Raw genomic sequence first — 72,089 nt, 5'->3', positions numbered from 1 at the left:
CTTAATTTGCTCGTAGTCAGAAATGTAAGGGCCTTGTGGTCAGTCACGACTTTCACATGTCTCCCAGCCAAATAATATCGGAAACGCTTAAAGCCCCACACAATTGCCAGTGCTTCCCTTTCAGTAATTGAATACTTTCTCTCCCAAGCATTTAGACTTCTGCTACCGAATGCTATAGTTCTTATTCTCTCACCTTTCCCGCTCAAATCTACTTGGTATAAATGTATTCCTAGTCCATAGTCCGAGCTGTCTGCTCCTAAATAAAAATCCTTGGAAAAATCTGGGTGGTACAAGATATCTGCATTATATAGCGCGTCCTTAATATTCTCAAATTCGGTTTGACATTCCGCATTCCAATGCCACGGCATCCTTGCCTTGGTTAATTCTCTCATATTCGGTGCATTAAGCATGGGTCCTTTGATAAACTTCCTATAAAACTCACACACCCCAAAGAATGCTCGCAACTGTTTCTTACTATGGGGAGCTGGAAAATTCCTAATAGCCTCCAATTTACTAGGATCAGGATAGATACCCTCCTCGGATATTATATGGCCCAGAAATTTTATCCTTGATTTGCCAAATTCCGACTTATCCAGGTTTACAGTTACTCCCGCGGTTTCAAAAGCCGCCAATATTGCATCCAGTCTATCCAAATGCTCTTCCCATGATGCGCTTGCTATCAACAGGTCATCTACGTAGACAGTGACCTTTTTAAGTAACTCTTCACCTAGTATCTTATCCATCGCTCTTATAAACTCAGACACTGATACGTTAAGTCCAAATGGTAACACTCTAAATTGATAGCACCTTCCCCCATAAGTAAATGCTGTATACTGGCGAGACTCTGTGGCCAACGGTATCTGCCAGTACCCCGCCGTCAAATCGATACTACTAAGCACCTTTGCTCCTGGGAATTTTTGAATCAGTTCTTCTATAGTTTCTGGTTTGTCCCTCTCCGGTTCGATGATTTTGTTCACTGTCCGGGCATCCAAAACTATCCTTACTTTTCCATCTTTCTTATCAACAACAAATAGGGGGTTGTTGTATTGACTATTGGCCCGTTCGATAACCCCAAGGTTCATCATCCTCTGTATTTCTTCATCTACTGCCTTTCGTTTTGCTTGGGGAATGGTATACTGTTTTATATTGAATGGTTTATGGTTCTTTATCTTCAATTTACATTCCACTCCTTGCATGATACCTGGCCGTTGAGAAAATACTCTACAACGCTTGTATAGTATTGCAGCTAATTTCTTCTTAGCTCCCTCATCTAGGTGCGTCATTTCCTCCAATTTTTTTCCGATTTTGTCCTCTTTATGTCTATCTTCTCGTGCTAGTCCCTCAAGGTATATCAATACTTCTGCTCCTGGTTCCTCTTCCCCGTATCTCGTGGTGGGTTCCTCTTCGTGACACAAATTTATTCTTCTGAATTCTTCCTCTTCTTCGATCGCATTCCCTTCAGCAAATTTCAACCTCTTTTCTTCGCCCTTTCTTCCTTTAACTTTGATAGTACCTTCATCAAAACTCACTACTGCATCAACTTCATTTAACCAATCTATCCCTAAAATAATCGATGTGTTCAATCCGGTAACTACCAAAAATGTTGCTTCATATTCTTCTTCCTCTATCTCAAATGTAATTAATACTTGCTCTTTAATAGGTTTACTCTTTGCCCCTACGGCGTTCACGATCCTCACTCCACTCACTGGGAAACTAGGTAAGTTAACCTTCGCTTTTAGTATCTGTTCATACAATCTTTTGGATATTGCACATGCTTCACTTCCTGTATCAACTAATGCTTCGATGTCCAGCCCACATAACTTGATTCCTATCATGGGTAACCTGGGTTCTTTGGGAATCTCACTTCTTTCCTCTAGTAGATCTTCTCTGAGGTCTCCACCATCGTCATGTCTCAGGAGGTTTATTCTGGTCCTCGTAGCTCTCACTCCCGATCGGACCTCATCTGGAGTGTCATTCAGTTTTCCGGTCTCTCTTCTTCTTCTATATGCACCGTGTCATTCCTTCGCCTATCCCATCTTCTCTCATGATCTCTTGGTTCTTCATTTCCCCTCCAATCATTTCTCCATTGCCGTCCACCACCACGGTTCCTGTATCCATAACCGCCACCTCTTCCTCTATAATTAGATGACTTATTGAAATGATTCCTTGGGTCATTACCTCCCTCTCGATTTTGAACATTAGGTTGATCGTATCCCTGTGCTCGAACAGATTCCAGTTGTTCCAGTATCTTCATCAACGCCTCCCTATCTTCAATCAGGCTCCCGGATATAGTTTCTTGCATTCTGTGATTCAACCTTCTTTTTATTGCCGATATCATTACGTCATCACTCAGGGGTTGTTCCAGGGTTTCGTTCAGTTCCCACAAATGTTCAGCAAACTCTCTCAACGTTCCCCTCCATGTACTAAGTGATTTGCGATGGAGTAGGTCCTCAATTGCTGCACATTGATGGCTTTTAGACCAGTATTTCTTTAAGAATTCCTCTTCAAATTGGTCATAGCTCGTAGTCCCTTCCTTCTTCCTGACTCCCCAAGTGAAAGCCTCACCTTCCATCCTATCTATTGCAAATTGAATCTTGTCTGAGTCCTTAAGATGTGCTGGGAGAACTCCTTTTAGCCATTTCATAAATATCATTGGGTGCAACCCTCCCTTTGGTCTAAACTTCTGCCCTGTATTACTTTGGATGCACCGATTATCATTGCTCATCAATGTAATGACCTTACTTTCCCCAACGGCTAAGGTGGCATTGCTAATTCGTCTATCAATTTCCTCTGTCTTGCTTTCTAATTGCTGCACTCCCTGTTGTAACTGCTTGACCTCCATTTCAACCCTCTTTTCTCCTTCTCGTTGTATGGTTATAGCATTTTGCAGATTTATATTTAGTCGGTTTTGCTTATCTTCTATCCCCCTAACCGCCTCGTGGCATTGTTGTTGCCTCTGCGTCACTTCGGCGATGCGATAATTGCACTTTGTTTCCACTTCGTTGATTCTTTCTCCCAGCTCGGCTTTCGTTTCTTCAACATCGTCTTCTATCCTTTTTGTTAACCTTCCTTCCACCTTCTCTACGTCTCCCTGGACTTGTTTTATGCTCGTCTGTAGCTTCCTCTCTCTTTCGTCGATGTCCATTTTCAGTCGTTCTTGTAACTCCTGCATTTCCTTCTTCAAATTATCTTCCATCTTCATTTGTGATGTTTTGATCTCTTGTAAATCTTCCTTTAGTGATTCTCTCGTTTCTTGTGAATTCCTTTCTAACCATGCGTTAGTTTCTTGTAAACGCTTCTCTAACGATTCTCTTGTTTCTTGTGAACTCTTCTCTAATGATTCTCTTGTTTCTTGTGAATTCTTCTCTAATGATTCTCTGAGTATTCTTCCTTCTTCTCTATTTTCTTGTAATTCTTCCTTTAATGATTTTTGAAAATCTTGTGAACTCTTCTCTAATGATTCTCTTGTTTCTTGTGAACTCTTCTCTAATGATTCTCGTAACCTTTCTTCCCTTTCTCTACTTTCTTGCGAACTCTTCTTTATCAAGTCTACCAACATTGACCACATATCGGTACCCTCTGAAACTGACTTATTTCTCGTCGTTTGTCCCGGTGTCTCGGGATAACTAGTTGAATGTGCTGCTGGGCTTCCTAATGACAATCCACAATCACTGATTCCTGAATCATCCCTGTCTCTCTGTCCTACCCCTTTTCTTTCAACTATTGCCTCACAGACCTGCCTATCTTCAGAAGACATTTTTGGTTTATATTTAATGCCCAGGCAAGTAGTACAAAATAACCTCCAATAATTCAAAACACTCCTAATTACCATGAACCTACTCAAACAGTACCTGTAACCCTTTCACTTAGTTCCCAAAATGATATAACATGCATGAATACTGAATATAACTGTTCTCACAAACCTAAATTTCCAAAAAACAATTTTCACATACATAATTTATGCAAAAATATTTTAGACAAGATAATCACAACATTCACAAAATTTAAAAAAAATGCAAATTCCTAAAAACAATTGTCATTTATGGAATGCAGTGTGCCCCAATAAGCATGCTAGACTTCAAAATATGTTTCGCAACTTTTCTGAAATTAGTACGATTTAGCATTTTCCCTAACGCGAATATCAGTTAAAACTGTTTATTTATCACGAAGACTGCACACTGCAATTTACTGTTACTCTAACTCGTCGTCTTCACTCACCAACCGACGTTACCGCGAGTCGCGATGTTTTGACGTTTCAGATGGGCGTGGTCGGTCCGCTGTTGGAGCTCGCGTGAAGGTGACGTAGTTCCCCGTCGGCCGCTCCGTGGCGCTGTAGGCGGACGTAGTTCGTCGTTCAGCCGCTAGATGCCGGGACTGCGCTCGCTGTCTCGAAGTTGCGTCGCTGTGTGGTAGGAGGTCGTGTGGAATCACCTCGCGGGTCGAAGCTCTTTGGCGCGACTGCTACGTGGCTTTGCGTGACGTCACTCCCTAACTGCGTCGCCACAATACGTTATCGTCAGCATACCAGTTTATGGGTCCACACGAAACCGCCCGATTTTCACCGTTCAAAGGGCAATTTCAGTCAACATGTTATCATTAAACACTTTTCTAACCACTTTTGTGACGAAATCTTGGCTCGTCTCACTATTTTATTGTTCACACGTGTCTCTTTTTTTTTTTTTTTACGTCCACTTTTCACAGTTTTTCGCGCGGATTTTCGCGTTTGCACTTTACAACACAGTTTATTGACGTTATTTGGCTATCTCATCTGGCAAGAAAAACAGTTTAGTCACAATCGTGCGATTTATTACTTCGTATTGTTCAAATATTACACTGTTCCTTATCGCGATTTTAACATTCATGTACTGTCCCGATTCCACATTGAATATTTTGTTTTCTCGTCCGAAAATTGCACTTGTTCTTTTCACGCTAAGCCAATTGAGTATCACTGCGTTCGAAAATTGCATTAGACCGAGTCCTGTCCACGGTAAGCCAAGGTGTAACACGTCCTTTTATTCTGGTTTTAGTTATCCGCTCGTTCGCGGATCTGACTAGCAGCCCAAAATTAGATAATTAAATAATGTGACCGTGTACCTAATGGGCTAGCAATCGGATTGGACTGCTCAGGAGGTGTTACATTCCGTGCTATCCTCACAAATATGGTAATAAGTATAGTTTGGTGGAAATGAGGACAGCAAACACAGTTTCATAAACAAAACCTATTTCTTAGCAAAGCACAAAAATAAGGAGACAGCCACTGCCTTCGTCAATACACTGTTAATGACGGCTAATCTCATCACAGGTCTCTTTAGTTATTGTTAATCGTCACACGCAATATCCAGTCACTGTAATCCAAGTAATGCCGGCGCGGTAGACGCGGAAGTATAACAGCGGCACTCAATCTCACTGAAATCACTTTATAATAAAACTTTCTCACTTTTCCGCCGAATATTGATACAAAGGGGTTAAACCACGGCGTTGGCCACTCCCTTTGCCGGTAAATAGCAATAATTTCTGCTGGCTTTTTTGCACAGCTATTCCCGCCTCGCGGGAACCTACCACACCCGGCCTCGGCACTCCACGCTCTAACTTCGCACTGCTCTCCGCCCAGTTTACCCAAGCCGTCCACTCGGCACTCCGGGGGATCCCCTCTAGCTCGCGCGTCCTGCACACACTACTCGATATTTGCCCTACCGACCTGTGTGAGCGCAAATTTTAATAGTAAGGGCCTGCGGACCCCTCACATCCCCGCCCTCAAAAACTTCTTTTGAACCACAGGTGAAAAAGAATCGGCTAGGGATTTAAAAACATAGTTACATTGAATCAAAACATGCAATACAAATTATTAATGAATTTACAATTTTTCAAAATAATCCTGGACTCCGGTAGTAGGCTGCCTCCATAACAATTTCTACAAAAAAGGTTAGTACATCACATAAATGGCATTATTCAAAATTACAAATTTTCAGTTCAACCAGCAAGTCGTCTGTAGTCCAATATCAAAATGAAAACATACACAGCATATACACTCAAAAATTCCTTACCTAAATACAGAACATATGGATTATTACTATTACATAATTATTACCAGTTTTATATTCATTCTGAGATAGTCTTTGACATGAAATTTTCAATTCTAATTCTAATATATCACAAAGCACAAATGTAAACAAACACTTCCCTCTTTCAATTGTCCATTCTATAGCTAATTGTCCTAATATATTCTACGCCACTACTTCAAGGAGTTTAGACACTCTCAGTTCATTCATTCACCCTAGTCGAGTTCCTCCTCCTCACCTGGGTTATTTCTACTCTCGTGCGAGTAGTACCTTTTTATGTTTTCCACATGCTCTTTGCCATGCACTCTCTTTGTCCGTGCATATTCCAATTCCACAGTGTTAGGATGACTAATTTTTATAATCCTGTATGGTCCTTTATAAACATGGTTAAACTTATGTATCTCAGAGTTTATTTTCTTTGATTTAGCATGAACCTTTACTAATACCAGATCTCCTACTCGGTAAGTAATTGGTTTCACTAGTTTGTCGTGTCTTTCCTGTCTTTTCCTGGTCTTCTCCTTCATACTTAATTCCACCAGCTCCAATTTCCTCTCCCAGGTCAATGAACTCCCTGGTGGGTAGACTACCAACTCACGAAAAATACTATCGGGTTCCTGGTTGAGCAATACTTCACATGGTGCAAACCCTGTGGAATCATGTGGGAGATGATTCCTAACCCGCTCAAATTCTTCCAGATATTCCTTCCATGAACCATGCTTCCTATGACAGTAGGTGCGGCATAAACGGTTCAACTCTTTCATGGTTCGTTCCGCTGGGTTAGAAGCGGGCCTATATCTAGAAATGGCAATTTGTTCTATTCCGTGCTCCCTTAGCATCTCTGTCCATTCCTTTGACCTGAATTGTGACCCATTATCACTCAATATTCGCTTAGGAATACACACCTTTTGAAAATAGTCTTTTTCAAATTGGTTAATGATGGCTCTACTAGTAGCTTTCTTCAACGGGTAAAATTTTATATACTTGGAAACCAGTTCTTCCGCTACTAAGATTTGTGTATAATTCCCTCGTGAGGCAGGAAGTGGCCCAAATAGATCCACTGCAACTATGTCCTTAATCGCTGTCGGTACAATTGGATGCATATATCCTTTGTGCTGTACTGTGGTCGTCTTAGATTTTTGACAGGTGTCACATGTACTCAGTAATTTACGTATACGCCTTCCCTTGTTGTTGAATGCACAATCCAATTTCAACTTTTCCAAGCACTTCTTCGGTCCATAATGCGCATTACTGTAGTGCGTATACCAAATTAATTTTTCTACCACATGCTCCGGTATACAGAGTTTCCAGTTCTCTTCACCCTCCTTGTTCCTTTTATAGAGTATTCCATTGTGAATATAATAGAATGTGCGAATTCTTTCTTCTCCTGCACACCTGTATTTGTTTTTAATTGTCTTTAATTTCTCGTCCTCGTTCTGTTCCCTGCGCACATTCCTTAGGAACTTTCTTATAAACTCTTCATACTGTACTCCCTTCATCAGGTTGATTCTAACTCCTTCTCCTTCCGGCCTCTCCAACAACATTCCTCTTGAGTCAGCTGGTAATCTTGACAAAGCATCAGGTATTATGTGTGTTGCTCCTGGTTCATAAATTATTTCAAAATCATAGTCTTGTAATGCTAGGGCCCATCGCATTAGTCTACTATGCCTTAATTTGCTCGTAGTCAGAAATGTAAGGGCCTTGTGGTCAGTCACGACTTTCACATGTCTCCCAGCCAAATAATATCGGAAACGCTTAAAGCCCCACACAATTGCCAGTGCTTCCCTTTCAGTAATTGAATACTTTCTCTCCCAAGCATTTAGACTTCTGCTACCGAATGCTATAGTTCTTATTCTCTCACCTTTCCCGCTCAAATCTACTTGGTATAAATGTATTCCTAGTCCATAGTCCGAGCTGTCTGCTCCTAAATAAAAATCCTTGGAAAAATCTGGGTGGTACAAGATATCTGCATTATATAGCGCGTCCTTAATATTCTCAAATTCGGTTTGACATTCCGCATTCCAATGCCACGGCATCCTTGCCTTGGTTAATTCTCTCATATTCGGTGCATTAAGCATGGGTCCTTTGATAAACTTCCTATAAAACTCACACACCCCAAAGAATGCTCGCAACTGTTTCTTACTATGGGGAGCTGGAAAATTCCTAATAGCCTCCAATTTACTAGGATCAGGATAGATACCCTCCTCGGATATTATATGGCCCAGAAATTTTATCCTTGATTTGCCAAATTCCGACTTATCCAGGTTTACAGTTACTCCCGCGGTTTCAAAAGCCGCCAATATTGCATCCAGTCTATCCAAATGCTCTTCCCATGATGCGCTTGCTATCAACAGGTCATCTACGTAGACAGTGACCTTTTTAAGTAACTCTTCACCTAGTATCTTATCCATCGCTCTTATAAACTCAGACACTGATACGTTAAGTCCAAATGGTAACACTCTAAATTGATAGCACCTTCCCCCATAAGTAAATGCTGTATACTGGCGAGACTCTGTGGCCAACGGTATCTGCCAGTACCCCGCCGTCAAATCGATACTACTAAGCACCTTTGCTCCTGGGAATTTTTGAATCAGTTCTTCTATAGTTTCTGGTTTGTCCCTCTCCGGTTCGATGATTTTGTTCACTGTCCGGGCATCCAAAACTATCCTTACTTTTCCATCTTTCTTATCAACAACAAATAGGGGGTTGTTGTATTGACTATTGGCCCGTTCGATAACCCCAAGGTTCATCATCCTCTGTATTTCTTCATCTACTGCCTTTCGTTTTGCTTGGGGAATGGTATACTGTTTTATATTGAATGGTTTATGGTTCTTTATCTTCAATTTACATTCCACTCCTTGCATGATACCTGGCCGTTGAGAAAATACTCTACAACGCTTGTATAATATTGCAGCTAATTTCTTCTTAGCTCCCTCATCTAGGTGCGTCATTTCCTCCAATTTTTTTCCGATTTTGTCCTCTTTATGTCTATCTTCTCGTGCTAGTCCCTCAAGGTATATCAATACTTCTGCTCCTGGTTCCTCTTCCGCGTATCTCGTGGTGGGTTCCTCTTCGTGACACAAATTTATTCTTCTGAATTCTTCCTCTTCTTCGATCGCATTCCCTTCAGCAAATTTCAACCTCTTTTCTTCGCCCTTTCTTCCTTTAACTTTGATAGTACCTTCATCAAAACTCACTACTGCATCAACTTCATTTAACCAATCTATCCCTAAAATAATCGATGTGTTCAATCCGGTAACTACCAAAAATGTTGCTTCATATTCTTCTTCCTCTATCTCAAATGTAATTAATACTTGCTCTTTAATAGGTTTACTCTTTGCCCCTACGGCGTTCACGATCCTCACTCCACTCACTGGGAAACTAGGTAAGTTAACCTTCGCTTTTAGTATCTGTTCATACAATCTTTTGGATATTGCACATGCTTCACTTCCTGTATCAACTAATGCTTCGATGTCCAGCCCACATAACTTGATTCCTATCATGGGTAACCTGGGTTCTTTGGGAATCTCACTTCTTTCCTCTAGTAGATCTTCTCTGAGGTCTCCACCATCGTCATGTCTCAGGAGGTTTATTCTGGTCCTCGTAGCTCTCACTCCCGATCGGACCTCATCTGGAGTGTCATTCAGTTTTCCGGTCTCTCTTCTTCTTCTATATGCACCGTGTCATTCCTTCGCCTATCCCATCTTCTCTCATGATCTCTTGGTTCTTCATTTCCCCTCCAATCATTTCTCCATTGCCGTCCACCACCACGGTTCCTGTATCCATAACCGCCACCTCTTCCTCTATAATTAGATGACTTATTGAAATGATTCCTTGGGTCATTACCTCCCTCTCGATTTTGAACATTAGGTTGATCGTATCCCTGTGCTCGAACAGATTCCAGTTGTTCCAGTATCTTCATCAACGCCTCCCTATCTTCAATCAGGCTCCCGGATATAGTTTCTTGCATTCTGTGATTCAACCTTCTTTTTATTGCCGATATCATTACGTCATCACTCAGGGGTTGTTCCAGGGTTTCGTTCAGTTCCCACAAATGTTCAGCAAACTCTCTCAACGTTCCCCTCCATGTACTAAGTGATTTGCGATGGAGTAGGTCCTCAATTGCTGCACATTGATGGCTTTTAGACCAGTATTTCTTTAAGAATTCCTCTTCAAATTGGTCATAGCTCGTAGTCCCTTCCTTCTTCCTGACTCCCCAAGTGAAAGCCTCACCTTCCATCCTATCTATTGCAAATTGAATCTTGTCTGAGTCCTTAAGATGTGCTGGGAGAACTCCTTTTAGCCATTTCATAAATATCATTGGGTGCAACCCTCCCTTTGGTCTAAACTTCTGCCCTGTATTACTTTGGATGCACCGATTATCATTGCTCATCAATGTAATGACCTTACTTTCCCCAACGGCTAAGGTGGCATTGCTAATTCGTCTATCAATTTCCTCTGTCTTGCTTTCTAATTGCTGCACTCCCTGTTGTAACTGCTTGACCTCCATTTCAACCCTCTTTTCTCCTTCTCGTTGTATGGTTATAGCATTTTGCAGATTTACATTTAGTCGGTTTTGCTTATCTTCTATCCCCCTAACCGCCTCGTGGCATTGTTGTTGCCTCTGCGTCACTTCGGCGATGCGATAATTGCACTTTGTTTCCACTTCGTTGATTCTTTCTCCCAGCTCGGCTTTCGTTTCTTCAACATCGTCTTCTATCCTTTTTGTTAACCTTTCTTCCACCTTCTCTACGTCTCCCTGGACTTGTTTTATGCTCGTCTGTAGCTTCCTCTCTCTTTCGTCGATGTCCATTTTCAGTCGTTCTTGTAACTCCTGCATTTCCTTCTTCAAATTATCTTCCATCTTCATTTGTGATGTTTTGATCTCTTGTAAATCTTCCTTTAGTGATTCTCTCGTTTCTTGTGAATTCCTTTCTAACCATGCGTTAGTTTCTTGTAAACGCTTCTCTAACGATTCTCTTGTTTCTTGTGAACTCTTCTCTAATGATTCTCTTGTTTCTTGTGAATTCTTCTCTAATGATTCTCTGAGTATTCTTCCTTCTTCTCTATTTTCTTGTAATTCTTCCTTTAATGATTTTTGAAAATCTTGTGAACTCTTCTCTAATGATTCTCTTGTTTCTTGTGAACTCTTCTCTAATGATTCTCGTAACCTTTCTTCCCTTTCTCTACTTTCTTGCGAACTCTTCTTTATCAAGTCTACCAACATTGACCACATATCGGTACCCTCTGAAACTGACTTATTTCTCGTCGTTTGTCCCGGTGTCTCGGGATAACTAGTTGAATGTGCTGCTGGGCTTCCTAATGACAATCCACAATCACTGATTCCTGAATCATCCCTGTCTCTCTGTCCTACCACTTTTCTTTCAACTATTGCCTCACAGACCTGCCTATCTTCAGAAGACATTTTTGGTTTATATTTAATGCCCAGGCAAGTAGTACAAAATAACCTCCAATAATTCAAAACACTCCTAATTACCATGAACCTACTCAAACAGTACCTGTAACCCTTTCACTTAGTTCCCAAAATGATATAACATGCATGAATACTGAATATAACTGTTCTCACAAACCTAAATTTCCAAAAAACAATTTTCACATACATAATTTATGCAAAAATATTTTAGACAAGATAATCACAACATTCACAAAATTTAAAAAAAATGCAAATTCCTAAAAACAATTGTCATTTATGCAATGCAGTGTGCCCCAATAAGCATGCTAGACTTCAAAATATGTTTCGCAACTTTTCTGAAATTAGTACGATTTAGCATTTTCCCTAACGCGAATATCAGTTAAAACTGTTTATTTAACACGAAGACTGCACACTGCAATTTACTGTTACTCTAACTCGTCGTCTTCACTCACCAACCGACGTTACCGCGAGTCGCGATGTTTTGACGTTTCAGATGGGCGTGGTCGGTCCGCTGTTGGAGCTCGCGTGAAGGTGACGTAGTTCCCCGTCGGCCGCTCCGTGGCGCTGTAGGCGGACGTAGTTCGTCGTTCAGCCGCTAGATGCCGGGACTGCGCTCGCTGTCTCGAAGTTGCGTCGCTGTGTGGTAGGAGGTCGTGTGGAATCACCTCGCGGGTCGAAGCTCTTTGGCGCGACTGCTACGTGGCTTTGCGAGACGTCACTCCCTAACTGCGTCGCCACAATACGTTATCGTCAGCATACCAGTTTATGGGTCCACACGAAACCGCCCGATTTTCACCGTTCAAAGGGCAATTTCAGTCAACATGTTATCATTAAACACTTTTCTAACCACTTTTGTGACGAAATCTTGGCTCGTCTCACTATTTTATTGTTCACACGTGTCTCTTTTTTTTTTTTTTTTTTTACGTCCACTTTTCACAGTTTTTCGCGCGGATTTTCGCGTTTGCACTTTACAACACAGTTTATTGACGTTATTTGGCTATCTCATCTGGCAAGAAAAACAGTTTAGTCACAATCGTGCGATTTATTACTTCGTATTGTTCAAATATTACACTGTTCCTTATCGCGATTTTAACATTCATGTACTGTCCCGATTCCACATTGAATACTTTGTTTTCTCGTCCGAAAATTGCACTTGTTCTTTTCACGCTAAGCCAATTGTGTAACACTGCGTTCGAAAATTGCATTAGTCCGAGTCCTGTCCACGGTAAGCCAAGGTGTAACACGTCCTTTTATTCTGGTTTTAGTTATCCGCTCGTTCGCGGATCTGACTAGCAGCCCAAAATTAGATAATTAAATAATGTGACCGTGTACCTAATGGGCTAGCAATCGGATTGGACTGCTCAGGAGGTGTTACATTCCGTGCTATCCTCACAAATATGGTAATAAGTATAGTTTGGTGGAAATGAGGACAGCAAACACAGTTTCATAAACAAAACCTATTTCTTAGCAAAGCACAAAAATAAGGAGACAGCCACTGCCTTCGTCAATACACTGTTAATGACGGCTAATCTCATCACAGGTCTCTTTAGTTATTGTTAATCGTCACACGCAATATCCAGTCACTGTAATCCAAGTAATGCCGGCGCGGTAGACGCGGAAGTATAACAGCGGCACTCAATCTCACTGAAATCACTTTATAATAAAACTTTCTCACTTTTCCGCCGAATATTGATACAAAGGGGTTAAACCACGGCGTTGGCCACTCCCTTTGCCGGTAAATAGCAATAATTTCTGCTGGCTTTTTTGCACAGCTATTCCCGCCTCGCGGGAACCTACCACACCCGGCCTCGGCACTCCACGCTCTAACTTCGCACTGCTCTCCGCCCAGTTTACCCAAGCCGTCCACTCGGCACTCCGGGGGATCCCCTCTAGCTCGCGCGTCCTGCACACACTACTCGATATTTGCCCTACCGACCTGTGTGAGCGCAAATTTTAATAGTAAGGGCCTGCGGACCCCTCACATCCCCGCCCTCAAAAACTTCTTTTGAACCACAGGTGAAAAAGAATCGGCTAGGGATTTAAAAACATAGTTACATTGAATCAAAACATGCAATACAAATTATTAATGAATTTACAATTTTTCAAAATAATCCTGGACTCCGGTAGTGGGCTGCCTCCATAACAATTTCTACAAAAAAGGTTAGTACATCACATAAATGGCATTATTCAAAATTACAAATTTTCAGTTCAACCAGCAAGTCGTCTGTAGTCCAATATCAAAATGAAAACATACACAGCATATACACTCAAAAATTCCTTACCTAAATACAGAACATATGGATTATTACTATTACATAATTATTACCAGTTTTATATTCATTCTGAGATAGTCTTTGACATGAAATTTTCAATTCTAATTCTAATATATCACAAAGCACAAATGTAAACAAACACTTCCCTCTTTCAATTGTCCATTCTATAGCTAATTGTCCTAATATATTCTACGCCACTACTTCAAGGAGTTTAGACACTCTCAGTTCATTCATTCACCCTAGTCGAGTTCCTCCTCCTCACCTGGGTTATTTCTACTCTCGTGCGAGTAGTACCTTTTTATGTTTTCCACATGCTCTTTGCCATGCACTCTCTTTGTCCGTGCATATTCCAATTCCACAGTGTTAGGATGACTAATTTTTATAATCCTGTATGGTCCTTTATAAACATGGTTAAACTTATGTATCTCAGAGTTTATTTTCTTTGATTTAGCATGAACCTTTACTAATACCAGATCTCCTACTCGGTAAGTAATTGGTTTCACTAGTTTGTCGTGTCTTTCCTGTCTTTTCCTGGTCTTCTCCTTCATACTTAATTCCACCAGCTCCAATTTCCTCTCCCAGGTCAATGAACTCCCTGGTGGGTAGACTACCAACTCACGAAAAATACTATCGGGTTCCTGGTTGAGCAATACTTCACATGGTGCAAACCCTGTGGAATCATGTGGGAGATGATTCCTAACCCGCTCAAATTCTTCCAGATATTCCTTCCATGAACCATGCTTCCTATGACAGTAGGTGCGGCATAAACGGTTCAACTCTTTCATGGTTCGTTCCGCTGGGTTAGAAGCGGGCCTATATCTAGAAATGGCAATTTGTTCTATTCCGTGCTCCCTTAGCATCTCTGTCCATTCCTTTGACCTGAATTGTGACCCATTATCACTCAATATTCGCTTAGGAATACACACCTTTTGAAAATAGTCTTTTTCAAATTGGTTAATGATGGCTCTACTAGTAGCTTTCTTCAACGGGTAAAATTTTATATACTTGGAAACCAGTTCTTCCGCTACTAAGATTTGTGTATAATTCCCTCGTGAGGCAGGAAGTGGCCCAAATAGATCCACTGCAACTATGTCCTTAATCGCTGTCGGTACAATTGGATGCATATATCCTTTGTGCTGTACTGTGGTCGTCTTAGATTTTTGACAGGTGTCACATGTACTCAGTAATTTACGTATACGCCTTCCCTTGTTGTTGAATGCACAATCCAATTTCAACTTTTCCAAGCACTTCTTCGGTCCATAATGCGCATTACTGTAGTGCGTATACCAAATTAATTTTTCTACCACATGCTCCGGTATACAGAGTTTCCAGTTCTCTTCACCCTCCTTGTTCCTTTTATAGAGTATTCCATTGTGAATATAATAGAATGTGCGAATTCTTTCTTCTCCTGCACACCTGTATTTGTTTTTAATTGTCTTTAATTTCTCGTCCTCGTTCTGTTCCCTGCGCACATTCCTTAGGAACTTTCTTATAAACTCTTCATACTGTACTCCCTTCATCAGGTTGATTCTAACTCCTTCTCCTTCCGGCCTCTCCAACAACATTCCTCTTGAGTCAGCTGGTAATCTTGACAAAGCATCAGGTATTATGTGTGTTGCTCCTGGTTCATAAATTATTTCAAAATCATAGTCTTGTAATGCTAGGGCCCATCGCATTAGTCTACTATGCCTTAATTTGCTCGTAGTCAGAAATGTAAGGGCCTTGTGGTCAGTCACGACTTTCACATGTCTCCCAGCCAAATAATATCGGAAACGCTTAAAGCCCCACACAATTGCCAGTGCTTCCCTTTCAGTAATTGAATACTTTCTCTCCCAAGCATTTAGACTTCTGCTACCGAATGCTATAGTTCTTATTCTCTCACCTTTCCCGCTCAAATCTACTTGGTATAAATGTATTCCTAGTCCATAGTCCGAGCTGTCTGCTCCTAAATAAAAATCCTTGGAAAAATCTGGGTGGTACAAGATATCTGCATTATATAGCGCGTCCTTAATATTCTCAAATTCGGTTTGACATTCCGCATTCCAATGCCACGGCATCCTTGCCTTGGTTAATTCTCTCATATTCGGTGCATTAAGCATGGGTCCTTTGATAAACTTCCTATAAAACTCACACACCCCAAAGAATGCTCGCAACTGTTTCTTACTATGGGGAGCTGGAAAATTCCTAATAGCCTCCAATTTACTAGGATCAGGATAGATACCCTCCTCGGATATTATATGGCCCAGAAATTTTATCCTTGATTTGCCAAATTCCGACTTATCCAGGTTTACAGTTACTCCCGCGGTTTCAAAAGCCGCCAATATTGCATCCAGTCTATCCAAATGCTCTTCCCATGATGCGCTTGCTATCAACAGGTCATCTACGTAGACAGTGACCTTTTTAAGTAACTCTTCACCTAGTATCTTATCCATCGCTCTTATAAACTCAGACACTGATACGTTAAGTCCAAATGGTAACACTCTAAATTGATAGCACCTTCCCCCATAAGTAAATGCTGTATACTGGCGAGACTCTGTGGCCAACGGTATCTGCCAGTACCCCGCCGTCAAATCGATACTACTAAGCACCTTTGCTCCTGGGAATTTTTGAATCAGTTCTTCTATAGTTTCTGGTTTGTCCCTCTCCGGTTCGATGATTTTGTTCACTGTCCGGGCATCCAAAACTATCCTTACTTTTCCATCTTTCTTATCAACAACAAATAGGGGGTTGTTGTATTGACTATTGGCCCGTTCGATAACCCCAAGGTTCATCATCCTCTGTATTTCTTCATCTACTGCCTTTCGTTTTGCTTGGGGAATGGTATACTGTTTTATATTGAATGGTTTATGGTTCTTTATCTTCAATTTACATTCCACTCCTTGCATGATACCTGGCCGTTGAGAAAATACTCTACAACGCTTGTATAATATTGCAGCTAATTTCTTCTTAGCTCCCTCATCTAGGTGCGTCATTTCCTCCAATTTTTTTCCGATTTTGTCCTCTTTATGTCTATCTTCTCGTGCTAGTCCCTCAAGGTATATCAATACTTCTGCTCCTGGTTCCTCTTCCGCGTATCTCGTGGTGGGTTCCTCTTCGTGACACAAATTTATTCTTCTGAATTCTTCCTCTTCTTCGATCGCATTCCCTTCAGCAAATTTCAACCTCTTTTCTTCGCCCTTTCTTCCTTTAACTTTGATAGTACCTTCATCAAAACTCACTACTGCATCAACTTCATTTAACCAATCTATCCCTAAAATAATCGATGTGTTCAATCCGGTAACTACCAAAAATGTTGCTTCATATTCTTCTTCCTCTATCTCAAATGTAATTAATACTTGCTCTTTAATAGGTTTACTCTTTGCCCCTACGGCGTTCACGATCCTCACTCCACTCACTGGGAAACTAGGTAAGTTAACCTTCGCTTTTAGTATCTGTTCATACAATCTTTTGGATATTGCACATGCTTCACTTCCTGTATCAACTAATGCTTCGATGTCCAGCCCACATAACTTGATTCCTATCATGGGTAACCTGGGTTCTTTGGGAATCTCACTTCTTTCCTCTAGTAGATCTTCTCTGAGGTCTCCACCATCGTCATGTCTCAGGAGGTTTATTCTGGTCCTCGTAGCTCTCACTCCCGATCGGACCTCATCTGGAGTGTCATTCAGTTTTCCGGTCTCTCTTCTTCTTCTATATGCACCGTGTCATTCCTTCGCCTATCCCATCTTCTCTCATGATCTCTTGGTTCTTCATTTCCCCTCCAATCATTTCTCCATTGCCGTCCACCACCACGGTTCCTGTATCCATAACCGCCACCTCTTCCTCTATAATTAGATGACTTATTGAAATGATTCCTTGGGTCATTACCTCCCTCTCGATTTTGAACATTAGGTTGATCGTATCCCTGTGCTCGAACAGATTCCAGTTGTTCCAGTATCTTCATCAACGCCTCCCTATCTTCAATCAGGCTCCCGGATATAGTTTCTTGCATTCTGTGATTCAACCTTCTTTTTATTGCCGATATCATTACGTCATCACTCAGGGGTTGTTCCAGGGTTTCGTTCAGTTCCCACAAATGTTCAGCAAACTCTCTCAACGTTCCCCTCCATGTACTAAGTGATTTGCGATGGAGTAGGTCCTCAATTGCTGCACATTGATGGCTTTTAGACCAGTATTTCTTTAAGAATTCCTCTTCAAATTGGTCATAGCTCGTAGTCCCTTCCTTCTTCCTGACTCCCCAAGTGAAAGCCTCACCTTCCATCCTATCTATTGCAAATTGAATCTTGTCTGAGTCCTTAAGATGTGCTGGGAGAACTCCTTTTAGCCATTTCATAAATATCATTGGGTGCAACCCTCCCTTTGGTCTAAACTTCTGCCCTGTATTACTTTGGATGCACCGATTATCATTGCTCATCAATGTAATGACCTTACTTTCCCCAACGGCTAAGGTGGCATTGCTAATTCGTCTATCAATTTCCTCTGTCTTGCTTTCTAATTGCTGCACTCCCTGTTGTAACTGCTTGACCTCCATTTCAACCCTCTTTTCTCCTTCTCGTTGTATGGTTATAGCATTTTGCAGATTTACATTTAGTCGGTTTTGCTTATCTTCTATCCCCCTAACCGCCTCGTGGCATTGTTGTTGCCTCTGCGTCACTTCGGCGATGCGATAATTGCACTTTGTTTCCACTTCGTTGATTCTTTCTCCCAGCTCGGCTTTCGTTTCTTCAACATCGTCTTCTATCCTTTTTGTTAACCTTTCTTCCACCTTCTCTACGTCTCCCTGGACTTGTTTTATGCTCGTCTGTAGCTTCCTCTCTCTTTCGTCGATGTCCATTTTCAGTCGTTCTTGTAACTCCTGCATTTCCTTCTTCAAATTATCTTCCATCTTCATTTGTGATGTTTTGATCTCTTGTAAATCTTCCTTTAGTGATTCTCTCGTTTCTTGTGAATTCCTTTCTAACCATGCGTTAGTTTCTTGTAAACGCTTCTCTAACGATTCTCTTGTTTCTTGTGAACTCTTCTCTAATGATTCTCTTGTTTCTTGTGAATTCTTCTCTAATGATTCTCTGAGTATTCTTCCTTCTTCTCTATTTTCTTGTAATTCTTCCTTTAATGATTTTTGAAAATCTTGTGAACTCTTCTCTAATGATTCTCTTGTTTCTTGTGAACTCTTCTCTAATGATTCTCGTAACCTTTCTTCCCTTTCTCTACTTTCTTGCGAACTCTTCTTTATCAAGTCTACCAACATTGACCACATATCGGTACCCTCTGAAACTGACTTATTTCTCGTCGTTTGTCCCGGTGTCTCGGGATAACTAGTTGAATGTGCTGCTGGGCTTCCTAATGACAATCCACAATCACTGATTCCTGAATCATCCCTGTCTCTCTGTCCTACCACTTTTCTTTCAACTATTGCCTCACAGACCTGCCTATCTTCAGAAGACATTTTTGGTTTATATTTAATGCCCAGGCAAGTAGTACAAAATAACCTCCAATAATTCAAAACACTCCTAATTACCATGAACCTACTCAAACAGTACCTGTAACCCTTTCACTTAGTTCCCAAAATGATATAACATGCATGAATACTGAATATAACTGTTCTCACAAACCTAAATTTCCAAAAAACAATTTTCACATACATAATTTATGCAAAAATATTTTAGACAAGATAATCACAACATTCACAAAATTTAAAAAAAATGCAAATTCCTAAAAACAATTGTCATTTATGCAATGCAGTGTGCCCCAATAAGCATGCTAGACTTCAAAATATGTTTCGCAACTTTTCTGAAATTAGTACGATTTAGCATTTTCCCTAACGCGAATATCAGTTAAAACTGTTTATTTAACACGAAGACTGCACACTGCAATTTACTGTTACTCTAACTCGTCGTCTTCACTCACCAACCGACGTTACCGCGAGTCGCGATGTTTTGACGTTTCAGATGGGCGTGGTCGGTCCGCTGTTGGAGCTCGCGTGAAGGTGACGTAGTTCCCCGTCGGCCGCTCCGTGGCGCTGTAGGCGGACGTAGTTCGTCGTTCAGCCGCTAGATGCCGGGACTGCGCTCGCTGTCTCGAAGTTGCGTCGCTGTGTGGTAGGAGGTCGTGTGGAATCACCTCGCGGGTCGAAGCTCTTTGGCGCGACTGCTACGTGGCTTTGCGAGACGTCACTCCCTAACTGCGTCGCCACAATACGTTATCGTCAGCATACCAGTTTATGGGTCCACACGAAACCGCCCGATTTTCACCGTTCAAAGGGCAATTTCAGTCAACATGTTATCATTAAACACTTTTCTAACCACTTTTGTGACGAAATCTTGGCTCGTCTCACTATTTTATTGTTCACACGTGTCTCTTTTTTTTTTTTTTTTTTACGTCCACTTTTCACAGTTTTTCGCGCGGATTTTCGCGTTTGCACTTTACAACACAGTTTATTGACGTTATTTGGCTATCTCATCTGGCAAGAAAAACAGTTTAGTCACAATCGTGCGATTTATTACTTCGTATTGTTCAAATATTACACTGTTCCTTATCGCGATTTTAACATTCATGTACTGTCCCGATTCCACATTGAATACTTTGTTTTCTCGTCCGAAAATTGCACTTGTTCTTTTCACGCTAAGCCAATTGTGTAACACTGCGTTCGAAAATTGCATTAGTCCGAGTCCTGTCCACGGTAAGCCAAGGTGTAACACGTCCTTTTATTCTGGTTTTAGTTATCCGCTCGTTCGCGGATCTGACTAGCAGCCCAAAATTAGATAATTAAATAATGTGACCGTGTACCTAATGGGCTAGCAATCGGATTGGACTGCTCAGGAGGTGTTACATTCCGTGCTATCCTCACAAATATGGTAATAAGTATAGTTTGGTGGAAATGAGGACAGCAAACACAGTTTCATAAACAAAACCTATTTCTTAGCAAAGCACAAAAATAAGGAGACAGCCACTGCCTTCGTCAATACACTGTTAATGACGGCTAATCTCATCACAGGTCTCTTTAGTTATTGTTAATCGTCACACGCAATATCCAGTCACTGTAATCCAAGTAATGCCGGCGCGGTAGACGCGGAAGTATAACAGCGGCACTCAATCTCACTGAAATCACTTTATAATAAAACTTTCTCACTTTTCCGCCGAATATTGATACAAAGGGGTTAAACCACGGCGTTGGCCACTCCCTTTGCCGGTAAATAGCAATAATTTCTGCTGGCTTTTTTGCACAGCTATTCCCGCCTCGCGGGAACCTACCACACCCGGCCTCGGCACTCCACGCTCTAACTTCGCACTGCTCTCCGCCCAGTTATTCCCGCCTCGCGGGAATCTACCCAAGCCGTCCACTCGGCACTCCGGGGAATCCCCTCTAGCTCGCGCGTCCTGCACACACTACTCGATATTTGCCCTACCGACCTGTGTGAGCGCAAATTTTAATAGTAAGGGCCTGCGGACCCCTTACAAAGTGTCGCCACCGGCTTCAATCTTGTGTGAATCTGAAAAACTAATCAGTTTCATATCACAGCATCTTCTCCCTGTCGGTTAAATTTCGCGTCTGTAGCACGTCATCTTCGTGGTGTAGCATTTTTAATGGCCAGTAGTGTAGTATCCGACACCCACGTCGATAGCAGACAGGAGTCGATTGTCGATCGCTGCAGGAGGCAGTGAGATGAGTGTCGAGTGAAAGCAGTACTGGAGAGACTGGCAAAAGTAAAAGAAAATGGCGGTCGAGCTGAGTACGGTGTCAATGGCGGATGTGCCGAGTGAGCAGTAAATTGTAAATTCACCCGAGTATGACAAATGAGCGAGTCCCCTTATCGTCGTGGGGTTGACCCTCATCAATACCGATTCGCGAGTGATATAAAACCAAAAGTAACAAGTGCCGAATTACGCGTTTCGCGTCAACCGCGTCGGCCTGCAACAACCATGGGATTGCAGTGAGGCTTGTTGTGAATGTTAACCATCATCATTGCGTCTGACTAAGTATTTAAAATCAGCAACTAATAAAAGATATCACCGGAATTAAATGTGTAAGACGAAGTTAGCAACTACCTCAGAATTAGTGTGTTAATAGAAAATACATATTAGTTTGTATATCACAACATTTGTGGTCTTTAGTAACAGAAAAAATTTCAATCATTAACTATTCCGTCTCAGAATAGCCGCACTTTGTTGAAATACCTCCAAAATCACAGCAGAAAAACCGGTCGCCTTTCGTCCATTAAGCACACCGTCATATATTCATAATAATAACTGTTTGGCGACTTCAGTGAATCACACAAAACCCAATAAAGGATATAATAGGATGTTTCAAATGTTAATCACTTACATGTGTTACATACACAAATGTATTCGCGAAGTTTGATTACTCTACGTTAATTAATTTTTGGTATTGGTATTTTTTCCGTCAGTGTAGTATAAATATGAAGGGTGCATGCCAATACGTAGGCACTCACGCTACCAGCGTTTCAGAGCCATTCAAACATCTTTGTGAACGAGTTGTTATTCGTATTTCGGGTATTATTTGAAATGCAGCAGTGGCTAACTACCGTGGTAGACAGTGGCGTCACTGTTTTGTTATGAAGAAGAAGAAGAAAAATGACCTTTCTTTCATATCCTTCAACAATGAACAGGATCCACGACTATTTTATAACACAGAGATTGCTGCAAGGTCACGCATTTTTGTAGGTGCGACCAGACAGTTCTAAAAATAGACGATAAAAGTACACTAAAATTTTTAGACATCAGGCCTCTGACAGGTTTGATGCGGCCCGCCACGAACTCCTCTCCTGTGCTAACATCTTCATTTAGGAATAGCAATTGCAACCTAGATCTTCAATTATTTGCTGGATGTAGTCCAATCTCTGTCTTCCTCCACAGCTCTCTCCATTACCATGGAAATCATTCCCCGATATCTTAACAGATGTCCTGCCTCTTCTCCTTGGCAGTGTTTTCCATATATTCTTTTCTGCCCGGATGATGCGCATAATCTCCACACTCCTTACCTTGTAAGTCCACCTAATTTTCAACATTTGGCTGTAGCACCACATCTGAAATACTTCTATTCTCTTCTTTTACGGTTTCCCCACAATCCGTGTTTCACTACCATACAATGCCGTGCTCCAGACGTACATTCTCAGAAATTTCTTCCTCAAATTAAGGTCTATGTTTGACATTAATGCGTGATGACTGGGTGTTGTGTGCTGTCCTTATGTTAGTTAGGTTTAAGTAGTTCTAAGTTCAAGGGGACTGATGACAATGGATGTTAAGTCCCGTAGTGCTCAGAGCCATTTGAACCATTTTTGACATTAATAGAGTTACGCTACCAATCTTTACAAAATGCTCAGATGTATGTAACATAGCTAATGCTAAAAAAATTTTGTTATCAGAGGAAGACTTTATGCTCATTTGTACTTTCCTTATCCCTTCTCGTGTGCTTACATCGTTTCGTGTATTTCGTGTTAAATTTGCTAAGAAAAGATAGCAGTTTATTGCAAAGAATAACAAATTTCACCGTTTGGGAGTTGTTTACATCTAAACTGTACTCTCTCACAATTGTTCACCGAGTGTAAAAAATGGTTCAGATGGCTCTGAGAACTATGGGACTTAACTTCTGAGGTCATCAGTACCCTAGAACTTAGAACTACTTAAACCTAACTAACCTAAAGACATTACACACATCCATGCCCGAGGCAGGATTCGAACCTGCGACCGTAGCGGTCGCGTGGTTCCAGACTGTAGAGCCTAGAACAGCTCGGCCACCCCGGCCGGCACACCGCGTGTAAACCTGTTTGGATATTGAGAGCCTATCATATTTATTGCGGAGTGTTTAGTGAAAATATAGGCGACTCTTCGATCCAAAAACAAAGTTTAACATTTCACTCTAAACTTTAATTATCGAGCTGATAATCAATGTTTGCCGACTAGAACGCATTGTCGCTATTTACCACTGAGCCAGGAAGAACTTATCTTGAGATCTTCCTGTCTGAGAAGAAATTATTCTGCCTTTTATTACCAGTCGCCAGCTCCGATGGGAAGCATTCTGAAAATAATTCTATTTATTGAACTTGGAACAGTTAATGGGCATACCTTTACATAAATGTACTTTTTACCATTTACTACCAGAATGAAATTTACATGATCTTTCACTCCTTCTGTTTCCAACAGTCACGTTGTGAAAAATCGTAAAATAAAAAAAAATGAAGTTATTTATTCTTCCAAACTGCTTTCACTTGAGCATTGAGAAACGAACCCAATGAATTAAATCGAATACTATTACAATATTACCCTTAAAAAAATTCTTGTCTCGTCTTTCTTCCGTAAATGAGCCGCACAAACATAGCATAAAATGCATTTACTTTTCTTCTAAGCACATAATAATTTTAAGATATAATTAAAGCAAAGTAAATGTAAGTGACTGGCTGAGAGCGAGGGGTTGGGAGAGGCTGTTGCCAGGCCAAGAAAATATTTATTTAAAAGAAACAAATTATTTTACTTTTAAAGCTACTATTGGGCTAAAACAGTGAAATCTGTGCAAGTGTATTGTCGAGGGGCTTAACAATGAATACAAGGAATGAATCACGTACTAACCGGTACTTAAGAAATTCTTAAAAGTTTTTGTCAATGCAAGCAGTTTACAGTCAGGACCACACCTCTGTCACCAAGACTGGACACACACTCGAAGTCGCCAATTACATGCCCAAAAGTATCTGTAGATGGTAAGTATAATATTGAAGTCTCATGAAAGATTAAACGACAAAACATATTGGAACAGGCCGCTTCGTACTACACGTATAGTATGTAAATATGAAGCTTTAAAAAATTTGAATGAATATTTTCGAAAACCTGAGAACATTAAATAATAATACTACTAACATCTAAAACCCATAGGACAGACAATAATTAATGTTAAGAACCAGACAATTAAACGCCTAACCTAATGTGGATATATATACACTGTCCATTCACATTAATGTTGCCACTTGTCGAAAGCCTGAATAAGCGCATCTTGCAACGCAGACCGCAGCGAGGCGTGCCGGAAGAGAGTCAGTGATGTTCTGGAAGGTACCGACAGGGATGTGAAGCCATGTCAAGTCCAGTGCCACGTCCAGCAGCGCAACGTTTCACGGCTGAGGATCCATGGCCCACAGATTCTCGGTTGGGCTTAAATTCGGGCAGTCTCGTGGCCAGGGAATTACGGTAAACTAATCCCGATGCTCTTCGAACCACGCACGTGCACTCCGATCTGTGTGACACATTGCGTTGTCCTGCTGGTAGATACCAGGTAAGGTAAACTGGATGAAGGGGTGGACATGGTTCCCGAAGGTAGATGTATACTTTTATTGATCGATTGTGCCTTCCAGAATGTCGAGATCGGTCAAGAAATGTCGTAAAATATTCCCCAGACCATAACGCATTCACAGTGTTTGCTTGCGGACATTTCGCTCTGTACAAGCTAACGGCCATCTCTCCGAAGGAGCATAAAACGTGATTGATCTGAAAAAGCCATTCAGTAGACGCCCAGTTGCGATATTGGCGTATGGATCCATGAACCAGGCCCCTGCTGTGGAGGCCCAAACAGAGCAACGTTTGCTGAATGGTTGTTCAGAAGACACTGTTAGTAGCCCCTTGGTTCATCTGGGAGAGCAGTTGCTCAAAATTTGCACGTTTATTCGCTCGTACACATCTCTGCAGACGTCTTTCTTCCCGGTCACCTCTGGCGCGTGTTGCACCATAGTTGCCTCGGAGCATGTTTTGGAACGAATCATTTTGGCATTCACGGTATACTTTAATCATCCTGGCACATGAACAGTTTGTAACTTTAGCCGTTTAGGAAATTCTTCCAACATTGGCCCGAAAGCCCATGATCATGCCGTTTTGGAAGTCTTACAAATCGTTTCTGCATTACGGCAATGACCTCACTGTTTTCCGCGTTCTCCCCCCCCCCCCCCCCCCCCGGCACGCTTTATATACCCTCCACTGCCAGTGCTGCCACCTGCCGTCTGCGAAAGGTTATTGCACATAGACATCAAACGCAGGTGGTGGTAACGTTAATGTCAATTGACCGTTATACCAGACCCAATGATAGAGATCTGAAGCCTTACAAATTATAGTGGAAACACGAGTTGAGCTAGAAGGTACTGCAGGAGCGCCCGGGTTCCCGGGTTCGATTCCCGGCGGGGTTAGGGATTTTCTCTGCCTCGTGATGACTGGGTATTGTGTGATGTCCTTAGGTTAGTTAGGTTTAAGTAGTTCTAAGTTCTAGGGGACTGATGACCATAGATGTTAAGTCCCATAGTGCTCTGAGCCATTTGAACCATTTGGTACTGCAGGAACACTGAAGAGGCCAGTGAAGCTTCGCTATTTAAGTAAATTTAACTACGGGTCGTCTTACGCAAACACACTTTGACTTCGGGCCAAGAAACAGCTTAAAGTGTGTGTTTTAAGAGGCTCTCAGACAGCTTAATTGTCTTCGGTGTTCCGCTGTCAGCGCAGTTCACGAAGTCACCATCTATTTCGTTAGATGCACTTGGCCTCGGTGTGTCACGAGACTGACCAATATGAGTACAGAAATTCTTCTGCTTAGACCATAACTCCTGAGAGTAATCAGACATTAGCTAGTAACCCCCCACTCCCCCACCCCCCACCTGAAATTGGTTAACTCCCTCAGCCACCCATCATCCACATTATCACCAACTTAGCACCTAATTGAACCGTAGAGTGAAAGACTTTCCTTGGAATTATTTCATTTTAAAATGACGAAATATCAATGAGATTTAATTCGGCAAAATCAAAGAATGGAAACTCTAGTTAGTGGTGTGTGTGTGTGTGTGTGTGTGTGTGTGTGTGTGTGTGTGTGTGTGGTGCTACCCACAACTCCTTCTCAGACACTACTGGTCATTGCTACAACAAGAAGAAATGCAGATGATAAACGGGTATTCATTGGACAAATATGATATACTAGAATTAACATGTGATTACATTTTCACGCAACTTGGTGCATAGATCCTGAGGAATCAGTACCCAAAACAACCACCTCTGGCCGTAATAACGGCCTTGATACGCCTGGGCATTGAGTGAAACAGAGCTTTGATGGCGTGTACAGGTACAGCTGCAACTTCAACACGATACCCCAATTCATCAAGAGTAGTGACTGGCGTATTGTGACGAGCCAGTTGCTCGGCCATCATTCACCAGACGTTTTCAATTGGTGAGAGATCTGGAGAGTGCTAACCAGGGCAGCAGTCGAACATTTTCTGTATCGAGAAATGCCCGTAAAGAACCTGCAACATGCGGTCGTGCATTATCCTGTTGAAATGTAGGTTTTCGCAGGTATGGAATGAAGGGTAGAGCCACGGGTCGTAACACATCTGAATTGTAACGTTCACTATTCAAAGTGCCGTCAATACGAACAAGAGGTGACCGATACGTGTAACCAATGGCACCCCACACCATCACGCCGGATGATACGCTAGTATGGCGATGACGAATACACGCTTCCAATGTGCGTTAACCGCGATGTCGCCAAATACGGATGCGACCATCATGATGCTGTAAACACAACCTGGATTCATCTGAAAAAATTACGTTTTGCCATTCGTGCTCCCAGGCTCGTCGTTGAGTAGGCCATCGCAGTCGCTCCTGTCTGTGATGCAGCGTCAAGGGTAACCGCAGCCATGGTCTCCGAGCTTGCAAACGTCCCCATCTGTTGACTCAGGGACCGAACGTGGCTGCCATGCGGATAAGATGCCTGTCATCTCGACTGCTAGTGACACGAGGCCGTTGGGATCCAGCACGGCGTTCCGTATTACCCTCCTGAACCCACAGAAATTCTGCTAACAGTCATTGGATCTTGACCAACGCGAGCAGCCATGTCGCGATACGATAAACCGCAATCGCGATGGGCTACAATCCGACCTTTATCAAAGTCGGAAACGTGATGGTACGCATTTCTCCTCCTTACACGAGGCATCACAACAACGTTTCTCCAGGCAACGCCAGTCAACTGCTGTTTGTGTATGAGACATCGGGTGGAAACTTTCCTTATTCCAGCACGTTGTAGGTGTCGCCACCGGGGCCAACCTAGTGTGAATGCTCTGAAAAGCTAATCATTTGCATATCACAGCATCTTCTTCCTGTCCGTTAATTTTCGCGTCTGTAGCACGTCATCTTCGTGGTGTAGCAATTTTAATGGCCAGTAGTGTATCACAATGAGGGTACACCCTGGTTACGACACATGCTTCCCTGCATTACTCCTCCCAATTGCGGCACTTCTCAACCTGCTCACTGCAACCCCAATTAAAATAAAACAATTTCAGACGTTTGCACTACAATTATTGTTCGTAAATCATTTCATTGCTTCACTCCTTACTTCCGAACTGGCAGAAACAGGACAACTTCAGGCAGTTAATGGTTTGTGTCTAACCACATTAATGATAATATAAAACTGTATACAGCACTAAGCTAGCCCTTATGTAGTTACTGCTGTGTCGTGCTGTCAATTACGAAGGAAGTAACAAAGTGGTTCAAATGGTTCAAATGGCTCTGAGCACTATGGGACTCAACTGCTGAGATCATTAGTCCCCTAGAACTTAGAACTAGTTAAACCTAACTAACCTAAGGACATCACAAACATCCATGCCCGGGGCAGGATTCGAACCTGCGACCGTAGCGGTCTTGCGGTTCCAGACTGCAGCGCCTTTAACCGCACGGCCACTTCGGCCGGCTATGTTCAAAATGGTTCAAATGGCTCTGAACACTATGGGACTTCATATCGGAGGTCATCAGTCCCCTAGAACTTAGAACAACTTAAACCTAACTCACCTGAGAACATCACACACATTCAGGTCCGAGGCAGGATTCGATCCTGCGACCGTAGCAGTCACGCGGTTCCGAAATGAAGCGCCCAGAACCACTCGGTTACAGAAGCCGGCCATATGTATGTATTGGGCGGTTTATGTAAGGAACTTGCAACCTCCACCGCGTTAAAGCTACTAATTCAGAAAAAGTAATTACTGCTACTTTTACAGATATAATCAGTATTAGAGTCTCACAAATGTAGTGATAATAGTAATGATCTTTTGAAAAGAATTTAATTTCGTGACTGAAACAGAATCAAGTCGTTTAGTTTTTACCCTTCAGAAAATTTTATTTTACGCCTCAGGAGGTAATTACTCCCTGGTTTGGGAGCCACTGCTCCAGCGAGACGCCATAACAATCGTTGCTTAATAACAACTAAAAGATATAATAGGGGGACAGCCTCTATCAATATGAGCCTATATACGACTCAACGTACCCCCGCCATCTCTGAAGAAAAACATTAGGAGGAGAAGTTTCATTTACTTACAATAAATCTTTACAATGACTATGTTTGTCTCGGCTTATACAACAGATTTTATTGATAGCCATATTTGTAAGGTCCAACATTCAATACTTTACTACTGATTTTGTTATCGCTCTGTCTCTTGCCTACAATTGTTAATAAATATGATTGCCTCATAATTCGACTTGATAGTGTGGTTTCCCCGGTTACATCACCCTCCACTCTCTCGTAGTATAGGAGATGGAAAGCGGGAGAGTGCCTCTTATCGGAGAAGTAAAATTTTGAGTACAAGCAAAATTGTTCGAAAATGCATAAAATAACTATTTTGTAGTAATTTGCTTGGTTCTCTGTACGCTTGTATGGATTTGAAAGATCTTTGAATTTAACAAGACGGCTGGTCCCGGCGGAGGTTCGATTCCTCCCTCGGGGATGGGTGTGTGTGTTTGTCCTTAGGATAATTTAGGTTAAGTAGTGTGTAAGCTTAGGGACTGATGACCTTAACAGTAAAGTCCCATAAGATTTCACACACGTTTGAACATATTTTTGAATGTAACAAGAGTCAATAATATCATTAAAAGAGATTGATGACAGTCTTATTAAAAAGAACGCCTTGCCGTCATGGGGAAACAACACCGGCCTTACAAGACGCCCATTTTCTTAATTTCGCAGGTGCGTATTTAGTGGTACACAACACGGTATCTGCTAAATTTTTAGGCATTTTAAGGAGCTCAGATTAGCTTTGTGCAAAAGAAGAATGCGTTATTAATATAATAATGCAAACATGACAAGTAGTTCCTTTTTATATGAGAATTATAAATCTCTACAAATCTTACCAATTTGGAATTGGCAGCTCAAGATGCCAGCTGACAGCTGATTTTAGTATAGCAACAAAACCCTATACCTTCAACACGTGTTAACTCTGCTGTTGGTGCTATAAATGGAAGAGGTGGCGTTGTTGCAAATACATGCGACTGTCTAAATGTCTTGAAGAGTAGTAATTAGAACCAAGTACGTCACATAACTAAATATATCCACTTTGAATTCATCGACAGATGCAAAGATAGTACAGCACAAAATTGACATTGATGGAAATGAATTTGCGCACCGCATCTTTACCGAAGAAAAAGGACCCGTTGGGTTTCCCGATTCAGTAAATCTAGCGGAGATGACAAATCAATGCAAAGATTATCCTTCAAACCATCACGATCCATATCAAACATCGTCCATTTCTGATTCCCTCACATTTACATTCTTAATTCGCACAATTCACCTCACATTCTTCGAACAATAGGCAGTGGGTTACCTAATTTCAAAGTATTGCAAGCAGTCATTTGAGCAATTAAATAGCGAAAAAACATCGAATCAAAAAACTGTGATACTTAATTTTTTATGCAATAAGTAAATCATTTTCCGAAAAACTGCTTCAGCAAAGGGTACAATTTTGATTCATCTACGTAAAGAAAGTTCATCCAGTAACGAAACAAATGGCTCAGATTTCAATTTTCTGCTTCCCTTGAATCAAAGCTAGATGAGGACACGATTCTTTGCGTGTCAGGGCGTATACGTCTGCCCCAAAACGTCTGCAGGAAACAGTAAGTCTGAACAATAAGTCAGTGCGTACTAAGGCTTTCAAGAGAAGTGTTGTTACGGGCTAGACATCCAGGTCATTTACGTTTCTTTCCGGCAAGAGGAGCAGGATGATGTTTGGTGCCAGGTCCCTATGTCCCCTATCTTATAAAGTAGGACACGGATCTTCTGTTCCACAGGAAACGTAGGGTGGAAGCAACCTTAGTTCTTTTACGCTTTACTGTATGCCATAAGATGGAACTATATTATTTTGAAACCGGTTGCAAGGAATAAAATATTATTAGTCCAATAACTGTTACGATTCTCTTCATTTTGTTAGCTAATGTTCGTCTTATGGAAACACACAAGACAGTGGCTGTGGAACTCAGAACAGCTGAAAGTGAGTGGCTTAAGAAGTTTCTCGCCAAAGTAATTTCTTAGGTGTTCAGCTGGCTGTGCAGTCGACGATGTCGCCAACAACCAGTTGTTCAGGTGCAGCCGGCCACAGTCTGTCACTAGCCTAAGCCTCTCACCGCAGCACGTCTCTTTAATATGCCGTACACCAAATGATCTCCTCCAAACTACTTCTAGTGTCAGTAGTGTGACGCACTACAGCGGCTTGGCGTGATGTCTTACATGCTGATCAGTGGCCGCACGAAAATTCCAAAACCCACAGTGAGGAGCACACAGAGCACGTGACTGATGCACAGCATTCCTAAATCGCGCAGTTGGGGCACGGTGCACCCTCTAGCGCGAAGATATTGCTGAGTAACGACATCAGAGATATACTGTGGAAGAAAGATGTCCATTGATCCGATGCAACCACAGTAATGCACTTGAAATAAAAAAAAAGTAACACTTTTAAGAACTAACTATTACTGTAGTATAAAGAATACTGTTGGAAGAACATCCGCAACGGAGCATTATAGGAGAGGTTGAAAATACCGCTTGAGTTGTAAGTTACTTTATTTTCACACGACCAGTTTCGTACTGTTACAAGCCAATCCTCAGGTGTCGAAGCCGTTCTGCGCTCATAGGCAGCACACCGCGCCTGGTACACGCAGCGCTCGGGGATCACAGCACAGCTACGACACCAGAGGATGGGCTTATAGCAGTCCGAAACCGGTTGTGTGAAAATCAAGTAACTTACAACTGAAGTGGTATTTTCAACCTCTGCTGTTACTGCAGTAGTCCAGAGTTTCTGTTAGCTGACAGGCTGCCTTTCCAGTTACATTAATAACTACGAAATAGTTGTTAACAGCTCACTTTGTCAGAAGCAATTGTAAAACGTTTACACAAGCAGTCGCTCTAGGAATTTCTTTCTTTTCGCGATCCTCCCGGCGGCACCACAGAGCTCCAGAGGTGACGTTACAGGCCCTTGACCGTTGTGTGACTACCGCCCATCTGACCATCCTGAAGTCACTGGCAGTTTCTGCCAGTTTGCTTCCATAGCACGTTCCTACTCCTCAGTTGCATGCAACTCCAGTTTTATGCTTCTGCAAGCAACGATCAACGAAATGTTTAGGATTAATGAATTACGCAGGTTGAAGGAGGAACATGAGTATGAATATGGTGAATTTGCATACGTTGCGGGATCCGCAGCTCGTGGTCGTGAGGTAGAGTTTTCGCTTCCCGCTTCAGAATATGATGCAAAATAACTTCCACAGTATTTTTATGTCTAATATTATTTAGATATACCAGACAACTCGTATTATCCTATAATTGTGGAACCATTGCTCAATTCTTGCAGCACCGTAGTTTTGCGTGCAAATATCTTGCATCCACGGCTGCAATTTACATGGAACGACTTATTACTGCATAATTACTAATTATCGCCTTCCTCCATAAATTGCAGGAAATTCACGCAAAATGTTAGAACACTGAGCAGCGCACCATTACATCATCTGAGTGAATTAGTGTTATGTGGCTACTCCACCAAGTTGGTCGGTCTGTCTACCGTACACCTCGGTCCAGAGAAAAGGTGTTCCTCAAACGGAAACGAGCAGGGAAAAAAATTTTTGGAAATTTGTGGTAAGGTCATCGGTCCCTAAGCCTACACACTACTTAAACTATTTTAAACTAACTTACGCTATGGACAACATACACGCCCATGCCCGGGGGAGGACTCGAACCTCCATCGGGGGAGGGGGTGTGGCGGAGGGGGGGGGGAGCCACACTGACCGTGACAAGACGCCTAAGCCCGCGTGGATCGAGTAGGGAAAAAGCTTCTCAATACACAGGCCAAATGGCTTCTCATCTCGTTAGCTAGGTACCACGTTTTTCAGAATGATGAATTGTTGCTTCCTCAGGCAGAGACCAGATTTCACAAATATGTCTGTTTTCAACGCATAAGTTTGTAAGAATGAAATGAAGTGCTCAATTCCTAATAATAATAATAAATAATGTCGTGTGACGAGAGCCTCCCGTCGGGTAGACCGTTCGCCTGGCCCAAGTCTTTCGATTTGACGCCACTTCGGCGACTTGCTTGTCGATGGGGATGAAATGATGATAATTAGGACAACGCAACACCCAGTCCCTGAGCGGAGAAAACCTCCGACCCAGTCGGGAATCGAAGCCGGGCTCTTTGGATTGACATTCTGTCGCGCTGACCACTCATCTACCTGGGGCGGACCAATTCCTAATAATAATGTACTTTAACAATCATTTTATAATACACTCCTGGAAATGGAAAAAATAACACATTGACACCGGTATGTCAGACCCACCATACTTGCTCCGGACACTGCGAGAGGGCTGTACAAGCAATGATCACACGCACGGCACAGCTGACACACCAGGACCCGCGGTGTTGGCCGTCGAATGGCGCTAGCTGCGCAGCATTTGTGCACCGCCGCCGTCAGTGTCAGCCAGTTTGCCGTGGCATACGGAGCTCCATCGCAGTCTTTAACACTGGTAGCATGCCGCGACAGCGTGGACGTGAACCGTATGTGCAGTTGACGGACTTTGAGCGACGGCGTATAGTGGGCATGCGGGAGGCCGGGTGGACGTACCGCCGAATTGCTCAACACGTGGGGCGTGAGGTCTCCACAGTACATCGATGTTGTCGCCAGTGGTCGGCGGAAGGTGCACGTGCCCGTCGACCTGGGACCGGACCGCAGCGACGCACGGATGCACGCCAAGACCGTAGGATCCTACGCAGTGCCGTAGGGGACCGCACCGCCACTTCCCAGCAAATTAGGGACACTGTTGCTCCTGGGGTATCGGCGAGGACCATTCGCAACCGTCTCCATGAAGCTGGGCTACGGTCCCGCACACCGTTAGGCCGTCTTCCGCTCACGCCCCAACATCGTGCAGCCCGCCTCCAGTGGTGTCGCGACAGGCGTGAATGGAGGGACGAATGGAGACGTGTCGTCTTCAGCGATGAGAGTCGCTTCTGCCTTGGTGCTAATGATGGTCGTATGCGTGTTTGGCGCCGTGCAGGTGAGCGCCACAATCAGGACTGCATACGACCGAGGCACACAGGGCCAACACCCGGCATCATGGTGTGGGGAGCGATCTCCTACACTGGCCGTACACCACTGGTGATCGTCGAGGGGACACTGAATAGTGCACGGTACATCCAAACCGTCATCGAACCCATCGTTCTACCATTCCTAGACCGGCAAGGGAACTTGCTGTTCCAACAGGACAATGCACGTCCGCATGTATCCCGTGCCACCCAACGTACTCTAGAAGGTGTACGTCAACTACCCTGGCCAGCAAGATCTCCGGATCTGTCCCCCATTGAGCATGTTTGGGACTGGATGAAGCGTCGTCTCACGCGGTCTGCACGTCCAGCACGAACGCTGGTCCAACTGAGGCGCCAGGTGGAAATGGCATGGCAAGCCGTTCCAGAGGACTACATCCAGCATCTCTACGATCGTCTCCATGGGAGAATAGCAGCCTGCATTGCTGCGAAAGGTGGATATACACTGTACTAGTGCCGACATTGTGCATGCTCTGTTGCCTGTGTCTACGTGCCTGTGGTTCTGTCAGTGTGATCATGTGATGTATCTGACCCCAGGAATGTGTCAATAAAGTTTCCCCTTCCTAGGACAATGAATTCACGGCGTTCTTATTTCAATTTCCAGGAGTGTATCTTGAAAATTGAACACTTTAACGTACCCCCCACAAGTCCCACAAAAATATCAGGAGGTTTCCATGTATGAAGAATGTGGTGCCTATGACGAAAATATTCATTCGTGAACTGGCGAATAAACAGCCCCCAGCGTAGTAGTGCACCATCTTGCTGGAACACTACTCATGGTTGAAATTCTGGTAATTGAGGTGCTACTTGATGTTACAACATGTCCAGGTAAGCTGTTGTCAAAACAGTGGAATTAGTGAGAAAGAACATACCATTGACGGTAACATGCATTATCCACATCACACATTCCCTATCGGGCTATCCCTTGTCTGTTGCGTCACATTATGCGAGTTATCTGAATCCTAGATCCAGGTATTACACCTATTTTACTTTCCCAGAGATGAGAAAGTAAAGCATTATCAAAAGACAAGCTTTCTTAAGGTAGTCATTGTCTGTATCGATTCGTTGCAGCATGTTCCTAACAAACTCACCACTTATGGGCCCGTCATCTTGCTTCAAAACCTGCTGGAGATGCACTTTGTACACATGGAAATGGATCAAATGGATCGGTTTGTGTAAGATCTTCACCATAGTGGTCTGAGGTACGCCTGTTTCTCTTCAACCACGAAACGTCGATTTCCGTGGACTGTGTAGCGATACTGTATCCACAGTATCAACACCGTCGTAATTCACTCCACGTCTGCTGCTGTTTCAACAGTACTGCCACATTCTTTAAGCTTTTCATGCCGTCCTTCGATGCTCTCCACGCCTAGCAGATGTCTCCCATAGGCGCTTCAGAACTGTGGCTGAGCAGTAACAGCCGACCGCACCTGTACTACGAGAGGGAATGAAAAGAAATTTATGCTGTAACATCCACAATGCCGCAGAGAGATAAAATGGAAATGCCGTGTGGCTAGGGCCTTCCGTCAGGTAGACCATTCGCCTGGTGCCACTCTTTCGAGTTGACGCCACTTCGGCGACTTGCGTGTCGATGGGGATGAAATGATGATGATAAGGACAAGAGAACACCCAGTCCCTGAGCGGAGAAAATCTCCTACCCACCCGAGAATCGAACCCAGGCCGTTAGGTATGACATTCCGTCGCGCTGACCACTCAGCTACCAGGGGCGGACCGCAGATAGGTGTAGAAGTGTATCACAAAAAAACCATTATAAGTCAAGATACCATTTGCAACAATCCGCATAGCTGTATCCAGATTAGTTTCTTAGAAATAATGATTCATAATCAGGGAAATATTGTACATTTTCCTTGTAAAGGGAAGGGCATCAGGTGGTTTCTATATCTTTAAATTTCCAGAAAGCATTTTACAAGCTTCCCCATTGGAGGCTGTTAACGAAGGTACGAGCTTATGGAATAAGTTCGCAAGTGTGTAAGTGGCTCGAAGACTTTTTAAATAGTAGATTCCAGTGTGTTGTCCTCGACTGCGAGTGTTCATCAGAGACGAGGGTATCGTCAGGAGTGCCCCAGGGAAGTGTTATTAAGATCGCTGTTTTTCTCTTGGCAGACATGGTGGGCAGCAACCTGCGGTTGTTTGCTGATGATTCCGAGGTGTACGGTAAGGTGTCGAAGGCGAGTGACTGTAGGAAGCTACAAGGCGAGTTAGACGAAGTATCCTGTTCGTGTGATGAATAAGAGATAGCCCTAAATGTGTAAAACCGTAAGTTGATGCGGATGAGTACGATGAACAAACCAGTAAAGTTAGGATAAAGTACTACTAGTATCCTGCTTGACACAGTCAAGTCATTTAAATATCTGGGCGTAACGTTGCAAAGCGATATGAGGTGGAACGTGCATATGAAAACTATGACAGGGAAGGCAAGTGGTCGACTTCGGTTTATTCGGAGAATTTTGGAGAAGAATGGTTCACTTGTAAAGGAGACTGCATATAGGACGCTGGTGCGACCTATTCTTGTGCACTTGGAAGACATCCAAGCAATTCAGAGACGAACGGCTAGATTTGTTACCGGTAGGTTCGGACAACACGTAAGTGTTATGGAGATGCTTCAGGAACTCAAATGGCAATCTGTGGAGGACAGGCGACGTTCTTTTCGAGAAACGGTATTAAAAAAAAAAATTAGAGAACCGGCTTTTGAAGCTCACAGCTGACAACATACATCGCACGTAGGGACCATGAAGGTAAGATACGAGAAATTATGGCATATACAGAGGCATACAGAGAGTCGTTTTTCCCTCGCTCTGTTTGCGAGTGGTACTGTGAGGTGGCATGAGTCCCCTCTCATATTTATATCTTACTCTGAGTAATTCGATTTCCTCTCTAATTGCATGCGGTGAAAAGTTGGTATTCCTTCACACGCGGACTTCCCATGCAGCGTCTATCGTCACCCGGGTGGTCTAGTGACAGGCAGGTTCTGCTGATCTTGAAAGGGTTAAGCCGACAGGTGGGAGTGAGTCAAGTGGATGCTTTCCAGACGCCGACATTGTCATAAGAGCGGGGGCGACATGCCCACAGGGGCCTGACGAAGCGGTTGGGATAGAGATTCCGTTACTTCGCAGAAACTTAGTGAAAACACTTTCTGGCGAGCTACCAGCGAGGCGTGGGAATGACTTGTGTTCCCAGGCAGTCTTGGTGGGCAAATTCCCGTGTTTTCAGCAAAATCGTAACTGTGATTGGCTTTTTTAGGGGACAGCTCCGTGATGTAGCAAAATCGGCGCAGAAATTGGCACCAAGTATTTCCATTGGTGGAATAGTAGTGCGTCGGCAATAGAGTGGAATTTTCCGCCGGTTTTCGAGTTGCTGTCGTGGGGGCGGGAATGTTCTGTGTTCGGCTTGTACAGGTGCTCTTGAGAGAGTCGGCTCTCGCCTTTCGGTCGGAGTAGGTTACAAGACGGAGCTCTCGTTGCTCTGGACAGACTGCCTTCTGTTGGCTGTCTAATATACTTTCATTTCAGTGAAAGTGTTTGACGAAGTTGCTGAAGTTTCGACTTCAACGTAACTTTATGAGTACAGTTGGCAATTGAGCGTTCTGCGTACAAGCGGCCTATATTGCCCGTCTTGAGCAGTTTTGGCTAAAGTTGACTGTATCGTAGTTACTGTGTGACTTCGCTTGTTAAAATATATCACTGTACCGTCAGTGATTGTGTGGCGAGCCTTCTTCGTCTCCCTCAGAGGCGAATTTGTATTGATAGAAAGTCTTTAATCTTGAACGAGGATAATTTGTTTCGGCTATACTCGCGACATTATCATCACCACTACGGGACGTCGAAGCAACCAGCCATCGCCTCCGGTATGCCAGATCGTGTCCTTGCAGTTCAGGCCGGCCACGGTGTTCTAGCAGTTCTAGGTGCTCAGTCCGGAACCGCGGGACTGCTACGGTCGCAGGTTCTAATCCTGCCTCGGGCATGGATGTGTGTGATGTCCTTAGGTTAGTTAGGTTTAAGTAGTTGTAAGTTCTAGGGGACTGATGACCACAGATGTTAAGTCCCATAGTGCTCAGAGCCATTTGAACCATTTGCAGTTAAGAAGACAGCTTGGTAATGTATGTCCGCAGCACCGGCACATTAGAGAATTTTGTTCTGTGATAATCAGAGCTCAGCAGAGCGCGCCTGTTCCTGTCTTTTCTTACATGGTTCTGTCTTGGATGTTCATTGTCTGAGTTCTCACTACTGTAGCAGCAATTAATGTTGGGTTGGCTGTGTGTTTCTCTTAAAATTTGAGTTGCAAGGAATTGGCTCCATATACCACTTGGTCATAAACGTCACAAGCTAGTTTATGGAGAACTTCACCTTCACAGCATTTATTTGAGTATCCAATTTGACGTATATGTTTAATGTGTTTTGTTAATTATTTTGAGTTTAGTCGTAATAAATCAAATTGTTATTTTGGACAGAACATTCATTCTGTGGATCGGTAAAGCAACCCTCTCAGTTCTCACTACTTTAACGAAACTTTCCTTTATCAAATTAATGTCTATCAAATTAAATTATTGCAGGTGCCAAACTCTTTTCTACTCCACTTCCAGGGTCGATTACAGTCAGTTCGCGTTTCTTCTTAATCCATGTGCAACAGCAAAAGTCGGAGTTAGAAAGGGGGGTGGGGGGCTTAGAGCATCATTTCCATATGAAGATTCTAGAAGAATTTAGTGTTAAATACACTGCTAGCTCCGGCACCTCGCAGTACCAGAGGGGAAATGACAAGTAGTGGTACAGACTGTCCTCTGCCACCGACCGTACCGGTGGCTTGCTGAGTATCTATGTAGATGTAGATATAAAAAGTAAGAATTTTGTTATGTTCCAGAGAATGTTGGAAAATTTTATCCATTACCTCGTCCATGCTGAGAGCTCGGAGAGTACGTAGCTCTCAGGGAGCCAGAAAGGCTTCTTAAATCTTTATGACCATAAAAGTAGGCAGATGACGAGGTCCCGTTACGGCGCTGCTGAAGCAAAAGCGCAGCTGCGCCCGAGTACAGGAGAAGCGAGAGCGCGCCGCCACAGTAGCTCCCGAAGCCGTAACTAAACGCGGCGGTCTGGCGCCGGCCAACAGTTGGGAGTTCTCGTAACGAGAAACCCTGCAGCACCAGGCTTCGCTGCCAACAAGTTGCGCCGCCGTGTCCCGCCAGCACAGGTGCCCCTAACAGAGTTACCTGCCAGGCGCCACCCCCTGCCTAGTTGAGTTAGCTGCCCGACACGCTGGGGGAAGATGGAGTCCGGCTGGAAACATGCATCACCACTCGCACTGCGCCGGTTTAGAAGTAGTCGCCGCTGCCAGATCATGTCGTACGAAACTAAATGTGGAGTCCTTTGTATGGTCTTAAGCCCTTACGGAAATAATCATTCGCATACTGACGGAAATGGCAAGAGTTGCACCATAAACACCAGTCCTATCTTGTGGCTCCGTATACTTTCTCGGGGTAGTAATTGATGATATACAAATAGGGTTTCCAGCCGGAAGATAACGTCATCTTGGCACAATATTTCGGCCATCCACCTGGCCACATGGGAGGGATGCTCTGGATCGTCTCCTAGATCATTTTAACTGTCTGTATCTCAACAGTAAGTTAACGATGGAAGTTGAAAAGGATGGACAACTCCCGATTTTAGATGTCTTGCTCCTCAGGAGGGATAATGGAACATTAGGATACAGTGTTTATTGTAAGCCCACGCATACACACCGATATCTTCATGAATCAAGTTGCCGTCTATTATTCCAACGCAAAGGGGCCCTACGAACGTTAGTAAAAAGAGCTTATGCCTTCTAAGTTGCAGATAAAGTAGTTTGGCACAAGAACTGGATCATCAAAAAGTAATGTTCAAGCAGAATGGTTGTACCGACAGTGAGACCCGTCGTGCTCTACAGACTGGACCTTCGCGGGAACCAACAGAAAATACAAGCAGGTCAGTGGAGTTCCTACCTTTCACTGGAAGCATATCTTCGAAAATAGGAAGAATTTCAAAGAGATTCGATATTAAAAGCGTATTCCGTCAGCTGTCTAAGACGAAGGTGCTACTTGTCTGAGTGACGGACGATTTGGATGTGAAGAAGCGCGGTGTCTACAAAATTCCAGAACGATTCGTATGATCCACGATCGATGCGTGGAGCACCACTGCCATACGCGTTTATTTCAGCCAGAAAAATCTGCTCTTGCGGAACATTGCCTTAATGAAGGACATAAAATGTTGTATGATGAGACGCAAGTGCTTGCCCCTGCGTCCTGTTATTGGGACTCTGTAATGAAAGAAGCATTTTGAAATCCGGCATCTGTCAATATTATAAACAGAGATAGGGGCATCCTTGGACTAAGAATAGGAACCCAGTTTGACATCAAAAGGCAACGATCTTTGATTCGGGTGTCAACAGTGTTTGATCTTGATTTATCGTTTTCGCGAGTTTTCACCACTGGTGCGCTGTCGCACTTTGCGCTAGAGAGTAGTTATGTTCGCGCACGCGATGGACGTACAGGTGCTGTACAAAGGAGCAGCCGCTGCGGTATAATTTCACCACAATCGGGAGAGCGATGTCAACGCGAGCACACCGTGCAGCACCGCAGGCCCCATCGGCTTATGACGACTTCGGCACTGGCAGATGGGCTTTGGAGGGGAAGACGACACAGGCTATGGACATGGTTTACGAGAGTTCAACGTTTCACTCGGGCGGAGTTGTACAACCGCCTGGCGCCGCAGCGACGACAGAACAACACGCCCAACTGACATCGACACCCATTGCTACTGGTAAACAAGAGCACTCGCGGAAGCCGGCGGCGCCCTCAAATTTCACCCTTTACGGACGAAGAAAACTCTTACCCTCCGCGTGGTAGCGTCCTTTAGTCTGCCGGTGTGGCCGAGCGGTTCTAGGCGCTTCAGTCTGGAACCGCGCGACCGCTACGGTTGCAGGTTCGAATCCTGCCTCGGGCATGGATGTGAGTGATGTCGTTAGGTTTAAGTAATTCTAAGTTCTAGGGGACTGATGACCTCAGATCTTAAGTCCCATAGTGCCCAGAGACATTTGAACCGTTTGGTAGCGTCCTTCACGACGAACCTGATGTGGACCAGGGTAGGACAACGCCGCTGGAATTCGGCGAGAACATGGAGTTGATGAACCGAGAACCACTGGAAAGAGACAAGAGCTTTGGAGAAACGGATGATGTCGTGCTCGTGCGACATCAACGGCACTATTGGAGAATCTCGAAAGAAGACGTGACGTCTCAGAAACGATGAGCTGAGACTATTGAGACTAGTAATAGGTGCACATCTATTACCCCCAGAGATGACAACAAGGACGACCCCAATCAGATGTGAAACCTCGAACTAGGAACTTAAGAACAACAAGCCGCTGCTGCATCTGACGCAGCGAAACAAAAACGTGTTCCACCATTGACGATTTACCATAGTGACCAGTATGTGGAACGGAATAATGCGCCACAAAAACTAGTCTCCGGAACCCTGAAGGCCATCTTCCAAAAGGACCGGATTAAATACCATTTCGAGTCCTTTGAGGATCAAAGAGAGGTTCTGAAATTTTTTGAGACCTACGACTTGCCACACTTCACATATCAATCACTGGAGGAAAAGGAACTTAAGGTGGCGATTAAAGGACTGCCTGCACAGGTCACAGAGCGTCAACTAAAGGAGGCATTAAGTGAAAAAGGTACGCCTGGGTACATCAGTATGAAAGGAGACAAGTAAATCAAGTCAGTGATGAATTAGTTTGGCTGCCCACGTGCTGTGTCAGCCTTCCTAAGGCAAAAGAAAACCATAAAATCTACGACATCCGGTCTCTGCACGACGGTGCGCATTGAAGATTATTGGTCCAATTATGAGCCGACACAGCGCAAAAACTGTCAACGCTTCGAGCATACGGCTAATTGCCGGATGCCACCCCGCTTCGTTAAGTGCGCTAGAGACCATCGGACCAAGGAATGCAGCCTGCCCTGTACCTCCAAAGTAAAATACGCTAACTGTGACAAAGTCCACTGCACCTCATGGCGCGGATGCGAAAAATACCAGGCACTCCTTCCGTAAATATAAAGTCCAGCCGTAGCAACGGGCCAAGAACTCGACGGTGAACATCAACAATAGACAACGCCAGCGGCGACTAGCAAGATGGACTGTGAGGCACCAGAAAAACAGCCATTCAGACAGCCCCAAATATCAGCTACCCTACACAGGACTCGAAGGAAACTGATTTCACGGTCTTCTGCAGACACACTGTCGCCTAGGAGAGACCAACCTGCAACATCTGCGTCTACTACAGCCACCCCAGGCACCTTGACACCAGCCACATCGGACATCGCAGCCCTCCTTGTACAACTTCAACAAAAACTGACAAGAATCCTCACGCTTGTGGAGGGAATAATCAAGGCGTTTACCGCTACTTAAGGAATGGATAGCGGCTGCAGAAAAAGAAACTTCCGACTCAGCATTTGGAATACCAATGGAGCAAGACGTAAACAAACTGAACTGAGCGAATTTGCTAGTCGGCACAGGTTGGACATAGTCCTGATGTCGGAAACGCACCTGGCGGAGATGGCTAGTTTCAACATGCATGGTTATGGGACGGCCCGGGTTGGACAACAAGGTGGCGGAACTGCATTGTTCGTCAGAAACTCTCTCCGACAACATTAGGAAGATCTACTGCCCCTGGCATCACTAGAAGCCACAGCGGTTACAATATTCACGGCAATAGGCAATAGGAAACATAACTCTGGGTGGCGGCATATCTTAGCCCCAAGAAACAGTTGGTGGCCAGAGATCTTCATGCTGTCTTCGACGGATTCAATAAGGTATTGCTGGGAGGAGACCGTAACTCCAAACTTGGAGCTTGATATTCAAGGAGGGGCAACAGAAAGGGATAGCTACTCTACGATCTAGGGAACGATCTTCAAGTCACCATCTACGGACCACGGGAGCCGACCGCATCCCTCAGTTGACCGTCCAAGAGGATGACATTCTCGATATAGCGATTGTTAAAAATAAGGCTGCAAATGTACACCTGAAGACCATCCATGACCGGTCCTCTGACCATCTACCAGTTCTCAGACTTCTACATGATGCCTGCCTCCTGGTATCACCTCCAAGCTCCAGAGCTGTTAATTTACGATATAGCTTAACAATAACGTCCAACTGATCCAAGCAGTCTCTACAATTCCCGATATGGTCATCGCTGAGACAACTTTGACAGCTAAAATCTAACGGGAATGAAGACGTGCAGCGACTGATATGCCACCGACAGCAAGCATCGCCGGAATACTCACAGGAAACGACGGCAACGATACAGACATCCAGTAGATAGACGGCTGATGCATCGTCTGTCCCGGGAGCTACGCCGTTGAAGAATGGTGGCAAGAACTCTGGCGAATACGGATGGACGAAATGTTTCTCCAGGCTAGGGAAGAATGGCAACTTGTCAGGGTACTACGCCAACCGAGGCCACCATAGAAAGCAATACGGGGCCCCGATGGCGTCATATACGACCCTATTCGCCAAGATGAATTGTATGACGACGTGTATGAACACCACATGACAGTGCCGCCCCTACAGGATGCAGAGGATGCAAGGAAAGAGGACCGTATCCAACAGCGAATCGTCGACTTCCACCAACTCCCCACACGTCAGAGGCTACTTGTTACCACTACCGCTGAAGTTAGAAAACTTAACAGGATGACGAACAACTAGGCGCCTGGCAAGGACTTTGTGACCAACGCCGATCTTAAGCATCTTCCGAGAAAGGTCATCGTTCTCTTAACTCGAATTATTAACAGCTGATTACTCAACGACTACTTTCCCGCAGACTGGAAGAAGGTGAAGACGATCACTATTCTCAAAAGAGGAAAAAAACCAACGTTGCCAGACAGCTACTGCTCGATTAGTCTGTTACCCACACTCGGCAAAATATTGGAACGGGTGCTGCTACAACGTCTCAAAGAGTATCTGGAAGAAAATGACATCATCCGCCAAGAACAGTTTGGCTTTCTGCCACGGTTATCGGTGGAGCTTAAGCTGCTTCGGATTACAGAATACATACAACTCTACCACAGTTGGAGTTTCCCTAGATATAGAAAAGGCATATGATCGGGTTTGGCGTGACAAGCTTACAGTCAATCGAACCCGTCTCCCCGACTGTTATATCAAGTTGATTGATAGCTTTCTGCAGGACAGGCGTCTGTTTGTACAAATAGGTGGGAAGAAATCATCACTATAAACTGCCTCAGCTGGCATCCCACAGGGAACGGTGATATCGCCATGCCTGTTTAATTTGTATATTATCGACATTCCCACCATTCAACATGTCACCGCCAGTCTGTACGCCAATGGCACGGCCTTCCTAGTCTCTGGAAGGAACATCGAACAACTTGGATGCAGCGTCAACTTGTCGTCACCGAACTACGGCAAAAGAGCAATAAAACCACCCTAAACGCTACGAAAAATGTAGCAGTACTGTTTACGAAGAAACGGCCGGAACTGAGGATGCGACTTGCCATTAATGGACAGCAAATACCCGGGACTACGACGACTAAATACCTAGGAGTGATACTAGATGAAGGCATAACTTTTACCCAACAAATACGAGATAAAAAAATTGAATACTATGAAGATGATCTGGGCACTCACGCCGTTTTTCACGAGCAGGAATCCAAACCCACCAACCAAATTAAAACTTTATAGAGCAACGGTACAACCATCCCTGGTGTAGGGTTCGACACCTTGTGTGCGCCTTACTATCGTCGTCTGTATACGTGCATATCGCTGTCCTATGACTCTTGACAACTCGGTTTATCATTGATGTTCTTTCACACTGAAACGTAATCTCACTCCTGAAAATCAGAAGGAAAATTATATTCATTACTCCACATTAATGTTGTCTTCAGCAGAAAACTGGGTGTGCAGTGCTGCATATAAAATTTTTGCTCACTTACCCAGTTACAAACAAAAAAAAAAAAAAAGTCTGGCAGACAGCAAAGTAAAATTTTAAAATAAACAGAGAAAGTTTGTCCTTGGTATCCTTTTCTATTCCGTACAAGAATTTCTGTTATTGTAATCTGTAAAAGGTGGTGGGTAGGAATTGTCAACTCACATATGTACTCTTTATTGTTTTAAAAAAAAGAAGCTTTTAAATGTTCAAGCATGTATCCATATTTACAAATTCATTTGAGATGTGAACGTAATATCACTCGTTCCGCATCATTACGTTTTATTGTGCAAAATGATCCACGGAACATAAAACTAAAATTCGTCGGAGACAGTAGCACAACCTTACGACCTCTTCGTTGTGTAGCCTTTCTGGAACGACCTATACCTACTTTCCCTGTCCCACTGTCTCCCTGATTCCATCTCGTAACCACTCATCTTGCAGTCACTGCATTGCAGTCAACTTTGTGCGCGATCTGTCTGTGTTACGGTGGTCCTTATTTCTTCGAATTTCATGCTTCTTGACGCACAGTCCCTAATATTTTTTCCTTTTGCTTTAAGGAGAATGTTAAGACCTAGTCTGTTGAAACAGAAGTGGCCGAGAAGTTGCTTCATGTCATTATGCGTTGTTTATTACTGCTTATGTTGTGCTTGATTCCTACAATTAGGGTGGTTCTTATACGGTGGTTATATAAAAATGTAAAATGATTTGATCATTCCATTCCTCTCCCAAAGCTTTTTTAGTTTTGCGGTGTTTTGAATATGTGCCAGATTTCTTTGCAATTAACAGATAGTGAAGCATACCACAATCGACTTAAATATTTAAATGAGACTTATGCAGTGTGACTCGACTCCCCCTACCATTGGGTTTTACGCAGCTCACAACGCCTTCACACACCACACACAAGATTCTCACATTTCTCGCTCACTATGTGTGAACTATTGGCCATAAAGAAAAAATAACAGGATAGTTTTTTAGGAAATTTAATGCAACTAAATTTTTTACTGGGGTGCATTTTTGCTAGAGGCCATGTTTTTCGAGTTATTCAAGAAAAACGCATTTAAAGGTCACTTTTCTACATTTTTCTTGAATAAATAGGAAACGATGGCCTACATTGAAAACGTTTCCCCCCATCCCCCCTCCCCCTTCCCCCCCAAAAAAAAGGAACTAGTTGGCTACATTGAATTTTCTACAACATGGTCGTTTTCATTTTTTCTATGGAACTAACAAAAATGGTTCAAATGGCTCTAAGCACTATGGGACTTAACATCTGAGAACATGAGTCCCCTAGACTTAGAACTACATAAACATAACTAAACTAAGGACGTCACACACATCCATGCATGAGGCAGGATTCGAACCTGCGACCACAGCAGCAGCGTGGTTCCCGGACTGAAGCGCCCAGAACTGCTCAGCCACAGCGGCCGGCTGGAACTATCAATGTGAAGGTAGAGGGCGAAAGAATTTGAAAAGATTTTGTCTCGCATTTGAAGGCATTGTGGGTTGCATAGAACCCAGCAGTAGGGGCAGCTGAATCTACCGGTATACTGAAGTAAGTGCGCATATTTTCTATTGGAACTAACAGTTGAAATCAATTTATGCACGTACATTTTGCAAACACGCTTAAAATATTTAAAGAGAGAAATTTAAGTGCTTCTATGTAACAGAGCATACAGAATATCTGAATGCAGCATAAATGAATACTAGTTTTAGAACAATTTCCTTTTCATTGTCTTTTTTTCTTTTCTTTACAATGTGAGTTAACGAGCATTGCTCTCACTTAAATATATGGTCGAAAGAGTCAGCCTACAGGAATTATGAAACAAACCCTGTCGTCCAGGACCGTGTACCACAAAGGGCACAGGTTCACCACGAGATGGGGAAACTCACAGGTGTCTATTGAGGCCTAAGTGAGTGAGACAGACGAGAACATACACTATAGGGAAACCCAGAAGAAGGCATTTGTGGCCAGGGAACTGTAGCAGTGTTAAATAAGGAGGACCTAAGGTCGGCCATAAAGGGAGACATTTCTGGAATAATTCAGGAAATGAAGCCACAGTTATTTTAATTTACCTTACTTAGGAAATTTCCGAGGTGATCCCAAAAAAACTTGAATATTTATTGTATCTATAATAGTTTAGGATTTACTGTTAAAGTGAAACTCACAAGTATTGTAAAAAGACCTGAATGCTAAAATCTCAAAGCTTTAGTCGATCTTAACGATCGACATTTCATATAGAAGCCCATCGCTAAAATGATAAATGTTTTAAATATCAACTCTGTAGCTTCATTTGTTTAAAAGAAATAGTAAATTTAAATTATTAGTATTTTCCAGAATGAGATTTTCACTCTGCAGCGGAGTGTGCGCTGATATGAAACTTCCTGGCAGATTAAAACTGTGTGCCCGACCGAGACTCGAACTCGGGACCTTTGCCTTTTGCGGGCAAGTGCTCTACCAACTGAGCTACCGAAGCACGACTCACGCCCGGTACTCACAGCTTTACTTCTGCCAGTACCTCGTCTCCTACCTTCCAAACTTTACAGAAGCTCTCCTGCGAAACTTGCAGAACTAGCACTCCTGAAAGAAAGGATATTGCGGAGACATGGCTTAGCCACAGCCTGGGGGATGTTTTCAGAATGAGATTTTCACTCTGCAGCAGAGTGTGCGCTGATATGAAACTTCCTGGCAGATTAAAACTGTGTGCCCGACCGAGACTCGAACTCGGGACCTTTGCCTTTCGCGGGCAAGTGCTCTACCAACTGAGCTACCGAAGCAGGAGAGCTTCTGTAAAGTTTGGAAGGTAGGAGACGAGGTACTGACAGAAGTAAAGCTGTGAGTGCCGGGCGTGAGTCGTGCTTCGGTAGCTCAGTTGGTAGAGCACTTGCCCGCGAAAGGCAAAGGTCCCGAGTTCGAGTCTCGGTCGGGCACACAGTTTTAATCTGCCAGGTAGTTTTATTAGTATTTTCCTCTCTGAGCGGTGAGCGGTGAGTGCCTCTTTGGCACTAAGATAAGCAATGTCTGAATCCCAAGAAAAAGAAATCTTATTTAAGGAATTTAAATCTATGCCTAATTTCTTCAATATGTCTATACTCTTGACGAAAATGAACTCATCACTCCGCTGAAGAGTGAAAATTTTGTTCTGGTAACATCCCCCAAGGCTGCAGCTAAGCAATGTCTCCTCAGGATTCTTTCTTCTAGGAGTGCTAGTCCAGAAAGTTTCGCAGTAGAGCTTCTGCGCAGTTTGGAAAGTAGGAGCTCAGGTACGGAGGAAGTCAAGCTGTGAGGACGGGCCGTGCGTCTTGCTTGAGTAGCTCGCGGCGGAGTTAACGTATCATCATGAGCGATTCCAAGCGACATTTTGTTCCACCATAGTTAATGTTATTTCTGTAAGTGTACATAAAAGAAAGGTTTCAAACTCATGACTACAACCTTGTTGATAGAGCTTCTGCTGATTAGACACTCTTCATCTCGTACAAGAGGAAGATGAAACATGGAACAAAATGATACATTAAAATTACAAAGAAAGGAATCGACTTATCGATTTTTACAGGCTATATAAACAACATTCATGTATCAAGAATTTACACAGAACCAAGAGAAAAGCCTGATTATGTGCTCAGATGAGGGTAGACGGCGTTGAATAGAGTAAAATTTACTAGATAACCATAGATCAGAAAAGTGCCATGTAACAGTTACGGGTAAAAAATGACTGTCATCCAGGGACGTTTCGAAATCTTTGAAGAGGTGGTCCAAATAATTATTCTGACCGCGACAGTAATTCGAAACACGCCAGCAATTTTCGACAGGGATAGCCCAAATTTCTTGCCGAATGGCAACTTTTTGACGTTGGTAACTGAAGAAAACTTCACAAGCCAATATAGCTAAAAAGAGTTCTATTGGATGACCGGTTTCGATAGAGCTGTAGTGTCATCATCTGATCTTACACTTTTGCATTTTTACGACATAACTCTTTCGAAGATCGTCGGATAAATGCTTTTCTAGTGATCTTGGTTTGTGAAGTTTCCTTGAGTTCTCACACACTGCAAATGTACTCCAGACAGGCCATATCGGGAATACGTAACTTTTTGACATTGTTGGAGACAGTAAATTTTACTGTGAAGACGGTATTTAAGAGAATGTGAATGTTCAAAATTTAATTTTTTTCTTTTCCATCAGTGTTTCTGTTTGTAGGCCCTGATGTACTTGCTAGAATAAATGTCCGTTCATTTGATCTGTAGATAAGAAAAATATAATACGGGGTCTTCGCATTTCATAAACAAATACATTGTTCTTCATATTATCATACGTCGACTATCTAACTGCAGTATTACTTGTGTATAGCAGTTCATTATTTTAACAACTTTGTAGAATTACTATACTTCAAGCTTCTATGATTCAACAGTGAAGCTCTGCTCAGAAAAAAAAATTTACAGAAATTTCACCTCCGACGATGCCATCCGTGTTCACGTTAATTAAAGTTTACTTAACTTTGGTTGTTTACCTCTATCAACTACGCTGGGCTAATTTAAATAATAAATAACTTGGTTTAAATGCACATAATTTCCAGTTTTCGTCACTGACTGGTTTCTGCTTTGTGGGCGTAGCTCACAGGTAGATAATAACCTACTGTTATTTGACGGTTTTTGCCGATCTCACGTCATCTAACTTGTTCTTTTTTTATTTATCAGGTTCTTTTTCTGCAACCTGTATATTAGGAAGATATAAAATTAGAAAATGAATCTAATCTCGTGATAATATCCGTCGTTTTCATTACGGTCTGTGCTTCTGGTTGCCCTTGACTTGTTGGATTTTACGGATTATTAGACGGTAAAGATCGGACGCGGAGTTTCACTGATCCTTTCCCGTCATCAGCGCTGAATCCCCCGAAAGGCCCGAAAGGCAGAGGTGGTGAAAGCAGCTCGCCGAATGGAATCCGCAGAAGGCCAATATGCGTGGGGGCCTCCAATATGGAGGCGCGTCCGCCGCTTTGAAAGGAGTGCCGGAGCGAGTGATGGCTTCTCCGGACGTGCTACGGGGAGGAGGCGCCACCGGAAACCCACACGGCACCACGCCGCTCGCAAATCGAAACGTCAAACCACTTCCTGAACGCAACGATGAGCGGCAGATAGTAGCGTCACGTATCCGCTGTGAATTTCCCGCAGGAGTCCAGCCTGGCTCGAGCGTGGAAACGACCTAGCGGCGCTACGTTCGGAAATAAAATCTTGAAAACCGATCTTTCAGCAAACTATGGAAACAGGTTCCCTAAAAATAACAGCTTCGTATCAACAGGGATTACAGACAGGGCGACATATCTTAGAAGGCAGATATAAGTCGTCTACTGTATAGTGATCCATGAACGCTTGTACAAAGTGCCGACTTACTGAAGCTATGCTGTATTGTATGAATATTCGTGACTCCTTTAACCAACTTGTAAACACCATCAGACTGCGAATTAACCCCAACAGCTATCCTCTCAGGATAACAAGATGTCATATGATTAGGTTATACACTGAAGCGCCAAAGAAACTGGTATACTCATGCGTATTCAAATACAGAGGTTTATAAACAGGCAGAATACGGCGCTGCGGTCAGCAACGCCTATATTAGACAACAAGGGTCTGGCGCCATTGTTAGATCGGTTACAGCTGCTACAATGGCAGGTTATCAAGATTTAAGTGAGTTTGAACTTTGTTATATAGTCGGCTCTCGAGCAATGGGACACACCATCTTCGAGGTAGCGATGAAGTTCAGGAGTGTACCATGTGTATCAGGAATCAGGTAAAACATAAGATCTCCGACATCGCTGAGGCCCGGAAAGAGATCTTGCAAGAACGGGACCAACGATGTCTGAAGAGAATCGTTCAGCGTGACAGAAGTGCAACCCTTCCGCAGATTGCTGCAGATTTCAGTGCTGGGCCATCAACAAGCGTCAGCGTGCGAAACATTCATCGAAACTTCGTCGATATGGGCTTTCAGAGCCGAAGGTCCACTCGTGCACCCTTGGTTACTGCACGACACAAAGCTTTACGCCTCGCCTGGGACCGTCAACACCGACATTGTACTGTTTATGACTGCAAACATGTTGCCTGGTCGGACAAGTCTCGTTTCAAATTGTATCGATTTGATGGACGTGTGCGGGTATGGAGACATGAATCCATGGACCCTGCATGTCAGCAGAGGACTGTTCAAGCTCGTGGGGGCTGTGTAATGATGTGGGGCGTGTATAGTTGGAGAGATACGAGACTCCTGATACGTCTGGATACGACTCTGACATGTGCACGTACGTAAGCATCCTGTCTGATATCCTGCATCCATTCATGTCCATTGTGCATTCCGACGGACTTGGAAAATTCCAGCATCAGAATGCGACACCTCACACGTCCTGAATTGCTACAGAGTCGCCTCAGAAACACTCTTATGAGTTTAACCATTTCCGCTGGCCAAGAGACTCCCCAGACATGAGCATTATTGAGCATGTGTGATATTCCTTGCAACGAGCTGTTCAGAATATATCTACACCCCTGTTCAGAATAGATCTCCACCTCCTCGTACTATTATGGGCTTATGGACAGCCTAGCAGGATTCATGGTGTCAGATCCCTCTAGCACTACTTCAGACATTAATCGAGTCAAAAACACGTCGTGTTGTGGCACTTATGAATGCTCGTAGGGGCCCTACACGATATTAGGCAGGTGTATCAGTTGCTTTGGCTCTTCAGAGTAGTTAAACAAGGTGCTACGGGGTGGTATCCGCTGTCTGTAATTACAGTACTTCAGTCTGAAAATGATGTAGTATAGATATCACTTCACTGAGGTCATCAAACAATGTCATCCTTCAAGAACGAAATCTGCAGTACTATTCCAAAAGCTGAAGGCCTTACCACCATATTCCTTAAAAATTAGTGCAAGAGAGAGCCAATGTGCGTATCACAAAAAGCTTTCACGGCATACTCCGTCCCAGCATCGTCGGCGAAACTCACCTTTCAAAATCTGAAAATTACACGTCCAATCCCTTGGGGAAACTGTTTCTGAAGGAAATATTTCAGTTTCTGTTTCATAGACAATTATTGAATTGATAAAGGAAGTATTAGCAACAGGTGTCGCCAAGCTGTCATCGGCAAGATTTTCTTCTGTAGTATGCATAAAAATTAATAAATGACCGATTAGTGCTTAAATGAGTAACCACGATGCTGACTTAATTGTGTTAATACCAAAAGAATCAAACAACAAATATACACCACGTGCCTTACAACAACCATGAACCTGAATCTAACTGGCAGCAATAGCAGAAACTTAAGTACTCTACAGGCTATTCTAACAGTGCGCTAATAATCTGAAAGACAGGAGGGACGACCAAATAATATGCATAAGGCAATGGTCTGAGTAAGTAAGCCGTGGTCATACAATCAGCTAGCAGCTTATGAAATGTAATTGATTACAACACCTCAGCTCTAATAGCCTTGCCCTGGTGGCTAGGGGTAACAGCCTTTCTGCATCTACATACATACTCCGCAAGCCATCGTGTGGTGCGTGCCGCAGAGCACCTTGTACCAATGCTAAACAGTACCTTTTCTGTTTCACTAGCAACTAGAGCGAGGGAAAAGAAGACTATCTATATGCCTCCGTACGACCGTTAATTTCTCTTATCTTCTTGTCCCTTACGTGAAAAGTACGTTGGCGGCAGTAGAATCGTTCAGCAGTCAGCTTCAAATGTCGATTCTATGAATTTTCTCAATAATGTTTCACCAAAAGAAAGTGTTCTTCCCTCCAGTGATTCCCACTCTAATGCTCGCGTGCTGGTCAAATCTGCTGGTAAAGCATCGAGGGGCTCCCCTCTGAACTACTTCGGAATCATCCTTTAATCCGACATTGTAGAAATCCGAAATACTACAACAGTACTCAAAAAGGATGGCACTAGTTTTCCATATGCGGTCGCCTTTAAAGATGGGATACACTTCCCTTAAATTCTCCCGTTACCTATTACCGCCCTTACGTTCTCGTTACATTCCAAATTACCTTGCAACTTTAGGCTTAGATATTTAGTCGACGTGACTGTGTCAAGCTGCACAATATCAAAGCTGTGCTCAAACACTAAAGAATTGTTTTTCCCACTCGTCTGTATAAATTTTTCTACATTTAGAGTGAGCTGGAATTCATCACACCGAACTGAAATTTTGTGTAAGCCATCTTGTATCCTCCTACAGTCCCCCCATGACGATACCTTGCCGTACACGATCGTGTCATCAGCAAACAGCAGCAGATCGCTCCTCAACTTGCAAATCAGAGCAATTATGTATGTATAGAACAAGAATGGTCCTATCACACTTCCCTGCGACAATCCTGACCGTACCTTTGACCCTGTTCAACACTCGCCGTCGAGGACAGCGTGCTGGATTCTATTACATAAGAAGTCTTTGAGCTATTCGTATATGTTGAAACCCAGTCCGTATCCTCGGATGTTCTTTAACAGTCTATAATGGAGAACAGTATCAAACGCTTTGTCGAAACTAGGAACGTGGAATCCTCCTGTTGGCTATCATCCACCGTTCGCAGGATATCATGTGTGAAAACGGCAAGCTATGTTTCACAAGAGTGATACCTTCTATATCCGTACTGAAGTGATGGGTCTGTTTATATTTGTGCGGTAGTAGGCACGCATCGAAGAATTATAAGGGCTATAATCCGGCCCCGGTAGCTGATTTGTCAGCGTGACGGAATGTCAATCCTAAGGTCCCGGGTTCGATTCCCGGCTGGGTCGGAGATTTTCTCCGCTCAGGGACTGGGTGTTGTGTTGTCCTAATCATGATCATTTCATCCCCACCGACGCGCAGGTCGCCGAAGTGGCGTCAAATCGAAAGACCTGCATCAGGCGAACGGTCTACCCGACGGGAAGCCCTAGCCACACGACATTTCATTTTATTTCATAAGGGCTACACACGGCAAAAAGAAGACGCAGCATGAAAAAATTATCCAAATGGGATGGAAATCGGTAGATGTGATTTACGTGTACAGACAAACAAATAATTAAAATTTCAGAAAAATGGATGATTTATTCGTGAGGAACAGATTCAGAAATTGAACAAGCCAATAACGCATTGGTCCACCTCTGATCGTTCTGCAAGTAGTTATTCGGCTTACCATTGATTGATAGAGCTGTCGGATATCCTCCTGACCAACGAAACTCCCCGTAACCCCGTAACCCCCACCCCCACCCCCCGCAGATTTAGTCGTAAGATGGCCGAGTGGACAGCCCGTCAAAAACTGAACACAGAACAAGCACGAGAACAGGATCAAGGTGAATTGAACTGTGAAAATGGAAGCAAAATAGTAACATTGAACGGTCCAAGCTCAAGATGTGTAACATTGAGCGAAGTTCTGTACATACAGCGTCGTTGTTATGTTCTCTCGGTGTTTGACTGTGATGGCGGAGGATCGGTGTTTAAATCTCGTCAGTGCCCCAAATTTTTTTCACACAATTACCAACATTCCCTCTGATCGTTGATACATCTTTTCTTCTTCTGTACTCTTGGCAATTGTCATACTATACATATGTCATGTGGTAAAAATATACAGGGTGTCCATAAAGTACTATTACAACTTCTAAATTTTATTACAACGGCAGTTGTTGAAATATTTTAACAAAATTTCTTTCATTGTAATCACTATTTACTAAATTTTTTATATACACTAAAATTTTGTGTTGCAGATGCTCTGTTGATGGAAGGAACTGAACCTCTATAAAATAGCAACTCCTCAAGAGGAGGCATAATGTGTGTCCTGGTTTATTGAGACAAAACTGGATGTTCAGACTCAACGAAACTTCAGAACGAAGTATGGAAGAGATCCAGCATCGCGTCCTTCAATCCGTGCCTGGCACAAAAAATTTATGCAGACAGGGACAGTGTTGGATAAAGGGAGGAGCGGGCGACCACTAACATCCGAGGAAAACATCGATCGCTTTTGAAACTTCACTCGTTTACCTACGAAGTCAATCCACACTGCTGCCTCACAGTTGCAACTACCACGTTCAACTGTGTATAAGGTTCTCCACAAGAACTTACGGTGGTACGCTTACAAAGTGCAACTGTTACAGACACTTGAGCTTAATGACAAGCCGAAACGGACAGTATTTGCACTCAAAATGCTGGAACGACTTTCGGAGGATGAAGCATTCCTCAAGCGAGTTTGTTTCAAAATTCAAATGGCTCTGAGCACTATGGGACTTAACTTCTAAGGTCATCAGTCCCCTACAACTTACAACAACTTAAACCTAACTAACCTAAGGTCATCACACACATCCATGCCCGAGGCAAGATTCGAACCTGCGACCGTAGCGGTCGCGCGGTTCCAGACTGTAGCGCCTTTAACCGCTTGGCCACCACGGCCGGCAGTTTGTTTCAGTCACGAGGCATCTTTTTATGTTTCTGGGACATTAAATAGACACAATGTGAGAATCTGGGAACCTCAACACCCCCATGTGACTAGGGAGCTTCGCCGGGATAGTCCAAAAGTGAACGTGTGGTGTGGAATCATGTGTAGCCGAATAATTGTTTGATTTTTCTTCAAAGAGTCAATAATTACTGCGAATGTTTACCTCTACCTTCTGACCGAATATGTAGTACCACAATTGATTGACTTACAACCAACTATCATTTTTCAGCAAGACTGCATGTTCGTCGGTTTCTCCATGAAACATTTCCAGGCAGATGGATTGGGAGGGATGGCCAATTCCTTGGCCACATCGTTCGCCAGATATCACTCCCTTGGACGTTTTTTTATGGGCGTATGTAAAAGATATCGTGTATCAGACACTGATACGAGATATTGCTGACTTGAAGCAAAGGATTCGTAATGCAATTGCCACCATTGATGACGCTATGCTACAGCGCCCATATAGAGGTCTATTAAACACTGTCAAAAAAATTTTATAAACACTGATTACGATAAAAGAAATGTTGTAAAAATATTTCAATAACTGTCGTTGTAATAAAATTTTGAAATTGTAAAGGTATCTTATCGACACCCTGTATTACCACCGAAAGTAAATGTGATGAATAATGAGAGCAGGTGAGATGGATATCGAGCTTTCACAGAAATGACAACAACAAATAAAAGGCTGTGAACTATGTTACAACGAAGTAATTCAAAAGTCGAAACAAACAGGTGGTACGCACTTCTGGAAATCCCTTTTTTTACACCTCGCTGTTGAAAACGGACGATACACCACAAAAAAGAAAGAAAAACCACAAATCAGAATGTAAGAAACACACACATCAGTAACCGGACGGATAGTTCACAATTTCGTAAAAAACTTTGTGGCACGAGCGAAATTTGAAGAAGGAACTGCCCCTTCCCATTCTAACACCGTAACCACACAACCACGACGCCATGGCTAAGCAAGTCTGCTCGATGCTGCATATTCTGGGTTTGGACCGTTGGCTGCTTCTATTCTGCTCCTTTTTTCATAGTCCATTACACCTTCTTTCTGTTTTCATCCTTGATCTGTATTCAGTTATTGACAGGCTATCCAGCGGGCCATGTTACAGCTCAATCTGAAGAGCATGCGATGGGGAGTTTCCCTTGTGAGAAATATAGTGCCAAATGCTGTCCGCCCATAATAGTTGAAACGTTCTCAATTGGGAAAAGATCCGATGACCTAGCTCACCAAGATATTGTTTGACAAGCACGAAGACAAGCAATACAGACTTTCGCCATGTGCGAGAGGGCATAATATTGCTGAAATGTAAGTTCAGAACGACTTGCCATGAAGCGGGACAGAACGGTCGTAGAGTATCATCGACTTACCACAGTTCTGTAGGGATGACAAAGTCATTCTCACAGTGTTCTGGAATGCTCAACGTGTGGTGCATTTGTAACTCATATCTAAAGGCACCATCTTAAACTCTGCAAGGTACTGAAAGACCCTTAGAAAACTGAGAGCCCGAATTCTAATAGTGCGTCCACACATGGATCACTTTTACCTTCAGCATGACAATGCGGGACCACACACAAGTACTGCTGCATCTGCACCAATCCAACGCCTTGTGTTCGCTGTCATCAACCATCCTCCTACAGTCCCGATATGTTGTCATTTTATTTTCGTCTGCTTCCAAAACTTAAAGAACACCGAGGAATTCACTTTGACAGTCATTAAATGGTGCAAGCGGAGGTAAGGTAATGACTCGATCAACAAAGTCAAAAATATTATAGTGATGGCATCAACAAAATAGTCTTTCACTAGGAGATGTACTTTCACCTCCAGGGTGCCTAGCTTGAGTTAACATGAAGAATGAAGGTGTAGAATGTTGATAAATTTTGTTTTGTTTTAAAAGTTTTCAAATAAAATACTCGGAGGTATTATTTCCAGCACACTCTTGCTCACATAACACAAATTATTAATTAGAGAGAAGCAATCATACTATAATCCTGAAGAATAAAAACAGATTTAATAGGTAGTCAGTCTGGTTAAACACCTGCCGGCATCCATGTTTTCTTTCGTTTGGTCTGCTAAGTCGCTGGCCTGTAAACGTGCTAACCCATTTAGCAGTTCCTTCCTCTCGTCTCTCAGTAACACAGAAGTCTGGTTTTTCACACATTACAAGTCTTCATTTACGTATTAACGACATGAACATTAAGATATTTACCCACGGAAACTCCGCTACGAAATAAAGAAGTTATGTTAATATTTCCGTCATTAAGAGATTCGTGTCTGTTGATCGCATGTGTTCCGCAGAGATTTTTCTGCGCCTCAAACGTTGTCGATTCGATAAACAGTGCATGTCACATTTCAGTACAAATGAATTGACTCTGTATATAAATTAAAGGGCATCACTGCTGTCAGCTGCAGCTGGGCATTACGCGGAATCAGCAGTGACGGGTGGAAATGTGCCCAGGACCGGAATGTGGAACAGGGCTCTCCAGCTTACTGGGCAGGTGGGATAGCCACTTTGCCACCAGGGACACAGCGCTATCGCAACTGCGCGGACTATCTCGGCACACATCACTGCCGGTCCGCACTCCCACCGAGCGTCTGAAAGAACAGACACAACGCATTCATAGTTGGGCAATAGATCCACCTTCTTCAGTGCGGATGCACCAATACGTCGGACGTTCTGTGGGAATCTCAGAGCAGCGAACGAGAGTAATATTGAAAGGGACTGCGGATAGATGGTGCTCAGTGGGAATATACACTCCTGGAAATTGAAATAAGAACACCGTGAATTCATTGTCCCAGAAAGGGGAAACTTTATTGACACATTCCTGGGGTCAGATACATCACATGATCACACTGACAGAACCACAGGCACATAGACACAGGCAACAGAGCATGCACAATGTCGGCACTAGTACAGTGTATATCCACCTTTCGCAGCAATGCAGGCTGCTATTCTCCCATGGAGACGATCGTAGAGATGCTGGATGTAGTCCTGTGGAACGGCTTGCCATGCCATTTCCACCTGGCGCCTCAGATGGACCAGCGTTCGTGCTGGACGTGCAGACCGCGTGAGACGACGCTTCATCCAGTCCCAAACATGCTCAATGGGGGACAGATCCGGAGATCTTGCTGGCCAGGGTAGTTGACTTACACCTTCTAGAGCACGTTGGGTGGCACGGGATACATGCGGACGTGCATTGTCCTGTTGGAACAGCAAGTTCCCTTGCCGGTCTAGGAATGGTAGAACGATGGGTTCGATGACGGTTTGGATGTACCGTGCACTATTCAGTGTCCCCTCGACGATCACCAGTGGTTTACGGCCAGTGTAGGAGATCGCTCCCCACACCATGATGCCGGGTGTTGGCCCTGTGTGCCTCGGTCGTATGCAGTCCTGATTGTGGCGCTCACCTGCACGGCGCCAAACACGCATACGACCATCATTGGCACCAAGGCAGAAGCGACTCTCATCGCTGAAGACGACACGTCTCCATTCGTCCCTCCATTCACGCCTGTCGCGACACCACTGGAGGCGGGCTGCACGATGTTGGGGCGTGAGCGGAAGACGGCCTAACGGTGTGCGGGACCGTAGCCCAGCTTCATGGAGACGGTTGCGAATGGTCCTCGCCGATACCCCAGGAGCAACAGTGTTCCTAATTTACTGGGAAGTGGCGGTGCGGTCCCCTACGGCACTGCGTAGGATCCTACGGTCTTGGCGTGCATCCGTGCGCCGCTGCGGTCCGGTCCCAGGTCGACGGGCACGTGCACCTTCCGCCGACCACTGGCGACAACATGAATGTACTGTGGAGACCTCACGCCCCACGTGTTGAGCAATTCGGCGGTACGTCCACCCGGCCTCCCGCATGCCCACTATACGCCCTCGCTCAAAGTCCGTCACCTGCACATACGGTTCACGTCCACGCTGTCGCGGCATGCTACCAGTGTTAAAGACTGCGATGGAGCTCCGTATGCCACGGCAAACTGGCTGACACTGACGGCGGCGGTGCACAAATGCTGCGCAGCTAGCGCCATTCGACGGCCAACACCGCGGTTCCTGGTGTGTCCGCTGTGCCGTGCGTGTGATCATTGCTTGTACAGCCCTCTCGCAGTGTCCGGAGCAAGTATGGTGGGTCTGACACACCGGTGTCAATGTGTTCTTTTTTCCATTTCCAGGAGTGTAGATCGTCCGAAACAGTTCGCGCAGTTGCGATAGAGCTGTGTCCCGGATGGCGCAGTGGTTAATGCACCTGCCCAGCAAGTAGGAGATCCCGGGTTCGAATCCCAGTCCAGTACACATTTTCACTCGTCGCTGCTGATTCCGCTGCAGCTGACAGCAGTGATCCCCTTCCATTTACATATAACGTTTCACAGCAGCGGATTCAGCGTGGTGTCTGTTCTATCATACATGTCCGAAAGAACAGACGCTACGCATCCATTTGGTTTGACTCTGTCTTAATTTGTTTTTAGCACTCAGTTCAGCACATGCTGAATGTATTTCATTCAAAATATTGTTTCTGAGCTGAAAGGTGACGTTCCGTTCTCGTGGTATATTGGATAGCCTATTCAAGTCCGATACTTACCTTCGACTTATAATGCCCATTATCGTATCTTCACATCTTCATGCTATTGTTATTCCATTAAATAATGATAAGCTTTCTCCAAGCTACACTTTACTGCCTTCGGTACACTTTTGCCTCAGTGCTTAACAGCTTACTTATTGCTCTGTGTCTCACTTCTTAGTAATTTCTTATTAAAGGAGGTTGCATTGTTTTCCACAAACACAATAAATGCCTTAATAGACTGTGGTGCAGTGCCTGACGCCTACAGTAGTCAATGTTTTATAACATCCTTCCATCTTCCTTGCGGTCTGTGATAATCAGAGTTGTTTCCACCTGCTGGTTTCCTATAATATTCCACAATTCACATTTCTTGAGGTATGAGACATCGTACCATCCACATATTCACTTGTAGTATTATTTACATACCTTTTGCTGTTCATTTAACTTATACATTGTAATTATCATGCTTATCATGTTGTTTCTATTATATGAATACTTTCACATCCTTGTGTGTGTGTTTCATAATATTCACGATATATAGATCATAATAATGTAAGTAATGCTTTTCTCTTTAACTCTCTGTGGTACATCCTGTCAAATCAAACACATCATAAAAGAAAGCTGTGTGTGACTTGTGGCGTGCTCTACAATCTTAATTTCTAATGGTCGCTGTTCCCCTTTTACTTGTAATAAATTTACAAGTTGAATTTAAACATATGTATTAGGCTCCATCATTATCCTTCAGGATTCAGTGCCTCATTATATTTTTTATTCATCAGTCTGATTTTGAGTGTGTTTCGACATATGTATACTTAATCATATTGATATTTCATCAGCTATTATGCTAAGCCACATCAATGTCTAAATGTTATTGCGTCAAGAGATAGAAGTACACAACTGACTTTTAGATATACATGAGTGAGACGTATCGTATGTAGTGTACTCTTGTAATCATTGTATGTTGATAGGACCTCAATCAGCAAACAATTTGGTTTGCACATCGAAAATAGTACACTAGTGGGCTTGAAAATAGGGCCTTGTCCAGGATAGAGCTCACTATTACAATATTTCTTTAACCTTCCGCTACTACCACCGTTTTTTAAGACACGAGTACCCACGCCGAGTGCAACTTGAGAGAGGACAAGTTACTCCCTCACCTATTTTTCGTATCCAGAAAGTTATTAAGGATTTTGTTACAACCTGCCGCACCTTGAGCAAGACTTGAGTAAGTAACGGTCTGAGCAGATACTGATGGAGCCTGGAAGAGCGATAAAAGCGTGAGGTATTTTTATGGTTCATAGCTCACAGAAACGGCATGTTGGGAGTTGAAAGCAATTGGCGGCGAGCTCGTCCCTAAGTAAATCTTGCTGGACAGATCCACAGCCGTACAGGGCAGACAAGGCAGCCCCCCAACAAGACAGGTCTCCAGCAGAACAATGCTGCAACATCTGCTCTGATGCCAGCCGAAGCCTGGGCTGAGGGTGATGGTCGGAAGGAATGCGTCTACACAGTGTAGTTCTAAACCAGGCATTGTGTGCAGAGCCACGTGTAATAAAAATTCACAAGGTTTCGTGCTCGCCTATACTGCAAATAGGCCTGTGAACCACTTCCATCGGCCACCTTGGTTGTATAAGAAATTCCTGCGTCTCAGAAACGTTTAGAGATAGAATATTTATTACACTTCATAGTTATGACTAACAAGCTCCAAAGCACAGGTGATTTAGATAAAGATATTTAAGATTGCATCTGTTCACTTGTTGCTGTGGGAAGTGACACGACTTTGGAGAAAATCATCTTCCCCCTCTGCGGAAACTTAAAAAAAAATTCAGTAATTGGGGGTTTCCCTTTTTTTCAGAGATGCAGGTTTCTTAACTATTGCCCTAGTTCGACATGAGTTTATGCCGTCGTGTGAGAGGGGAGATTTAGCTCCTCTAGGGCCCTGTGATTGACTCGAGATGGCTTGAAGGTGGTGCCTTTCATGCACTTTGCTGGAAATTTTTTTTTTCTTTTCTCTAGGGAGATGCGAGGCACTTGGGTGCAGGAGTTCGGTCTGATAGGAGACTTGTGGTCGATGCTCTGGCATGTATGGTTGGTACTTGGGACCTGTCCTGCGACTGACTTCACTCGCGAGTAGTTTAGAATGAGGAGCCTGTGGTGAAGCTCTTACTGTACCGACAGAGTGACTTCAAATGTCTCGGACTACTCGTTTGCTGAGGGTACACTTATTCGTTTTTGGTTTACCAGTCTTTACGTTTGGTATCTTTGTATACTGCCGTATAAGTGAACCAGATTGGTCCTTGGTACGACCAGTGAACGGGTGTCTCACACACTGAAATCTACCATGATTTCAGGGCACTGGTAGAGAGTAAATTTCGATCTGTCTGCCTGATCGCTAGACCTTGAGGTTTTTCAATTTCTTTCGTGGCCGCGATCGATTTATAGAGCTGCCTCCACGTCTCATCTCCGTCGCACACTTCTCGCCAGCTGCAAGTTACATCGCCGCACGAAGCAAACATGTTAAGATACTGCTGCTCCGGCATTGTCAGGGCATACGGATCTCAATCGCCACTTGCTTTCACTGCACCTAAGTACAGAAACTACAGTAGATTTCATCAATCAGAGGCTGCTCAGCGTCAGATCAATTCAGACTGCGTTATCCACATTCCTAGGGCCAGAGTGCTTGACTCACTTCTGCTACCCAGGATCCTTGCCCATTGCAGTCTTAAACCACCTCTTAGTTGTTTACAGTATTCAGTCAATATTTTGTGTAGTATAATTAACGTCGGTTTTTTCTTTCGATAAATAAAAGTTGTTAGAACACTAAAACGTCTGCCTACATTAGTAATCATTCATATAGTCCCCACAGAGATACCTTTCAAACTATAAACCAAACATTTTTGTATTAAAAGTGTGTTACTTTTCTATTTCATTATTTTATTTGGTTTTACTTTCTGCCCAATTCAAGAGTAAACTAGCTTCTTTATACTCCTGAAATGCGGTAAGACATTATACGTTTAAATTTTTTAATGTAAAATATGTTTTTGTGACTTCGTCTGTTTACTGCTCACAACATGAAACATTACACAATCAGTAATTAAATTATACATAATTTCTTCAATGAAGAAGCTGACAATAGCTGATAATACATAAGAAATAATCAGAATAAATACCTACAATGAGAAATCATGGACAGTTCTTACATATAATGCTAGTTGCCGAGTGTTCAGTACACACCCATTCATAGTATTTTACACACACTTTTCACGTAGATTTATTTCCTGATCTGGCACATAGTTTGTAATGTTCTTTGTCCTCTTTCTTTACTTGAAGTGTTTCCATTTATACTTCTGGGTCCTCTCCTGAAAACGTGTGTTCTCGTGTTTTTTGTTGTCTGGATGTCATGGGCAGTTTCATCTGTTCCTGACTATGAGGTTTCACCATTTGACAACAGTTTTCCTCAAGGGGCTCAGCTCGTTGGACTTTCGTGTGGTTCTTATTTGCAGAATAATTATATAAAATGACTAAATCAGCTATATTTGAAATATTGTACAAGTTATTTGTGGATTCTTCCATTATTTCTTGGTAGGAAAGTTCCATATTTAAAGTTGAATAATAAGTACACTGCTTTTATTAAACAGATTTCTGTTTATTTCTGTTTATTTCGGCTTATTACGCTACCTTCAGGAAACAACTGACTAGTGCCTGGAAGGGACAATGGTCCTTTGATAACTAAAGGCTATAGGCGAAGATACAATCACTTACATAGACTGTTGTGCATCAAAAGCTGATAGAAATAGTACTTTGGTTCTCATGACCAAATTGGTGAGGTTGAGTAAGTGAAACAACTCCTCACATCCAATTTCTACTATGTACACATCAAAGATCTCACCAAAACCTTCAATGAAGAAATTTAAAACTTAACCAAGACGTGCAAAAGAGTAACACCTGAATATGAAGCTAAGTATTTGATCAACATGGACCCAGAGGCTTCTAAACTGTGTAGACTTCCTAAACTACACAAGGAAGGCCAACCTGCACTGCACCAAGCTACTTAAGTAGCAAAGAATTTCATTTGTGAATCAAAGCCAAGACCAAATTTAAATGTAAGTTGTGAATTTAACGGACCACGTTAACGAAATTAAAGACCTCCTTATTCCACATAGTGCGAAACTAATATCTTTTCATGTTACCAACTTATTTAGAAATATACCAGTGAAAGAATGTCTCGATATATTGACAGAATTACTGTGCAAGACAGGTGTCAACCCTCTACAAGCAGAATATATAAAACTGGTCACCCAGGCACATTTGTAGGAAATTTAATTTGATGGATGGCATTGCAATGATTTCTCCCCTCAGTCCTCTTTTGGCATTATTCATCATGGACCATTTCGAAAAACAGTTAATACATAATGAAGCTCTCAGTGATAATATCAGATATTGGTGCACATAAGTAGATGATGTACAGTCTCTGTAGACTGTAACCAAAAGACAAATGAACACTTTCCCTGAACCACACACAAAAACATAAATTCATCACAGAGATTGGTGAAAAATTCATTAACTTCTTAGACCTCAACACTTATCTCACTACAAAGAGACATAGTTTCTAAATTTACAGTAAACCCACTACAACAGGCACTGTAATACTCTCATCTTCACAACACCCAATATCACACAAAAGATGTTGCCTTTCATTCCATGGTACATCGTCTTATGTCCATACCGGTGTGAATACAGAATTTTCAAACAAAATTAGACACCATTAAATATATTGCATCAAACATTGACTTTTACACAAAAAACAGAAAAATGTTACTCTATATGTTTTCGCTCTCTGCAGCAACAGTCATATTGTACTGTCTCATATTTAGGAAAACTATCCGACAAATTAGCGAAAACAAATATTCCAATTACAGAACTTCAGTTTGTGTAAGAGGCACTACAGCCCATTCCTACTCAACAGCTAGGACAAAACAGATTTATTAAGTAATAGTGTAGTTTACAAACTCACTTCCAATTACTGGAACAAACTGTATGTTAGTCCGACAGGCAGGACCGTACAGCTAGGCTGATGGATCACAAACACAGCTGTACATTGTATAAGTCAGAATCCACCTTTGCGGAACATATGCTGATGGAAGAACAATAATGGCAAACCTGCACAGAAGTAGTACATGTAGCCAACAAAGGAAGAAAACTAAGCCTCTTACAAGCACTTTAGATAAACAAATATCTAGCTCAAAATTGCCAGCGGGATCTAAATGATTAATTACAAGTGAGCTCATCGCCAATTTCAAGCTATCAACGAACCACATACCCACAAACCAGCCCAATGACACCTACTGCTACGTAAGATTGAACCATAAGAGACTTTCCTATTCGTTACCCTACAGACTTCATAGTATAACTTGTAATACTTTAATACCGTATATTTTAACCATGTACCATTACCAGTATTTCCCATTCCATAGAAATGTTATTTACAATATAAAACACATTAGTTTCTAAATATGAGTTGCAAGTGCATAGTGGCGTTTACAAAATGACTTGCAATGAGTGCAAAAAGCTGTATATGGGTCAGTAAGCCAGGGCCATAACAGCTAGGCGGACTGAAAAGAAACGCAACTGGAGATTACATAAGTCAGACTCCCCCTTTGTCGCAGATGTGCTGACGGAAGAACACAAATACCAAGTACACACATAAGTACTACATGTAGCCAGCAAAGGAAGTAAAGTAAGTCTGTTACAGTCACTTGAGCCGCGCGGGATTAGTCGAGCGGTCTGAGGCGCTGTAGTCATGGCCTGTGTGGCTGGTCCCGGCGGAGGTTCGAGTCCTCCCTCGGGCATGGGTGTGTGTGTTTGTCCTTAGGATAATTTAGGTTAAGTAGTGTGTAAGCTTAGGGATTGATGACCTTAGCAGTTAAGTCCCATAAGATTTCACACACATTTGAACAATCATTTGAGATGAACAGACATGTAGTTCAAAATCCCCTGCTGGATCTGAATGATGAATTACAGCTCAGCTCATCCACACTTTCATACTTCACATGACGCTGTCAACGAACCACATACCCACAAACCAGCCCAATGGCACATACTGCCAAATAAAATCGAACCGTAAGAGACTTTCCTATTCGTTACCCTACAAGTTTCAACAATATAACTTGTAATACTTTAATACCATATATTGTAGTATGTTCAATATTGCCCATTGCATAAAAATGTTACTTACAATGTAAAACAATTTAGTTTCTCAATATAAGTTGCAAGTGCATAGTTATGGCATCATAACTATATATCCTTTAATAATGTAATATTATGTAATCTAATTATTGTGTATCATACTGTCCATTGCCTAGAGTTTAGTTCACAATGTAAACAAAGAGAGAAAAACGTATTTGTTGCACAACATTAATGAAAAGTACTCAGTTTAACAGTATCTCAGAAAAAAATCCTTCACCGTGTGATATTGTCTAGTTTAATTATTAATTTTGCTCAACATCGTCAATGTAAAGTATAATTTCAACACAAAGAAGTAAGTTTGATCACAACGGTCTATGCAAGTGATTGTAACCTCGCCTGTGTTTTGTTACCTAAGAACCAGTGTCCTTCCTAGACGCTAATCAGCTGTTTCTTGAAGATGGCCTAATAAGTCGGAGAGTAGTTCGAAATAAACCAAAATCGGTAGAAGAAAAATGATGTACTAGTTATTCAACCTCAAAAATCATAAAAAATTTTGATGGCCGTCGTTTAGTAGTGTGTTGTAATTCGAACAAAGTTGATCACATATGTCAACTCCAACGTTTGAGTGATTGTAGAATGTAGCAATATGTGATTTGCTTTTAGGGCAGTTGGCCTCATTAATCGCTGCAGCACTATGCTACTTGAAAGTAAAATTAGTGCTCTCTTTTTACCTTTCGCATCATGTCTAAAGACGAAAACAGAAGTGTTTATTTCTCGAAATTTGCTTAGTGAAAATACCTTAGTTAATTCTTTTTCTTTGTGTCACATTATTCCGGCATAAGTAGTCCTGTTCGCAAGGAGTTCTTGCGTAAGAGGATAGCTACTAAACCCATTATAGGCCACGATGTTGCGTCATGCGCGTATAATTGGTTTCTCAATTCTCAAGACGACTTCATTTCCTGCAATGCTTACATGAAGAGGCTCCGCCGCTGTTTTTCACAATAAACTTCCATATAAAATTTCTGATTGGACATCTTCCACGGATACCAATCATATGCTCGTCAACTGTGAGGTACTCCCCACGATTATTGTACTTTTTAAAGTTTTCTGACACAAATACAAAGGTTGACGTATTGGTGCCAGTTTGTCCAGGTCTTTTCTTTCGTTTGCAGTTTATATCTCATCAGACCGCAGACACTGAAGCAACAAATGAAATCTCTTCCCGTACATAGTCAAACAGACTCATTCGAACACACTACCGTTCTCATTGCACCATATTTTGCGAGCATTCAATTTGGAAGATTTTAGAATACCCGTGAAAAAAGTATACAAATAAGGACAATTAAGGACACACTTCTCACATTCATTTTGGACCAGGAACACAAATAACGATATTGCTGGACTTTGTTATAACAATAGGACAACTCGGTAATTCATTCCATGTTGTTTTATCTTTTCCAAAATAATAATTAGATACATCTTCACTTGTTTTGTTGAAGTTCTCGTCCCCGTCCTCATTTTCTTCTTCCCATTCTTATAATTAATTGCTTACAACTTGCGTGTGGTGGATCATCACCCTCGCTGGTATATCCACTGGTTAAATTAGTATCATAATAGGAAGGGTTATTAATTTGCCCTTTTTCCTCTAACTATGTTATCCAGATAGTTCCTCAGAACTGCGATCTGCCATTACACTTAAATAATAATGGTAACTTAGTGCAACAACAACAATCATAAAATATTTCAAATATAAAGGAAATTAAACTTTTCACTTACCGTAAGAAATGCGGGCTTTGAACTCGCGAGGAGTACATGTGTGCGCCAAACACGACAACGAAGGCTTCAGTCTCTCGTATGAGAAGATCTGTGGAAGTCTGCGCACGTAACTTACTGCAAGTATGGGTATGAACTTCAGACTATGAGAATCTTAACAGCACCGCTCTTACTAACAGTAGGAAATAACGTTTAGAAAGGCAATGGAAAAAATTTATACTGAGGGTTGAAAGTATCTTTTGACGTCATACCCCATTGTATATTTCGTGACAATAGCATTGGTTATTTAGTGTGGAGGGCTCTGAGCCACACACAGTGAAGAAGAAGCAGTGGTAATGGCAAAGTGGTCATGTATTGTGTTATACCCTGACTGAAATTACTTTGTGACTGACATTTCAGTGAGTCGAGTGTTAGGTGTCAATTCCTCGAATGCCATGTGCTCGCTGTGTTGACAGTTTTTTGGAAGAAGCAGCGCATCCTCATGCGTGGTTACCTGCACCCTGTCAACGCTGCCCCCTGCAACAGCATTCTACCAGTCACGAAGTAGGGGCAAGAGATAGTGCCACAGTGATTACAGCATTAGTTAAGTGTCAGTACCACAAGGCTGACATGACTGTGCCGTTGCCTACACTCCAGTCATCATGCGGTGGCCACGTGTGCATGCCATCTGATCTAGTCGCAGACCATGAAGGGGCGATCATGTCGCATATTCACACCACTGCAAGACTATGCTGAGGTGTCCACGTCCCATCTCCATGCCAGTGCGTGACCACACCAAGGTGGCCACGCTACACCTCCACACTGCCACGTGACCATCCAAAGCTGCCCACATTGCGTCTCCAAACTGCCATATCACAATGCCGAGGTGTCCAATATGCATTTCAGTGATGGTGCCTCCGTGCCATATCTACACTCAGCCATAGGTGGCGCCATTATCTAGTCCTGTCGTCTGTACCATGTCCTGATGCTGCCAAGGGCTAACGCCGTCATCCACGCTACACCCATGCTACATCTACATCACCTGCTGCTGATCGTTGGCATCATTGTTTACATTACGTCCACATCCTACCAGGCTTCCACAGTATACCGTGATCAGCCAGAACATTACGATCACCTACGTACTGCGCGGGATTAGCCGAGCGGTTTGAGGCGCTGCAGTCAGGGACTGTGCGGCTGGTCCCGGCGGAGGTTCGGGTCCTCCCTCGGGCATGTGTGTGTGTGTGTTTGTCCTTAGGATAATTTAGGTTAAGTAGTGTGTAAGCTTAGGGACTGATGACCTTAGCAGTTAAGTCCCATAAGATTTCACACACATTTGAACATTTTGAACATCACCTACGTAATAGTCGGTATGTCTACGTTTGACATGGATAACAGCAGCCACACATCGTCGTATGGAAGGAATGAGGCCTTTGTGGGTCGTTGGACGGAGTTGGCGGCGCATCTGCACACACAAGTCGCCTAGTTCCCGTAAATTCCGGGGAGACTGGCGATGTAATATGACACTGCGTTCAATCACGTCATAGATGTGCTCGATTGTGTTCAGATTTGGCGAATTTTGGGTCCAGAACATCAGTCAGAACTGACCACTATATTCCTCGAGCCGCTCCATCACACTGCTAGCCTTGTGACATGGCGCATTTTCTTGTTGAAAATTGCCACTGCCATCGGAAACCATGATCGTCATGAATGGATGTTTGTCGTGTGAAACCAGTGTAGCTGGCCACTGTGGCCGAGCGGTTTTACGCGTTTCAGTCCGGAACCGCGGTGCTGCTGCGGTCACAGGTTCAAATCCTGCCTCGGGCACGGATGTGAGTAATGTCCTTAGGTTCAATTAGATCTAAGTCTAGGGGACTGATGACCTCAGATGTTAAGTCCCATAATGCTTAGAGCCATTTGAACCATTTGAAGCCAGTGTGCGATACTCCTTGGCCGTCATGGTGCATGCAAGAGCTCCATTGCACCCATGCCAACGTGACTGTTCCCCAGAGCATAATGTAGCCGCCGCCAGCTTGACTCCGCCGCGCAGTACAGATGGCAAGTAGCTGTTCCCCTGGAAGACGACGGATTCGCGCCCACCCATCGGCATGATGAAGATGATGTCGGGATTCAATAGACCATTCAACGTTCTGCCACTGGTCCAACGTCCAGTGTCGATGGTGACGTGACCATTTCAATCGCAGTAGCCGATGTTGTGGTGTTCACACTGGCACATGCATGTGTTGTCGGCTGCAGAGGCCCACAATTAGGAGTGTTTGGTGAACTGCGTGTTGAGACACACTGGTACTCTGCCAAGCAGTAAAGTCTTCTGTTAGTTCCGCCACAGTTCGCCGCCTGTCCTGTTTTACCAGTCTGACATCTGTAATGAGGGGTGACCACCCAACCCCACTACGTCTGGATGAGGTTTCACCCTGGTTTCGCCACGTGTGGAAGACACTCACTACAGCACTCCTCGAACACCCGACAAATCGTGCAGTTTTCCAAAGTGCTCGCACTGAGCTTCTGGGCCATGACTATCTTCCCATGGTCACACTCAGATAGATCGCGCGCTTTCCCTATCATACACACAGACAGCGCACTCACTGATACTACAAGCACCAGTCGTGTGTCTGACTAGCAGTCATTCATCGCCATGTGACGCTGCTATCGCCTGGATGGGTTTATATAGTAGGCCGGTGGTCATCATGCTCTGGCTGATCAGTATGTCTGCACACCACCCTTACTGAGCTGCTGGCTTTGAGGATTTATGTCACGGAACCTCTGTCGACAACTCCAGACATCAAGCCACAGCAGTAAATTAACATGGACAGCAACGGTAGAAAATCAGATTGCTATAATTATACGTTAGCAGAAAATGGATCCAATATTTCAGGAAACAAAGTCTGAAATAGCGGATATACCATCTGACATTGGCATAATATTAAAGAACTCAGGTCCAAGCCTGGAAATAAAATAAACAATCTAAGTGAGAAGGTAGATTGGCCGAAGAGAGGTTGAAATCAAACTTAAAAATGTCATTAGAAGGTATTATATAGGTATAGAATATTATTAACAGGGTAATGATAAAGTAGATGGAGTGAAAAACGAATTAACATCGAAACTGGAAATTCAGCATGGTAATGTTGTGGGTAAATTCTGCCACAGGAACAAAAATGAGTATTATTTGAAGAATAAACAATGACAGACATGAAATCTATGGAGGTGGAGACCTCTGAATGTTACAAGGGAATCAGTAGTAATAAAAACGAATTAAATGGAGGCAGAAATCTGCTAACGGAAACCGTGATTTCTTGGCACTATTTAAGGAAAATACTGTCAAAATAATGATTACTGAAAGAAAATTAGAAGGGGAACTCAAATTTGGGCTTATCAGAGGGATGATTAGTTTTATGTTTTAAAACCTTTGCAATATCATATTCAAATAAATATTGCGACAAGAAAGCAGTTACAAATGGCAAATGATTTTTAAATGGAACAAGGTACAGAATTGGGACTGGAAATATGAAAGAGTTCTGTCTTAAGGAGTTAAATATTTTGAATCATTGGGATAGACTTTTGGGTGTATTGACAGAGATCTCAACTTTAAAGAGCAGACTGTAAGAACATTTGCAATGGGATCTTATCCACAGAGCAAAGGTTCTGTGGGAGAATCCCTGAATTTTGTAGAGAAGATGGACAACGCCCTGTGTTTAGGACCCAGGTGCCGGCGGTGGTCGAGCGGTTCTAGGCGCTTCAGTTCGGAACTGCGCGACTGCTACGGTCGCAGGTTCGAATCGTGCCTCGGGCATGGATGTGTGTGATGTCCTTAGGTTAGTTACGTTTAAGTAGTTCTAAGTTCTAGGCGACTGATGATCTCAGATGTTAAGTCCCATAGTGCTCAGAGCCATTTGAACCATTTTAGACCCAGGTTGTAGAAAAGGTGGAGAACGGAAAGACAAGACATCAGTAAAGTGGAAACTGCAACAATTTTAATGGGCACAATGAGCACAGATGGAGGGAGGACAGACATGGACATAACAGTCAAGAT

The 72,089-nt window shown here is 43.2% G+C and overlaps 3 protein-coding genes and 1 non-coding gene across 4 annotated transcripts; all 4 read right to left on the bottom strand.

Annotated features, from left to right (window-relative positions):
- Positions 1 to 1,975: 1,975 nt before the first annotated feature.
- Positions 1,976 to 3,559, bottom strand: LOC126252604 (golgin subfamily A member 6-like protein 1). Its single transcript, XM_049953507.1, has one exon. It carries the CDS (start codon positions 3,557 to 3,559, stop codon positions 1,976 to 1,978), a length of 1,584 nt encoding a protein of 527 aa, XP_049809464.1.
- Positions 3,560 to 9,699: 6,140 nt separating this feature from the next.
- On the bottom strand, positions 9,700 to 11,283 carry LOC126252603 (golgin subfamily A member 6-like protein 1). Its single transcript, XM_049953506.1, has one exon. It carries the CDS (start codon positions 11,281 to 11,283, stop codon positions 9,700 to 9,702), a length of 1,584 nt encoding a protein of 527 aa, XP_049809463.1.
- A 6,144-nt stretch (positions 11,284 to 17,427) lies between these two features.
- LOC126252602 (golgin subfamily A member 6-like protein 1) lies at positions 17,428 to 19,011 on the bottom strand. The gene has a single exon (XM_049953505.1). The coding sequence runs from the start codon at positions 19,009 to 19,011 to the stop codon at positions 17,428 to 17,430; it is 1,584 nt and encodes a 527-aa protein (XP_049809462.1).
- Positions 19,012 to 47,515: 28,504 nt separating this feature from the next.
- Positions 47,516 to 47,590, bottom strand: Trnal-caa (transfer RNA leucine (anticodon CAA)). Its single transcript has one exon. It is a non-coding gene; the product is annotated as a tRNA-Leu (tRNA).
- Between the last annotated feature and the right edge of the window lie 24,499 nt (positions 47,591 to 72,089).

This window comes from Schistocerca nitens, chromosome 4 (assembly GCF_023898315.1).
Source record: "Schistocerca nitens isolate TAMUIC-IGC-003100 chromosome 4, iqSchNite1.1, whole genome shotgun sequence".
Taxonomy (NCBI): domain Eukaryota; kingdom Metazoa; phylum Arthropoda; class Insecta; order Orthoptera; family Acrididae; genus Schistocerca; species Schistocerca nitens.
Note: the sequence above shows the minus strand (reverse complement) of the source record. Positions and strands in the feature narration are given on the sequence as shown.

Excerpts from the sequence above, each read along its gene's own strand:
- LOC126252603 (XM_049953506.1), bottom strand. The coding sequence starts at position 11,283 with ATGTTGGTAGACTTGATAAAGAAGAGTTCGCAAGAAAGTAGAGAAAGG.
- LOC126252602 (XM_049953505.1), bottom strand. The coding sequence starts at position 19,011 with ATGTTGGTAGACTTGATAAAGAAGAGTTCGCAAGAAAGTAGAGAAAGG.
- LOC126252604 (XM_049953507.1), bottom strand. The coding sequence starts at position 3,559 with ATGTTGGTAGACTTGATAAAGAAGAGTTCGCAAGAAAGTAGAGAAAGG.